The sequence below is a fragment of the Nansenia antarctica genome (genome assembly GCF_963989245.1).
Source record: "Nansenia antarctica genome assembly, chromosome: 7".
Taxonomy (NCBI): Eukaryota; Metazoa; Chordata; class Actinopteri; order Argentiniformes; family Microstomatidae; genus Nansenia; species Nansenia antarctica.
Window position 1 is genome coordinate 1066749 of NC_137677.1, and position 72089 is coordinate 1138837.

General features: G+C 43.7%; 5 protein-coding genes across 5 annotated transcripts in view; 4 read left to right on the top strand and 1 right to left on the bottom strand.

Annotated features, from left to right (window-relative positions):
- Positions 1-3733: 3733 nt before the first annotated feature.
- Positions 3734-5504, top strand: LOC308161725 (uracil nucleotide/cysteinyl leukotriene receptor-like). The gene is made up of 2 exons (XM_080535786.1): positions 3734-3833; positions 4140-5504. The coding sequence occupies exon 2, from the start codon at positions 4142-4144 to the stop codon at positions 5171-5173; it is 1032 nt and encodes a 343-aa protein (XP_080391912.1). The 5' UTR covers positions 3734-3833; positions 4140-4141; the 3' UTR covers positions 5174-5504.
- Positions 5505-13510: 8006 nt separating this feature from the next.
- LOC308161889 (uracil nucleotide/cysteinyl leukotriene receptor-like) lies at positions 13511-14434 on the top strand (the record flags this gene model as incomplete). Its single annotated transcript, XM_080535967.1, has 1 exon — positions 13511-14434. The coding sequence occupies one exon, from the start codon at positions 13511-13513 to the stop codon at positions 14432-14434; it is 924 nt and encodes a 307-aa protein (XP_080392093.1).
- Positions 14435-29982: 15548 nt separating this feature from the next.
- On the top strand, positions 29983-46506 carry inpp5d (inositol polyphosphate-5-phosphatase D). Its single transcript, XM_080535968.1, has 27 exons — positions 29983-30125; positions 31318-31381; positions 34184-34319; positions 34833-35019; positions 35550-35690; positions 35793-35883; positions 36869-36946; positions 37197-37274; positions 37860-37986; positions 38082-38188; positions 38286-38388; positions 38725-38925; positions 39336-39449; positions 39551-39647; positions 40341-40479; positions 40662-40770; positions 41390-41478; positions 41893-41974; positions 42129-42218; positions 42637-42747; positions 42857-42936; positions 43050-43137; positions 43645-43791; positions 44290-44353; positions 44561-44773; positions 45577-46031; positions 46393-46506. The coding sequence occupies exons 1-27, from the start codon at positions 29986-29988 to the stop codon at positions 46434-46436; spliced, it is 3375 nt and encodes a 1124-aa protein (XP_080392094.1). The 5' UTR covers positions 29983-29985; the 3' UTR covers positions 46437-46506.
- Positions 46507-47617: 1111 nt separating this feature from the next.
- On the top strand, positions 47618-48820 carry smx5. The gene is made up of 5 exons (XM_080535525.1): positions 47618-47654; positions 48157-48224; positions 48340-48370; positions 48480-48539; positions 48685-48820. The coding sequence occupies exons 1-5, from the start codon at positions 47652-47654 to the stop codon at positions 48808-48810; spliced, it is 288 nt and encodes a 95-aa protein (XP_080391651.1). The 5' UTR covers positions 47618-47651; the 3' UTR covers positions 48811-48820.
- Positions 48821-55025: 6205 nt separating this feature from the next.
- The window catches only part of bcl6aa (BCL6A transcription repressor a), a gene marked incomplete at both ends in the record, with an annotated part of 23204 nt that continues 6140 nt past the window's right edge, over positions 55026-72089 (bottom strand). Inside the window, 9 exons of the mRNA XM_080535499.1 lie at positions 55026-55169; positions 55546-55683; positions 56128-56258; positions 56627-56794; positions 57104-57276; positions 57822-58814; positions 59222-59443; positions 59820-59991; positions 65470-65559. Coding sequence (XP_080391625.1) covers positions 55026-55169; positions 55546-55683; positions 56128-56258; positions 56627-56794; positions 57104-57276; positions 57822-58814; positions 59222-59443; positions 59820-59991; positions 65470-65559 — 2231 coding nt within the window. The remainder of the gene's footprint in view (positions 55170-55545; positions 55684-56127; positions 56259-56626; positions 56795-57103; positions 57277-57821; positions 58815-59221; positions 59444-59819; positions 59992-65469; positions 65560-72089) is intronic.

The following is a 72089-nucleotide window of genomic DNA, read 5'->3' on the forward strand; positions in this document are numbered from 1 at the left end:
GACGGGGAGAGGACATGTCTGTTCTTCAACTCAGTTGGAAGCATGCCTACACAGTTGATGTCTGTGTATACCTAGCTAATTGCTAGAAAATAGTGCTTACCGGTATATTTTTTGCAGCTTGAAGACAGATACAGAGAATCTGATCTGCCGTCTTCACAGCGGTTTGAGCGGTAATCCGTTTACTACTGAGAACTGTTGTGGACGAGGCAATGTTGTTGCTGCAGGCAGGGCAGAGAGAGAAACACAACAACAAAGACAGACGAGAAGAAGCGTAACAACGTGGGAAACCATCCCAATTAAGAGTTGGCAGCAGATAATGGTGAGAGTGTGATGTCAAGGCTCCTCCACAGTCTCCACCAGATAGAACCCTCATTCAGATCAGAGGAGCCATTAGCATATCGATGCTGCGGGCGGGAGGGAGGAGAGAAAGGGCCGATGTGTCTGACACACAGCTGGGATCTGCACGGATGAAAGAAATACTATCTCCCCGCCGCCTGCGGGACTCCCCCACATCTGTCTGGTGGAGCATGTGACTGCTTATTTTGGGGACCCCGATACAAGACAGCCCCCAGCAGGGAAACAGCAACAACAACACGAGCCTGTCTCCCCCTTCTCTCCCTCCCTCTCTGGTTTTGTACTCACACTCTCATGGGGGAGCTCCCCCCTCCCTCTTTAGAAGTTCAGACAGTATACAAAAGGATAATTTCTGCGACTCATAAAACTGCTCAATTAACACCACAGTCAATCTTCTATCTATTGATAGGGGGGAAGGGGGAGGGGAGGCTCTGTCCTGAAGGCATGTGGTCTACCGCTGGGCCTGGTTTCCATGGAGCCGCGCCTGACGACTCGTTGCAAACCAAAGGCACGCCATTATTTTCCCCACTACAGAAATGTGCCACTTCTACTGACTCGGCCTATTGTCGAGCGACACAAGTGGCCCTCAGAGGAGAAGGGATGGGGAAGAAAAGGACGGGGTCAAGGTTCAAACGAAAGCCTCCCCATTGGGACTCCCTCTTTCTGTTATCAAATTTGTTGAGACACAAAAAGAGCCACAGTCTCGTTCCAAAAAACATCCTGGGCAAGAAGAGAGGGGGTGAGAGGACGACATTCCTCCTGTCAGCGCCCCGGTCGTCCGCTGCTCTGCTCCTCTGCTCCGTGCCTCCCAGGCTTCTTCTTCACTTTGCTCCACATACGGACTAGGGTTACTAGGGTTAGGGCTGTACTGCTGTGCACCCTTCTGCTCCTGCACCAGCTGTTGTGAGGCTCTACGCCAGGAACAGAGCCTCTCCCTCGCTGCCCTTCCCTGCTGCAGCACACTCTGTGAAGAGCTCTGGATAAGTTGGGTAAGTTCTACTCTCTCTCTCTGTCGCTGTCTGTGGTTCTGATGAAGTGTTTGAGATGTTTAGGGTGGCTTTGCTCTATAACTCAGGAAAGCAAAGGCTGATATCATGGCTGATTTTTTAAGAAGAAGAAGTGATCTTGATGGTTTTATTTGTAGTTTGAGGATGCTCTCTGGAGGGATTTCAGAACTTTGCTGAATGTCTCAAGGTCACAAGGATAAAGCACTGACACCTATTACATACAGCAGGTCTGGTCCAAACTGAATGGCCATCTTGTAGAAACAACTTCTCAGCACCACATGTTCTCTGGTTCCTAGCTGTTTGTTTTTACTACAGGCTGCAGAGAGAGAGTGAATGAATTATTACATTATTTATTGTATTGTTATTTGGCTCTGTTGAGGTGTTTGTGGTTTTTGCCACTCTTGCTTTAGCAAACTGACCTCCAGTTTTTGGCAAAGTTTTCTAGGCATAACCCCGCAGAAAACAGCCATTTACTCATTCTCACCCCTGTGACTGTCCCTGAGAGAAGTGTTAGTCTGGGGGCGGGGGGGGGGGGCTTTACATAGCTGGCACAGCAGCAGTCACATTCACTCTCAATGAACGGCTTTGGATAATCTCTGAAAAGGGCTGATCCAAAGAGCCCCACTTTCCCTCTTTGTGTTCCCGCTCTCTTGACGCGCGAATGCTTAAACACCAGCAGATCACTGTGATGGAGGGCATTTTTGCGGATCTGCTCTTTTTAGGATTAAGAGGCTTGGGGGGTTGAGAGGCTTGGGGGACTGGTGTTTGGTATTTGCAGAGTATTTGCACCCAAGCGTGCTGCCCCCGGTTTGTTATCCCCCCAGGGACAGCTGCCCTTCCTCTGGGTGACTTGGGGCTCCTCTATGCTGGTAGTTTTTGCGGGAGGTTGCATGAGAAACGCCGCTCCCTCTGAGTCCCACAGCGCAGTTTAACACTTTCACACTGTACACACATGGAAAAGAGCCATGCTGCTGCTACATCTGGCTGACTACTTATGTGGCCATTGGCTCTGGACATGAGCCTGCATGAGAGAGAGAGAGAGCTGCTGCGTTGGAAATGGACAACGCATGTTTTGAGGAGTCTCCGCTCGACCAGGAATGTTTCCACCGCCTCTGTCTCCACCCAACCTCACAAGCCCATTTGGGTCAGAGGGTCCCACTCCACATCCCACAACTATGTGATTTTACTTTAATCAAGGCGTTGTCTTGACGGTTTTATGTTTATTATATCTTCTTCGTTGTTTTCATTTTGGGGGGGGGAGTGTGCTCCCCTGAGCTGGAACATCTGTGGGATAACAAGTCGTCTGGTGTCACACCTCCTCTGTGTTGGTCTTGGACGCCCTGAAGATCTTTCATCCTATCGTTCTTCTGACCACTAACAGCTATCCCCCATGGTGCCTTTGGGAGTGTCGCATGATTTAATACAGAAAGTAATGAATTGGAAATATTTAGGGTCAAGGGCTAGTTCAGAAGTTTACATATGTTGTTTGTTTATTAAATGGGGGGGTGGGGCGTTGTCAGGAATAACACTGACTCTAATGACCCATTTCTTAAAAAGGTATTAATTTCAAGCTCACTGATAACTGCATCTGTTCAGCACAATTATTAATAGAACTAAAGAGATTGTTATTGGCGGTCACCGCACTTAAACTTGAACTTAAGTTTCAGTCACACCACTTAAACGTCCCCTAAACAGTTTGCCCATTCAATCTGAGGAGGAACATCCAGGGTATCATTAATTATGTGACAGATCAGACAGCTGGGCCACACTAGAACAAGATGGCTGGTTGCCAGTCTGATGCCAGGATGCCAGTCATAACAAGGTGTGGTAGCGCTGATACAGTGATGCTTCTCAGCAGGGGGGGGGTCATATGCTAGAGGGGCATCTGTACTGTACATTCCCCAGGAACTCTGCTACTCCTCTTACCTACAGTAGAACGTCTGACCCACTGCCAAAAACTAATCCCCTCCCTCCCTCCCGCTCTCCCTCCCTCCCACTCTCTCTCCCTCCCTCCCTCCCTCCCTCCCTCCCACTCTCTCTCCCTCCCTCCCACTCTCTCTCCCTCCCTCCCTCCCTCCCTCCCGCTCTCCCTCCCTCCCACTCTCTCTCTCTGGACTACAACTGGGGGGGCCATGTGGTTTCCTGGAGCTGGAGGCATGCACTACTTGATTCTACTACTTGATGATCTTCTAGGCATTCACTGCACAGTCAGCTACTGACTGACAGGAATTACGACAGATATGTTGTAGTAAAGGGGCGTTTAACTCTACTTGGCAAGTCTAGACTAATTCATTGACACATTTGACCTCTAACCCAGAGTCAGATTAAGGATTAGGAAAGGATCACCACTTCTCAATACCAGAGGGAATGTTCTTTTTCTGAGAACTGCTGTGGCAACTTTTTTCTTTTGAACTGTTTGTTTGTGGCTTTGCTCTTTGCTCTGCTTCCAGCATTAGCCAACACTACACTGTTGTAAGGAGAGAATTATTGCCTTGGCTTTACGTTTCTAAATTATGTACAACTTTTTTTAAATATTTCGTGAGCTTAGAATGATAAGGTTCTTTCTCCGTTTAGGGCAGTTCAGAGATATTGAGCGTCACAGTTTTTACATTCCATTATGTTTTGTGAGATGGAACCTTTGTATTTGATTAATTACTAACTAAAAAATGGCTCAGATTATGTAAAAAACTAAATTTGACAAAAATGGGGATAGAACCTTATAATTCTAACGTCACGATTTCCTGTCTCTAACGTGTGCTCCTGTCTGTCTCTCCCCAGCTATGAAGATGGAGTCCTCTACCATGGAGGACGTCACGTCCCTCCTGTCCAACCAGTCGTCCGACATCCCCTGCGCCCCGGTGGAGAACACGGTGGAGAACATGCTGTTCGGAGGCTACTACATCCTGGTGTTCCTCCTGGCCCTCAACGGCAACAGCCTGGCCCTGTGGATCTTCTCCCGTCAGCGCGGCACTTCCTCCCCGGCCAACGTCTTCCTGCTCCACCTGGCCGTGGCCGACCTCTCCTACGTCATCATCCTCCCCCTGCGGGCGACCTATCACCTGACGGGCGGCCACTGGCCCTTCGGAGAGATCCCCTGCCGATTGGCTGGCTTCCTGTTCTACGTCAACATGTACGCCAGCCTCTACTTCCTGGCCTGCGTGGCGGGCGACCGCTACCTAGCCGTGGTCCACGCCGTGAGGTCGCTGAAGGTCCGCCGCGCTCGCTACGCCCACGTGATCAGCTTCTCCCTGTGGGCCTTGGTGTCGGTCGCCATGGCACCCCTGCTGGTGACCAGTCAGACGGCGGAGGTGGACGGTGTGACGGTGTGTCTGCAGCTGTACCGTGAGAAGGCTTCACGGAAGGCCCTGGTCTCTCTGGCCGTGGCGTTCACCCCGCCCTTCCTGGCGACGCTCTCCTGCTACCTGCTCATCATCCACAGCCTGCGGAGAGGCTCCAGGCTGGAGCCGGCGCTCAAACTACGCGCCCTGCGCACCATCGGTCTGGTCATGCTGATCTACGTGCTCTGTTTCCTGCCCTACCACGCCAGCAGGGCCACGTTCATCCTGGGCTACAGCCATCCAGGCATCTCCTGCCAGACCAAGAGGGGTCTGTCGCTGGCCAACAGACTCACCTCCTCCCTGACCTGCCTGAACGGAGCCCTGGACCCCCTGGTCTACCTGTTTGGAGCTGAGAAGTTCCGGGGGAGTATCAAAAGGCTTCTGTGTAGAGATAAGGCCGGGGGCTCTGGGGCCACCAGCGGAGAGTTGAAGGGAACACATGAGAGCGAGCTGAGTGCCAAGTCTGAGTTCTGAGTTCTGAGGCGGAGGGATCTGAACTTTATCAGGCAGACCTCTGTTTTATATTGCAGCTTCGTGGGATGGAAATGTTAAACCGATGTTATGTTGGGAAATGAAAGACAGCAAAGAGCCATGTTGTATCACCCTCCATGTCCTTGTAAATGTTGTGTTTTGGTTTTAAATTTACACTGGAAAAGAATTCTGGTAATGCTGAACAGAAAATGTGATGGGCTGATTGCAACCAACTAATTTGCCAATTAGTGGAGTGCCTACAATTGGTTAATTCAGGGAGGCGATAACCTAAATCAACTGTGTGCGAAGTTTAACTCGCTTCCAACCAAAAACAGTCTCCCAAATTTCGGGACAGCTAATCTGTTATTCTGATATCTAATCTGTTAGATATTCAAGTGTAAATTGTATGGCGCTTTCATAGCAGATAAACTCTGTCTGTGTCTCTGTCTCTCTACCCCCGCTGATGTGAAATTGTGTTTAGCAATGGAGAACGGCGGGTTCATTTTCAATATTAATTAATTATGAATTATATAAATAATAATATTGAGTGAATTTAAATTTCATGAGCAGAAAGAACATTTATTTTTTATTTCCAATGAATGAGAAAATAAAGAGGGAAAGTGTAAATTGTAAGTTGTATTCAGTCACATAATTTGGAAAACAGACAAGACTTTCTCCAACTATGATGAAAGGCAGAAATAATCTGGTCGAAAACCATGCCTAGAGTGTCCACTGGAGGGCGCATGTCGCTTTCAAATGTTTGGTAGCAACTGGCCTGTGGAAATGAGACCCAGGTGTATTATGTTAGGGTTAGGGTTAGGGTGGATATGTTAGGGTTAGGGTTAGGGTGGATATGTCAGGGTTAGGGGTTAGGGTTAGGGTGGATATGTTAGGGTTAGGGTTAGGGTGGACATGTTGGGGTCAGGGTTAGGGTGGATATGTTAGGGTTAGGGTTAGGGTGGATAATACTGCTGGATGTTGGTTGCAATTAGGATCATCTCTTTCACACCTGTGTCTGATTTTACTAGAGACCATTTCATGGTAATCCCATTCAGAATGCTGGCTGCAATTCACCCATTATGTCATAATGCAAACTGATTAATATTTCACATTTATTGCTTTATTGCTCTATTACTGTCTCTTGTCAGATATGCGAGTCTATTCACTATGAACTTCATGCTTAGTAATGGCTGGTATGCTTTGGGGGAATTGCAGGCCTACTCTATGATGATGACAAATAATGCAATATTATTGTCACCCGTGGCGGACTCAGGCTGTTTGAAGGGCAGGGGCGAAAAGAAAAAAAGGGCACCTACTGCACAACATGGGACCCCATCAGTGCACATGGTCAAGTTTAGACCATTGGAAGGGCAGCCAATAGGGCACATCCTCTCATTTTCGTCACTCAAAGAAAAAAAAAGGGCATTTTTGCCACTCTAAAGGGCACTTAAGAGAGACGTTTTTCAACCGTGGGGTCACCAGGAGGGGCGGTCGCCCCCCCTCGAGTCCGCCAGTGTCACTAATCAGAGAGTATGTTTATCCCACCTCAGCATATTGTACAGTAAGTGGGTTATTTCTATAAGTTAGTATGATAAACACATATATGTTTATAAATATTCACATGTAATGTCCTATCCTTAACATTCCTTTTTAACCCTATACCAACAATTTAACTTTTCATTTAGAATTTCAATTGACATCTTGCAACCTCCTTTTTCTTTCGCAACTCTTTATGCAATTTACCACTTATAGGTACTTTACCTGCATTTTACCTGCAGTTTTTTGTATTATTAAGCGATAAAGACGTATTTTGTAGCTGAACACCTCTCATCAGTGGCGGACTCAGGCTGTTTGAAGGGCAGGGGGGGGGCGAAAAGAAAGAAAGGGCACCTACTGCACAACATGGGACCCCATCAGTGCACATGGTCAAGTTTAGACCATTGGAGGGGCACCAATAGGGCACGTCCTCTCATTTTCGCCACTCAAAAGGGCATTTAAGAGAGACGTTTTTCAACCGTGGGGGCACCAGGAGTGCCCCCCCCCCCCCTGAGTCCGCCAGTGCCTCTCATACAGGACATGCAGGTGTTCTCTATGCACCTGGTTACTCTGACTAATCTTTTAATATTTGCCAGGCAGCAATGTCGCCTTGACTAATGCAGACAGTGTGAGATCCATGCTGTGTTGTTCCATGTGTTGTATTTGCTGTGGAGCCTCAGATATCATATATGATGTTGCAGCACTACTGCAGAAGCTTTGCCACATACAGGCCTCAAAGAATATCCCAGTGCCCTTCTTGTATTGTGTGTGTGCCTTTTTATTATTTATTCAAATGACTGTACATTCACTTTGGGAATATAAATAAATAAGCAGTGATGAAAATGTGCTCTTATGTCTTTGTTTCATTTGTGCAATACATATTGATCATAGAATGATAAACAATAATAAAGTGAAGAAAAAAATGGAACAGTATTACATAGTATACTATTTTTATTTTTTTCATTTCTTTTCACTTTATTTATTTTCCCCTTAGAATGATAATAATATAGTTTTCCAACCCTGTACCAGTGGTAAATGAGTCCACACCCCCCTTACCTTCCTCTCATGGTAAATTGCTTCCATGTTCTAAGAATGTTGCATACTGTGGGGAACATGGCGCGTTCCGACCTGCAGGGGGAGCCACAGGACGGTTGGTGAAGGGAATGGGGGCGTAATTGGCACCGGCTGATGCCAATTAGGTCCTCATCAAAGCGCCCTCTTAACGTGTTGCTTTGTTTCCCCCGGGAGAGCGGTAGGTGGAGGAGAGAGAGAGCGAAGGAGTACGGAACGGAGAACGGAAAGCCAGTGTGTATGCAATAAACTGGGCTCCGCCCGTTCTTAAACCCGCCAGTACTATTGTCCGTCTCCCTCTGTGACCAAACCTGTTACAGTGGCGCCCGACGTGGGGCACAGAGGAGAGGCGGACCCAAACACCCAATAACGGACAGGCGGGGGCATGGAGTCGCCCCTAGGACATGTACTCGCCCACTTGGCACAGCTGCAAGGGCACCGAATAGTCACAAACAAACGTTAGTTTCTACTTTGAGTTAGTGTTGTTTGGTTCCAATATTCTTTTTTCTTGTGACCAATGCCAGCATTCTCCTGTCCTTTCATGCAACTCTCAGGCTGAATTGAGCTCACATACCAGTCGAACACTGACATTGAACACAGAAGGGCAGCTAGCCTTGAAATCTCTGTGTGACACTGTAGGTTTACTGCTCTGCTCTCTGTGACAGGGGGTGTGTGTGTGTGTGTGTGTGTTATTCCCCCATCCAAAGTTGTCCATAGGGTGAGTGGTATCTCCCACAAGACTTCCTCTTCTGTAAGTGACCTGATGACCTCCTCTTCTGTAGGTGACCAGATCTTGAGAGTGAAGCAGGAATGTTCCACCTGTGAAACATAGGGATGTCCTGAAAACCACAGACGTCTTGTAAAGCCATTGTGATGTTTATGGCTGGCTGGGAGATTATTGTTGATATTGATAATAATAAAGTAGTAGTAATAAACAAAACAAAATTAGAAGTCAATGACGCTTTCTATTGTAAAGCAAATGAAAACCATTGATCATTGATAACGATGAATTGAGAATCAAGGACCCCAATTGAAATAAGCCAGTGGCTTTCTTGGGTTTTTATCCTGTTAGTTGACCTTGTATGTAATATGTACTTTCATGTACCTACTTCTGCAAATCTTCTAATAAAGTTTTCAATCAATCAATCAATCAATCAGAGTCTGACACAATAATTAAGATGATGTCCCAGTTTGATCCAATAAAAGATAGACCTTTAGTCAAAGCAACCCATGGTAATCCACATAGACAATCCACTGTTTATGTCGTGTCCACCCCTGGGAATATAAATGTCTCTTCGTAACAACCAAAATGTGAGTTGCATGGCTGTCCAAATTGATATTGAACCTCTCTGCTATCTTGTGTAGAATCTGAAAACATTGAAATGGAACTCACATTGTTTTTATATGTCAAAAAAACGCAGGATATATCTAAATGGGCTGATTTCTTTTTTTTACAGCCCAAACTCCTAGAATCATCTTCCAATCATTGTTGTCACATCGTGATTGACAGGTGTCTTGGCGCCGCCTAGAATCATCTTCCAATCATTGTTGTCACATCGTGATTGACAGGTGTCTTGGCGCCGCCTTGATTTCCCGTCAGCCATTGCGGCTAAATTAACTCAACCCAGGCTGAGAGAGAGGAGTGAAGTGAAGCGAAGCAGCAATGGCGGGTATTAGCGTGATGCTAAACGAGGCGGATTATTTACTGTTTCTCATCCATTTTCGTTCATGTCTTCGGAGGATAACATTGGAAGTGAAGAGAGACAGTGGGCAGGTCGTCCAAACGATGATGTTCAAATAACACAAAAGGACAAAGGACAAAAGCGTACATTTAGTGTTTCTTGGTTTCAACGAAAGGACTGGCTAACGGCACGTGTAGCTAAGAACAATAATCCGCGGCCGGGAGGGGAACGGGCCCGGGGACCACGGCGTGGCGCGTGGCAGGCGGCCGGGAGGGGAACGGGCCGGGGACCACGGCGTGGCGCGTGGCAGGCGGCGGGACCCGAGTCCGGATGCAGCGGATGACGGAGGGGGACGACCACCCGGGGGCTTAACCTCGAAGAGGTTGACGCCACGCTGGAGACAATCACCTCACTTCTCCTCCGTCGCCGAAGAGAACACAGCACGTTGCTAGATTGATTCGTTTGTAATAAATCCAAACCTTAACAATGCTGCTAACGTAAGCGTTAGCATTAGCCGGCGTGTTCGCTAGTTAACGTCGACCTGTTTGTTCCTGCTCTCTGCTCTGACGGCCTTGGGACGGCGCGTTGGAGTCGCTGTGGATCTGGGTCGTCCTGGAGACGGCCGACACGCCGTCCACGAACTTCCGGTCTTGAATAGGACGTTGGCGTTGGTGAACATTCCGTCCTTCAGGGAAATAAACGAACAGTTTTACTCGTCGTCCTTTCAGAAGTTCCAGCGGGCGGCCAGAGAGGACGAGTGGGCCCACCAGCTCAGGCCCAGGCTGCTGACCGGGGAGGCGCAGCTCGCGCTGGCTAGTCTCCCGGCGGCCAGCCAGGCCGACTGCCCGACACAGACAGAGTGGTCAGAGGGGGCCATCTGGGACCGGCTCGGGCTGAGCCCCGGAAGAGCACCGGCGCTGGAGGCCGTCGGGAGGCCGTTTCTGTACGGCCAGCGGGCTGCTGGACCAGGCGCGGGCGGTGGCTGCAGCCCGAGGAGAGGAGGATGCAGCGCTGAAGGACCCGTCTGTGAGGAAGACGGTTAAAGAAACCACGGCAGCAGAGGTGGAGAAGGCCGAGGGGAGGGGACAGCTACGCGTGATTCCGAAGGAGCCCAGTGAGGTCCCAGCCTTTCAAGGACTACGCTCAGCGATCCCCAAGATGCCTGCTCCAGCAGGGCCAGGGCCAAAACCAGGCGGCAGGTTCGGAGACCCTTTGTTTCAAGGGGACTTCCCACCCCATGGTGGTCTCCTCTCCGACTACCCCTTGGATTTGGGCATGGGAGGATACTCTGACCCCCTGGATCGCTCCAGCCCCGGCCGGCCCTTCGCTGGGGGGGACGCGGGCCTTCGACACTTCCCTGACGATCTGCGTCTGGGGGGAGGACCAGACGGCTTTGGGCACGGTGGAGGGAGAGAGGGGTTCGGTATGGGCGTTCCTACCACCGGCCCGCCGACCTCACCACCGCCATCGGGCTGGCCGAGAACCACCTGCCCTCTCCCGACCTGGGGGGGGGGGGGGGGCTGCCCGGACCGGACCCGTGGCGGGGACACGGCGTGAGAGGCACGTGGGGCCGCTCCCCGGGGCAGGTGGCCGGAGGCAAGGCAGGGGGCCGCGCCCTTCACCCCACAGGAGCTGTGTAAGACATAACTGTCAGTTAGCCGTTGTCAGATGTTGTTGCTGTTATTATATTTTATTATATAATTGTTTTAATTATGAGACAACGACGGGTTTTGCAAGGTAAGATCGGGCTAAGTAGCCTGGGGGGTATTCCATCAACATCGCTAAAAGAAAATCCAGGTTTAGTCTGACAAAGTCTCGCGAGAGTTCCTAAAGATATACAGGCATATTCCGATAAGAGTTATCAAAAATAAGCCAGGATTTTCCTTTAGCGACGTTGATGGAATACCCCCCTGTCAGGCCCGGATTAACCCCCTAGGGTGACCAGACTTGATGTGTGCCCCCCCCCCCAACACACACACTTTTTATTTTTTTTATTTTTTTACTTTGCAAGTGAAAATTTGATATTTACTATGGTTACAAAAACCATAGATTTACAAGAGCATATTACTACAGTACAGGCTCATCCCAGTTGGGCCTAATGCCGTAGTATAGCCTTGACACTGATGCTCAAATCTGAATGCAACTCACATCCCAATGCAACACGACTTTCTAAATATAGGCTTGACTTAGGACAGCCTGACCTCATTTATCTACATTTACATTTTTTACATTTAGCATGTAGATTTGTGTAAAGTAAGTGAATCATCTACAGTCAATCATAAGATTCACTATGATTAACTCAAAATATCTTTGGTAAGCTTTGCTGTGACTCCCTGGCCTGACGTCATATTCCAGAGTCTACCTTTAAGTCGACCTATGTGTCTTCTGTTCATAGTAGTTTGTAGTGTTTAATAGTAAAAAACACCTTTTCAAAGAACTGAGAGCTGGGTGGTGACAAGCCCCAATAAACACCTTAAACTGACTTCCTTTGACCTGGGGGGTATTCCATCAACGTCATTAAAGGAAAAATAAAAAAGTCCAACATTGATGGAATTCCCTTCTGCTTATTTTTCATCCTGTGGTGAAGCGCAACACTTTTTTTAGAAGTGTTTTTGGTCAAATAGATAAAATAGAATACACATAAATAAATACAAATGATTGTTATTATTATGTAGTATTACTCAGAGAAGATCTCTTAAAGGGACTTTTACTTTAACTCATATTATTTACCAGTCCATCTTCAGTAGGCTATGGTCTCAAAATATTATTATTATTATTAATAATAATAATAATAATACAATATCGTATACAGTTGATGAGATCGAGTTGCCTAGGTTGGACCTATAATGTTGCTGTTCGGTAGTGAGGACTTCATTATCATAGTTTGGGCAGAGTTTCTGGAAAACTAGTAGTACTTTATCTCGTTAACAATCCACTCCCACTCCTCCCCTGGTTCTTAATTTAATGATTCATGTTTGTTAACGCACAGACAATATTATTCTCTTGCATCTTTGCGGCAGGGTTGCTGGGTGATTGGGTCATGGCTCTTCAGAGGATCGAGTCCGACCTGGTTGAGTGGGACTCAAAAATGAAGTCGTTTGAAGCCACGAAGAAGGTGAGGCCACACACACACACACACACACCATCACACACACACACACACACACACACACACACACACACCATCACACACACCTCCCTACTCACCATCACACACATACACACACCATCACACACACCTCCCTCTCCAGTAGTGCACCTGTTAGTGTGTAATGTGTTTGACAGTTTAGTCTGGATAGACCCCGTCAGCTAGAGCAGTGGTCTTCAACCAGGGGTCCGCGACCCCTAGGGGGTCCGCAGAGGTACTGCAGGGGGTCCGCCAATTTTTATTATGACAATTATTCACCAAATTGACAATTGTTCACCAAAATAATTTGTGAGAATTAAAAAATATAACAAAAATGATATTGAGTAAAGTACAAGCATTAATAGGCAATAATACACTACTTTTGACAAAAACTATTTACAAAATAAATGATTCCCATGATGCAGAGTCTAACATAACGTTAGCTAAAAAAACAACAACACCTGTCTAGCAAGCTAGGTGTTGGTTAAAATGGTGCAGTTCGGTCTTTGTTGTGAAATTAACGTTAATCAATAACGGGAAATTATATATTTTTATCAATCATAAACACATATAGGCTAATAACCCCATATTATTTATTATATAAATAATAAGGTGGAATAAAAGGTGAATTAAGTAAATATAAAAGTTATTATAGGCCTTAAACGTTTCTAAATTATGTACAACTTATTTTTTATATTTTGTGAGTTTAGAATGATAAGGTTCTATCTCTGTTTAGGGCAGTTCAGAGATATTGAGCGTCAACGTTTTTACATTCCATTATGTTTTGTGAGATGGAACCTTTGTATTTTATTACTATAACTCAAAAATGTTTTGGGCAAAATGGAGATAGAACCTTATAATTCTAACGTCACGATTTCCTGTCTCTAACGTGTGCTCCTGTCTGTCTCTCCCCCAGCTATGAAAATGGAGTCCTCTACCATGGAGGACGTCACGTCCCTCCTGTCCAACCAGTCGTCCGACATCCCCTGCGCCCCGGTGGAGAACACGATGGAGAACATGCTTTTCGGAGGCTACTACATCCTGGTGTTCCTCCTGGCCCTCAACGGCAACAGCCTGGCCCTGTGGATCTTCTCCCGCCAGCGCGGCACTTCCTCCCCAGCCAACGTCTTCCTGCTCCACCTGGCCGTGGCCGACCTCTCCTACGTGATCATCCTCCCCCTGCGGGCGACCTATCACCTGACGGGCGGCCACTGGCCCTTCGGAGAGATCCCCTGCCGATTGGCCGGCTTCCTGTTCTACGTCAACATGTACGCCAGCCTCTACTTCCTGGCCTGTGTGGCGGGTGACCGCTACCTAGCCGTGGTCCACGCCGTGAGGTCGCTGAAGGTTCGCCGCGCTCGCTACGCCCACGTGATCAGCTTCTCCCTGTGGGCCTTGGTCTCCGTCGCCATGGCGCCCCTGCTGGTGACCAGTCAGACGGCGGAGGTGGACGGTGTGACGGTGTGTCTGCAGCTGTACCGTGAGAAGGCTTCCCGCAAGGCCCTGGTCTCTCTGGCCGTGGCGTTCACCCCGCCCTTCCTGGCGACGCTCTCCTGCTACCTGCTGATCATCCACAGCCTGCGGAGAGGCTCCAGGCTGGAGCCGGCGCTCAAACTACGCGCCCTGCGCACCATCGGTCTAGTCATGCTCATCTACGTGCTCTGCTTCCTGCCCTACCACGCCAGCCGGGCCACCTTCATCCTGGGCTACAGCCATCCAGGCATCTCCTGCCAGACCAAGAGGGGTCTGGCGCTGGCTAACAGACTCACCTCCTCCCTGACCTGCCTCAACGGAGCGCTGGACCCCCTGGTCTACCCTTCAGGCCCAGATGGTGGTGGTCCGGGCTGAGAAGGAGGTCCTTCTGGCTGAGAAGGAGACCCTTCAGGCCCAGATGGAGGTCCTTCTGGCTGAGAAGGAGACCCTTCAGGGAAATAAACGAACAGGTTTACTCGTCCTTTCAGAAGTTCCAGCGGGCGGCCAGAGAGGACGAGTGGGCCCACCAGCTCCGGCCCAGGCTGCTGACCGGGGAGGCGCAGCTCGCGCTGGCTAGTCTCCCGGCGGCCAGCCAGGCCGACTGCCCGACACAGACAGAGTGGTCAGAGGGCCATCTGGGACCGGCTCGGGCTGAGCCCCGGAAGAGCACCGGCGCCGGTTCCGTGCCCGGACCACAGGAGGCCGTCGGGAGGCCGTTCCTGTACGGCGCGGAGGTGGCTGCAGCCCGAGGAGAGATCGGCGGCGGAGGTGGTGGAGCAGGTCGCCCTGGAGAGGTTCGTGGGTTCGTTCCTACCACCACCGGCCCGCCGACCTCACCACCGCCATCGGGCTGGCCGAGAACCACCTGCCCTCTCCAGACCTGGGGGGGGCTGCCCGGACCGGACTCGTGGCGGGGGCATGGCGTGAGAGGCCGATGGCCGCTCCCCGGGGCAGGCAGGTGGCCGGAGGCAAGGCAGGGGGCGCGCCCTTCACCCCATAGGAGCTGTCAAGACATAACTGTCAGCTGCAGCTTATTGCCCGGGGCACAATTCTCTCACGTCCTTGCAACAACATTTTGGATTTCATGTTTTACAGTTTCAACCGTAATTAATCATATATATATATATCTTTGTTACATGTTCCACCGGGTCATACTGAAAAAGTGGTGGATCAGGTCTGAAGACGAGTGGGCTGACTCTTGTAATGACTGGTGTGTTTGGCCAGAGGGCAGTAAAGTCAAGCCTAGAGAGGGAATCCAACTTGAGGGTTTTTAATGGGCTTCTGTTCTGTTACCACCCAAGCACTTAACGACCACAAGGGGTTATGATGTTGTTTTTTATAGGAATTGAATGGTGTTGGTCTGGCCTTTTCCACACATAAGGGCGTGAGGTACGGCCAGACGCGGCGCTCCCCCATATTTTACGTTGGTTAGGGACAGACTATATAGAGTGAGTCGTGACACTCGCAGGGAAGAGGAGATCACCCAGTTACTGGTTCCCCGGGGCCGCCGGGAATCGATATTCCAGGCGGCACATTATAACCCCCATGGCGGGCCACCTAGGATATGATAAAACACTTAAGTATGCATAATGGACCGATTCTATTGGCCGGGGATACGGGCGGAGGTGCGCCGGTGGTTCGCCTCCTGCCGCGAATGCCAGCGAGCCAACCCCCCGGCCGTCCTGCGGGCGCCGTTACACCCTCTCACCATGTCATGCTGCAAAGAATACCTCTGTGTCATTGGCTGCTATAGGCATAAAAGGAGAGAAACTCATGGTGTGTTCCCCATCTTCCCCTGACCTCAACCCTATTGAGAACCTTTGGAGCATCCTCAAGCAAAATATATATGAGGGTGGGAGGCAGTTCACATCAAAACAGCAGCTCTGGGAGGCTATTCTGGCATCCTGCAAAGAAATTCAAGCAGAAACTGTCCAAAAACTCACAAGTTCAATGGATGCAAGAATTGTGGAGGTGATATCAAAGAAGGGGTCCTATGTTAACATGTAACTTGACCTGTTAAGATGTTTTTGTTTGAAATAGCTTTTGATTTCAGTAAATATGACCTCCTAATATGACCTCCTAACCCTAAATTCATCAAATTACCATTTTTAGTTCTTTACAACCTATAAAATGTTTTGAAACTCTGTTGTGCATAATCATTTGGAACAGTGCATTTTGAGTTTTTTATTTAAAAAAAAAAATACTGTTATCATTGGGAGGTTTGTTCAATAAAATTAGAAGTATACTCTAACGCAGCGGTTCCCAAACTTTTTCAATCAGGCCCCCCTTGGGTAATTGGAAATATTTTCGAGCCCCCCCTAACCCGGTCCCCACCTAGATTGATATAATTAATTGTATAAAGTTGTACAAACATTAAATTTTCTCTTCTAATAATAACAAGACACATATATCCAACTATAGTTTTATATGTTATTATGGGTTGAAAAGGAACATAAGTGCTTGGCAAATGATCCTGTGCCACTGAAATATTCAACATATCAACATTAACTAATTGCTACTGCATCACTATTCTTACTCCACACATTCCTATCACAATTACGATCAATGACTTGTGTGTGCTTGCTTTGCCTTGCAAATCTTCTCAAAGCGGGGTTGTTGTTTTGAGACTGCCACTCTCAGTTCATTCTCAATGTTCAACTTCGACCTGTATTTGCTTTTGATAGCAGCAACAGCAGAAAAGCCTATCTCACACAGGTACGATGTTGCAAAAAGCAGCAGTATTCCCAGTTTTTTTTAATTTATTTTTTATTTCTGCGCCCCCCATGCAGTACCCCCGCGCCCCACTAGGGGGTCGCGCCCCACAGTTTGGGAAACGCTGCTCTAACGGTTGATGACTTGAAAATTATACTGATTGTCATTTGCATCGACTATTTAGGAAAATCTGAGAAAAATATCATTTGCATAATAATTTGGAACGAGGTGTATACAGGTGCAACTCCTAAAAATAGAATATCGTGCAAAAGTTCTTTCATTTAAGTAATTCAACTTAAAGGGTTAAACTTAAATATTATATAGACTCATTGCATTGTACATATGCATGATTATACTTTTCAGAGGGCTGACATTTCTGTATTTAAAATCCTTTTCTTATTGATTTCATGTAATATTAACATTTCGGAGATATTTAATTTGGGGTTTTCATAAGCTGTGAGCCATAATCATCACATTTATAACAAATAAAGGCTTTAAATATCTCGCATAGCATGTAATGAGTCTATATAATATCTAAGTTTAACCCTTTAAGTTGACTTACTGAAATAAATGAACTTTAGCATGATATTCTATTTTTTTAAGTTGCACCTGTAAGTTCCCATTCCGTGCATCATATGCAGGTTAGGTTCTCACTGATCTCTGTGAGTGACACAGACACAGTTGAGTGACAGACACACAGTTGAGTCCACAACCCCCTTCCTCTCATGGTAAATTGCTTCCATGTTCTAAGAATGTTGCATACGTTCTAAATGTTCCATTTGATGTCATAACCGCGGCCGTGAACATGACAAGGCCTTCTGAGCAGCTCCAGCTACAGTTACTGAACAGAGAGAGAGACAAAGAGAGAGTGGCGATGGGGGGGCTTCTCTAATGTGTGTGTGTGTGTGTGTGTGTGTGTATATATATATATACACCGTGTGTGTGTGTGTGTGTCATACTACAGTCTGTAAAGGGATGGTGATATGAAATAAAGAGGCTTTGAAAGTTCAAACCACTTGAGTAGTTGAGTTATATTTAGATATGCTCTAAAAACTATAAAAACTATAAAAACATTCTTTTACAGTAAGTGAGTTATTTCTATAAGTTAGTATGATAAACACATATATGTTTATAAATATTCACATGTAATGTCCTATCCTTAACATTCCTTTTTAACCCTATACCAAAAATTTAACTTTTCATTTAGAATTTCAATTGACATCTTGCAACCTCCTTTTTCTTTTGCAACTCTTTATGCAATTTACCACTTATACTTTACCTGCATTTTACCTGCAGTTTTTTGTATTATTAAGCGATAAAGACGTATTTTGTAGCTGAACACCTCTCATCAGTGGCGGACTCAGGCTGTTTGAAGGGCAGGGGGGGGGGCGAAAAGAAAAAAAGGGCACCTACTGCACAACATGGGACCCCATCAGTGCACATGGTCAAGTTTAGACCATTGGAGGGGCACCAATAGGGCACGTCCTCTCATTTTTGCCACTCAAAAGGGCATTTAAGAGAGACGTTTTTCAACCGTGGGGGCACCAGGAGTGCCCCCCCCCCTCTGAGTCTGCCAGTGCCTCTCATACAGGACATGCTGATGTTCTCTATGCACCTGGTTATGCTGACTAATCTTCTAACATTTGCCTAGGCAGCAAAGTCGCCTTGATTAACACAGACACAGTGTGAGATCCATGCTGTGTGTTGTTCCATGTGTTGTATTACTCCATTCAGATATCATATGATGATGTTGCAGCACTACTGCAGAAGCTTTGCCACATACAGGCATCAAAGAATATCACAGTGCCCTTCTTGTATTGTGTGTGCCTTTTTATTATTTATTCAAATGACTGTACATTCACTTTGGGAATATAAATAAATAAGCAGTGATGAAAATGTGCTCTTTGTTTCATTTGTGCAATACATATTGCTTTGCAACACAGTGGTTAGTAAGCTACAGTGGTCAGTAAGCTATATGAGTTGAGTGAATAAGATAAGCTCATATATGGAAGGTATTGTGCATTTTATGACTACATGTTACAGACTTGTTTGTTTTGTATTGTGTCCTGTGTCTGTCTTTGTTTTGCTTCTGTCTGTCTCCCCCTAGGTGAAGTGGTGTGCATGTCTGTCTGTCTGTCTGTCTGTCTGTCTGTCTGTCTGTCTGTCTGTCTGTCTGTCTGTCTGTCTGTCTGTCCCCCTAGGTGAAGTGGTGTGATGTGGTTCCCCCCCCATCATGGTTATGGTCTCGTCAGCCCTCACCTGTGTTCAATCAGCTATCATCCACGGTCATCCAATCACAGAAGAACATCTCCTACTTAATGGGCCGGTTTCACAGACAAGGCTTCAGCCTAGTCCTGGACTAATTCACACTTTCAATGTAAAATCTCCATTGAAGATGCTTTTTAGTCTAGGATTAGGCTTAAGTCTTGTCTGTGAAACCTGCCAAATGTGTGTTTGTCATGTGGAGAGAGAGAGAGTGGTATTTTGTTTGAGAGAGAAGTAGTGGTTTTGTTTGACGAGGACATGTACTCGCCCACCTGGCACAGCTGCAAGGGCACCGAATAGTCACACAAAAACGCAGGATATAATTATCTAAATGGGCTGATTTCTTTTTTTTTACAGCCCAAACTCCTAGAATCATCTTCCAATCATTGTTGTCACATCGTGATTGACAGGTGTCTTGGCGCCGCCTAGAATCATCTTCCAATCATTGTTGTCACATCGTGATTGACAGGTGTCTTGGCGCCGCCTTGATTTCCCGTCAACCATTGCGGCTAAATTAACTCAACCCAGGCTGAGAGAGAGGAGTGAAGTGAAGTGAAGCAGCAATGGCGGGTATTAGCGTGATGCTAAACGAGGCGGATTATTTACTGTTTCTCATCCATTTTTGTTCATGTCTTCGGAGGATAACATTGGAAGTGAAGAGACAGCTGGGGGCAGGTCGTCCAAACGATGTTCAAATAACACAAAAGGACAAAGGACAAAAGCGTACATTTAGTGTTTCTTGGTTTCGACGAAAGGACTGGCTAACGGCACGTGTCGCTAAGAATATCCGCGGCCGGGAGGGGAACGGGCCCGGGGTACTATTAGAGAACGGTACAATATGTGTAATGAATTTGGATTAAGTTTGTCTTTCGTTTTATGCAGTATTGCAATAGACTTTGATATTTTAGTCTTTAAGTAGTTTATGTGTGTTTTCCAACATAGTTTGTGGTCTATAACAACTCCCAAAAATGTGTTTTCATAAACTCTTTCAATTTCAACATTATCTAACTTGATTTGTACTTGACTATTAATTTTTCGATTTCCAAATATCATAAGTTTAGTTTTTTCTAAGTTCAATGACAACTTGTTTGTGTCAAACCATCGCCCGGGGACCACAGCGTGCCGCGTGGCAGGCGGCGGGACCCGAGTCCGGATGCAGCGGATGACGGAGGGGGACGACCACCCGGAGGCTTAACCTCGAGACGTTCGAGAGGGTTGTGAAGTTCGTAGGAAGCAGGATCAACTGGTGAAGAACATCACCAATTAACGCTAATTAACACTAAAAACACCTCCAGTCAGCGATGACCTGCTCGGGTCTTTGTACAATGCTAACGTTAAGCGTTAGCATTAGCCGGCGTGTTCGCTAGTTAACGTCGACCTGTTTGTTCACTGCTCTCTGCTCTGACGGCCTTGGGACGGCGCGTTGGAGTCGCTGTGGATCTGGGTCGTCCTGGAGAACTTCCGGTCTTGAATAGGACGTTGGCGTTGGTGAACATTCCGTCCTTCAGGGAAATAAACGAACAGTTTTACTCGTTCCAGCGGGTGGCCAGAGAGGACGAGTGGGCAGAGTGCGTCTGGAACTAGAGTGCGTCTGAAACTAGAGTGTGCATCTGGAACTAGAGTGTGCATCTGGAACTAGAGTGTGCATCTGGAACTAGAGTGTGCATCTGGAACTAGAGTGTGCATCTGGAACTAGAGTGTGCATCTGGAACTAGAGTGTGCATCTGGAACTAGTGTGGAACTAGAGTGTGCATCTGCAACTAGAGTGTGCATATGGAACTAGAGTGTGCATCTGGAACTAGAGTGTGCATCTGGAACTAGAGTGTGCATCTGGAACTAGAGTGTGCGTCTGGAACTAGAGTGTGCATCTGGAACTAGAGTGTGCATCTGGAACTAGAGTGTGCGTCTGGAACTACAGTGTGCATCTGGAACTAGAGGGGGCCCACTCGCGCTGGCGGGTCTCCCGGCGGCCAGCCAGGCCGACTACCCGACACAGACAGAGTGGTCAGGGCCATCCGGGACCGGCTCGGGCTGAGCCCGGAAGAGCACCGGCGCCGGTTCCGTGCCCTGACCCTGAATCCTATCCAGGAACAACTGGTAAGCTAATCAATCCAAATATAAATGCTTAGTACCAGTGGGGTTGCACGATGGCGCGGGTCAGCCACGACGCCCTGATGGACATGGCCCGCGCCCAGGCCGAGGACCGGGCGGACCTCCGGGCCATCATCATCCGCGGCCGGGAGGGGAACGGGGACTACGGCGTGGCAGACGGTGGGACCCGAGTCCGGATGCAGCGGATGACGGAGGGGGACGACCCGGAGGCTTACCTCGAGACGTTCGAGGGGGTGGCCCGGAGCAGCGGGTGGTCAGGGCCATCTGGGACCGGCTCGGGCTGAGCCCCGGAAGAGCACCGGCGCCGGTTCCGTGCCCGGACCACTGGAGGCCGTCGGGAGGCCGTTCCTGTACGGCGCGGAGGTGGCTGCAGCCCGAGGAGAGATCGCGGTGGCGGAGGTGGTGGAGCAGGTCGCCCTGGAGAGGTTCGTGGGTTCGTTCCTACCACCACCGGCCCGCCGACCTCACCACCGCCATCGGGCTGGCCGAGAACCACCTGCCCTCTCCAGACCTGGCGGGGGGGGGGGCCGTCGGGGCACAATTCTCTCACGTCGTTGCAACAACATTTTGGATTTCATGTTTTACAGTTTCAACCGTAATTAATCATATATATATATATATCTTTGTTCCACCGTGTCATACTGAAAAAGTGGTGGATCAGGTCTGAAGACGAGTGGGCTGACACTTGTAATGACTGGTGTGTTTGGCCAGAGGGCAGAGCGATGGCCAAGAGGACCGGAGGACCAGAGGACCAGAGGACCGGAGGACCGGAGGACCGGAGGACCGGAGGACCAGATCAGTCACGAGTCGCAGCAGCAGCGCCTAGTAAGTTTAACGTTTCTATATAACCGTGTAATAATGTTTTAATGTTTTAATTCGACGGTATATTAGTGTAAGAAGCAGGCCCGGATTAACCCCCTAGGGCAGGGGTCGGCAATAGGCGGCCCGTGGGCCATTGCTGGCCCGTCACCAATAATATTTGGCCCAGCAGATTATTTTGAGAATCCACTTTTTTTTTTTTTTTTTTTTACAATATCGGACCGACAGTCCCACACCGCGCCTATAATGTCCGAATAGAGAATCTACCACCACCTGAATAATGCTTATTGTATTCATGTTGAGAGTGAATGACACAGGGACAGACAATCAGGCAGCGGGGTGCACCGAAGCGCACTGACGCTGAACCCCTCAGAGTGAATCATAAGTAGGTGGACAAGGCGTGGTGCTGAAATAGCCGACATGCGGTGTGGTTTGAAAAAAATAACATCAGCTCATTAAATCATTCAAACGTAATGTTTACGTATGTGACTGCATCACACATATGAACAGTAACAAAGCAAATTCTGTTTAATTTTCTGAAAAACATTGACAACAAAATCTGCGCAAAAGTGGTGGTAGGCCTATGCTCCTGGAACGACAGAGCAAACGCGCTATTAGGGATAATAAGTACAATGATCCATAAGCCATTCATTCAAAATATACAAAATACAATTAGGTTATTAAATACAATAACGACAGGCTTGGTACTCACTTAATGTGAAAAGTGGCATCTCCCATCGGTCACTATTTGCTTGATATCTGGTGATATTGACGTCACTTTAATCCGCAGGCAGTTTTTTTTATTTGTTATGCATCTATCGATTCCTCTCGTGCGTCTATCACATTCATTGATGAAAAGGACGACTCGCATGTATAGAAAGGGAACATTGTGAGCAGGGAAGATGTGAGTCTCTCACAACGGCTTTGCATTGATGAAAGGTAGGATGAACGTATAGTTCGCTGTCCATTCCTGTTTAAATGCCCTGTTTCCACCGTCAACTTTCCTCTTTAGACCTTTGGAGAGTGACATTATGTTTCTCTTGCTAGTTAGCAGGTTAAATGTTTAGCTAACTTCACCCGGCACGCAAACAACCAATCCAATAATAATGTGACCTTGTAAGTCTGGGAGGAGGGGGGAATCATTCAGAATAAAAGTATGTTAAATAATTATTAGAATAAGTTAGGCTGCGATACATCGTCAGTCCACACATTTATTATTCAAAACTATGGAAAAGGGTGAAACTACGTTTCAACGTTGTTGAGAATCACAACACAAACTCATTAGTCAAGCCTAATACTGCAACGAAATGGATTGGACTGCTACCTAGTTAACTAGAACACTACTTTACATTGTTAGCAGGCTCACAAAACAAGCTGTGTTAGTTGACTAGCGATGTGTACATTTCTCGAAAGAAAAGTCAAAGCATTAGAACGTGTCACATTTTTAAACAATCAATAACTTAAATTATCCTTTGATTATGTTCGGGCCCGCCATCTAGTGGCTAAACATTTTTTTGGCCCGAGGCCAAACCTAATTGCCGACCCCTGCCCTAGGGTGACCAGACTTGATGTGTGCCCCCCCCCCCAACACACACACTTTTTATTTATTTAATTTTTTTACTTTGCAAGTGAAAATTTGATATTTACTATGGTTACAAAAAACATAGATTTACAAGAGCATATTACTACAGTACAGGCTCATCCCAGTTGGGCCTAATGCTGTAGTATAGCCTTGACACTGATGCTCAAATCTGAATGCAACTCACATCCCAATGCAACACGACTTTCTAAATATAGGCTTGACTTAGGACAGCCTGACCTCATTTATCTACATTTACATTTTTTACATTTAGCTTTTATCCAAAGCGACTTACAACAAAGTAGATTTGTGTAAAGTAAGTGAATCATCTACAGTCAATCATAAGATTCACTATGATTAACTCAAAATATATTTGGTAAGCTTTGCTGTGACTCCCTGCCTGGCCTGACGTCATATTCCAGAGTCTACCTTTAAGTCGACCTATGTGTCTTCTGTTCATAGTAGTTTGTAGTGTTTAATAGTAAAAAACACCTTTTCAAAGAACTGAGTGCTGGGTGGTGACAAGCCCCAATAAACACCTTAAACTGACTTCCTTTGACCTGGGGGGTATTCCATCAACGTCATTAAAGGAAAAATAAAAATGTCCAACATTGATGGAATTCCCTTCTGCTTATTTTTCATCCTGTGGTGAAGCGCAACACTTTTTTTTTAGAAGTGTTTTTGGTCAAATAGATAAAATAGAATACACATAAATAAATACAAATGATTGTTATTATTATGTAGTATTACTCAGAGAAGATCTCTTAAAGGGACTTTTACTTTAACTCATATTATTTACCAGTCCATCTTCAGTAGGCTATGGTCTCAAAATATTATTATTATTATTATTAATAATAATAATAATAATAATACAATATCGTATACAGTTGATGAGATCGAGTTGCCTAGGTTGGACCTATAATGTTGCTGTTCGGTAGTGAGGACTTCATTATCATAGTTTGGGCAGAGTTTCTGGAAAACTAGTAGTACTTTATCTCGTTAACAATCCACTCCCACTCCTCCCCTGGTTCTTAATTTAATGATTCATGTTTGTTAACGCACAGACAATATTATTCTCTTGCATCTTTGCGGCAGGGTTGCTGGGTGATTGGGTCATGGCTCTTCAGAGGATCGAGTCCGACCTGGTTGAGTGGGACTCAAAAATGAAGTCGTTTGAAGCCACGAAGAAGGTGAGGCCACACACACACACACACCATCACACACACACACACACACACACACACGCACACACACCATCACACACACCTCCCTACTCACCATCACACACACACACACACACACATACACACACCATCACACACACCTCCCTCTCCAGTAGTGCACCTGTTAGTGTGTAATGTGTTTGACAGTTTAGTCTGGATAGACGCAGTGGTCTTCAACCAGGGGTCCGCGACCCCTAGGGGGTCCGCAGAGGTACTGCAGGGGGTCCGCCAATTTTTATTATGACAATTATTCACCAAATTGACAATTGTTCACCAAAATAATTTGTGAGAATTAAAAAATATAACAAAAATGATATTGAGTAAAGTACAAGCATTAATAGGCAATAATACACTACTTTTGACAAAAACTATTTACAAAATAAATGATTCCCATGATGCAGAGTCTAACATAACGTTAGCTAAAAAAACAACAACACCTGTCTAGCAAGCTAGGTGTTGGTTAAAATGGTGCAGTTCGGTCTTTGTTGTGAAATTAACGTTAATCAATAACGGGAAATTATATATTTTTATCAATCATAAACACATATAGGCTAATAACCCCATATTATTTATTATATAAATAATAAGGTGGAATAAAAGGTGAATTAAGTCAATATAAAAGTTATTATAGGCCTTAAAATGTGACACATTAAAAAAAAATATATACATATGGGGGTCCCTGTTCTGTTTGTCTCGCGTCCAAGGGGTCCTTGGGCTGAAAAAGGTTGAAGACCCCCGAGCTAGAGGATGAGTGATGGAACGCTGGGCTGAAGTTCGGAGTCCCCATAGCCTGCTCAACACTCTAGAACTCTCTAGATGCCTAACGCTAACCCGTGTGTGTTCTGACCTAGGCTCAGCAGGCCCAACTGGTGGTGGTGGTCCGGGCTGAGAAGGAGGTCCTTCAGGCCCAGATGGAGGTGGTCCGGGCTGAGAAGGAGGTCCTTCTGGCTGAGAAGGAGGTCCTTCAGGCCCAGATGGAGGTGGTCCGGGCTGAGAAGGAGGTCATTCTGACTGAGAAGGAGACCCTTCAGGCCCAGATGGAGGTGGTCCGGGCTGAGAAGGAGGTCATTCTGACTGAGAAGGAGACCCTTCAGGCCCAGATGGAGGTGGTCCGGGCTGAGAAGGAGGTCATTCTGACTGAGAAGGAGACCCTTCAGGCCCAGATGGAGGTGGTCCGGGCTGAGAAGGAGGTCATTCTGACTGAGAAGGAGACCCTTCAGGCCCAGATGGAGGTGGTCCGGGCTGAGAAGGAGGTCATTCTGACTGAGAAGGAGGTCCTTCAGGCCCAGATGGAGGTGGTCCGGGCTGAGAAGGAGGTCATTCTGACTGAGAAGGAGACCCTTCAGGCCCAGATGGAGGTGGTCCGGGCTGAGAAGGAGGTCATTCTGACTGAGAAGGAGGTCCTTCAGGCCCAGATGGAGGTGGTCCGGGCTGAGAAGGAGGTCATTCTGACTGAGAAGGAGGTCCTTCAGGCCCAGATGGAGGTGGTCCGGGCTGAGAAGGAGACCCTTCTGGCTGAGAAGAAGACCCTTCAGGCCCAGATGGTGGTGGTCCGGGCTGAGAAGGAGGTCAGGCCGACTACCCGACACAGACAGAGTGGTCAGAGGGCCATCTGGGACCGGCTCAGGCTGAGCCCCGGAAGAGCACCGGCGCCGGTTCCGTTCCCGGACCACTGGAGGCCGTCGGGAGGCCGTTCCTGTGCGGCGCGGAGGTGGCTGCAGCCCGAGGAGAGATCGGCGGCGGAGGTGGTGGAGCAGGTCGCCCTGGAGAGGTTCGTGGGTAGCATACCACCACCGGCCCGCCAACCTCACCACCGCCATCGGGCTGGCCGAGAACCACCTGCCCTCTCCAGACCTGGGGGGGGCTGCCCGGACCGGACTCGTGGCGGGGGCACGGCGTGAGAGGCCGATGGCCGCTCCCCGGGGCAGGCAGGTGGCCGGAGGCAAGGCAGGGGGGCGCGCCCTTCACCCCATAGGAGCTGTCAAGACATAACTGTCAGCTGCAGCTTATTGCCCGGGGCACAATTCTCTCACGTCCTTGCAACAACATTTTGGATTTCATGTTTTACAGTTTCAACCGTAATTAATCATATATATATATATATATATCTTTGTTACATGTTCCACCGTGTCATACTGAAAAAGTGGTGGATCAGGTCTGAAGACGAGTGGGCTGACTCTTGTAATGACTGGTGTGTTTGGCCAGAGGGCAGTAAAGTCAAGCCTAGAGAGGGAATCCAACTTGAGGGTTTTTAATGGGCTTCTGTTCTGTTACCACCCAAGCACCTAACGACCACAAGGGGTTATGATGTTGTTTTTTATAGGAATTGAATGGTGTTGGTCTGGCCTTTTCCACACATAGGGGCGTGAGGTACGGCCAGACGCGGCGCTCCCCCATATTTTACGTTGGTTAGGGACAGACTATATAGAGTGAGTCGTGACACTCGCAGGGAAGAGGAGATCACCCAGTTACTGGTTCCCCGGGGCCGCCGGGAATCGATATTCCAGGCGGCACATTATAACCCCCATGGCGGGCCACCTAGGATATGATAAAACACTTAAGTATGCATAATGGGCCGATTCTATTGGCCGGGGATACGGGCGGAGGTGCGCCGGTGGTTCGCCTCCTGCCGCGAATGCCAGCGAGCCAACCCCCCGGCCGTCCCGCGGGCGCCGTTACACCCTCTCACCATGTCATGCTGCAAAGAATACCTCTGTGTCATTGGCTGCTATAGGCATAAAAGGAGAGAAACTCATGGTGTGTTCCCCATCTTCCCCTGACCTCAACCCTATTGAGAACCTTTGGAGCATCCTCAAGCAAAATATATATGAGGGTGGGAGGCAGTTCACATCAAAACAGGAGCTCTGGGAGGCTATTCTGGCATCCTGCAAAGAAATTCAAGCAGAAACTGTCCAAAAACTCACAAGTTCAATGGATGCAAGAATTGTGAAGGTGATATCAAAGAAGGGGTCCTATGTTAACATGTAACTTGATCTGTTAAGATGTTTTTGTTTGAAATAGCTTTTGATTTCAGTAAATATGACCTCCTAATATGACCTCCTAACCCTAAATTCATCAAATTACCATTTTTAGTTCTTTACAACCTATAAAATGTTTTGAAACTCTGTTGTGCATAATAATTTGGAACAGTGCATTTTGAGTTTTTTTATTTAAAAAAAAATTACTGTTATCATTGGGAGGTTTGTTCAATAAAATTTGAATTATACTCTAACGGTTGATGACTTGAAAATTATACTGATTGTCATTTGCATCGACTATTTAGGAAAATCTGAGAAATATCATTTGCATAATAATTTGGAACGAGGTGTATACAGGTGCAACTCCAAAAAATAGAATATCGTGCAAAAGTTCTTTCATTTAAGTAATTCAACTTAAAGGGTTAAACTTAAATATTATATAGACTCATTGCATTGTACATATGCATGATTATACTTTTCAGAGGGCTGACATTTCTGTATTTAAAATCCTTTTCTTATTGATTTCATGTAATATTAAACATTTCTGAGATATTTAATTTGGGGTTTTCATAAGCTGTGAGCCATAATCATCACATTTATAACAAATAAAGGCTTTAAATATCTCGCTTTGCATGTAATGAGTCTATATAATATCTAAGTTTAACCCTTTAAGTTGACTTACTGAAATAAATGAACTTTAGCATGATATTCAAATTTTTTAAGTTGCACCTGTGAGTTCCCATTCCGTGCATCATATGCAGGTTAGGTTCTCACTGATCTCTGTGTGAGTGACACAGACACAGTTGAGTGACACAGACATAGTTGAGTGACAGTTGAGTGACAGACACAGTTGAGTGTTACAGACACAGTTGAGTGACAGACACACAGTTGAGTCCACAACCCCCTTCCTCTCATGGTAAATTGCTTCCATGTTCTAAGAATGTTGCATACGTTCTAAATGTTCCATTTGATGTCATAATTGGGTCGGCCCAGGATGGAACCCTCCAGGCTTGTCACAGTGTGCAAGTTCTCATTTCACATCATGTGACTCACTGTGGTTTGGCCAGCAGATCATTTTCTTCTTCTCTAATTTGTGCAACACTTCCTGTCCACCGCGGCCGTGAACATGACAAGGCCTTCTGAGCAGCTCCAGCTACAGTTACTGAACAGAGAGAGAGACAAAGAGAGAGTGGCGATGGGGGGCCTTCTCTTGTGTGTGTGTGTGTGTGTGTGTGTGTGTGTGTGTGGGCGTGTGTGTGTGTGTCATACTACAGTCTGTAAAGGGATGGTGATATGAAATGAAGAGGCTTTGAAAGTTCAAACCACTTGAGTAGTTGAGTTATATTTAGATATGCTCTAAAAACTACAAAAACATTCTTAATCTCAGCACTTTGTGAGATCAATGAATATGACAGCTTCATTTGTCTGAATCGAAAAAGGGACGTCACAATTATAACATAATCGATTGAATAAAACATTTGTAAACTCACTTTTGTGACTATTTGTTCTGTTATACAGTAGAAGATATTATTTAACTCTACTTATTGATACTACATTACACCTGTATGAACTAATCTGAGTTTATCTAATTTCCTGTATTCATTCAAAGCAGCATCATTTCCTATTCATTATACATCGCTAAGATCCAATGGAAGATATGGCAGCGTAGTCCCTTAATATGTCAACCTTTCACATGACTTCCCTTTTCAGACCAGAGGACTCCACTTCCTTCAAACCTAACACACACATACACACACACAGGCTAACGTTCAGCCACACAATGTCTCCATTTAATCTGACAGTCCAGCATGACAGTGGTTGAGAGATTCGTTTTTTCCCCTGAGTATCGCAGTTAATAATTAAAACAGTGAAAGAAGAGGTGTGTCTGATCAGGAGGCTAGCCTAATTTCTTTCCACTTGTTGCTGTGTGTTGCTGTGTGTTGCTGTGTGTTGCTCCGTGGCGTTAAACTCAAGGCTCTCTGGCCCTCCTCTCACTTCTCAAATGAGGAAGTTCAGAGTCGTGTTTGTAGCAGCTTCCTTTTTACAGCTTTCGCCCCTCTAACAGGAAGAGACAGAGTGAACAAGAGAGAGAGAGTGAGAGAGAGAGAGGACATAGGCACACACATACAGCAGTGAGGAAAATATGTATACGGACAGATCTTCCCTGATGAGTTCTTATTAGTTTTGAGAGCAGATGCACGACACCTTGACCTGAGTGTGTTGGGGGCGAGGAACAGGATGCCTACTTCTCAGCCGTGGTACCATGGCAATATCTCCCGATCCACAGCTGAGGATCTGCTCTCCAAGGCTGCCAGGGATGGCAGCTTCATCCTGCGGGATAGTGAGTCCATAAACGGAGCCTATGCCCTCTGTGTGCTGTAAGTAAACCATAACTTCTAACTACTCTGTAGGAGACTTGGCAGTTGGAAACATTTCCCTATCTGAGAAGCAAGAGGAAAGAGGTTCGACCAGAGGGTGGTTGTTGAGGACTCTGTTGAGGACTCAATCCTTACAACATTTCTTCCTGTACTTCTTTGCATGCACGTAACCGTTCAAACTAGTTGGATATGTTTGATGAAAGTACAGCTGACGTATTGTGTTTTTGAGTTTTGTGACTTGTACCTTTAAAAGGAAGCCAGACAACAAACTATAATCAGTGCCAAAAACAAAAATAAGGAATGATAGGATGTTTATACAATTGTAAGTGTCAAATACCTACTCCTAGTCCTATTCTGTGTTTGTATTTATGTGTTTATCTTAAAACAGCAGGAGAGCAGCAGGTTATGCAGAATCCTACTGTACATGACTTATTTTTTTCTGTTTTTTATTTTCTCTCATTACCATCAATAATCGTTACATGGAATCATCTTGGCTGTCAACCAAAACAGAGCTAGCTAGAATACTGTGGCATGTTTTAGATGTTTGTAAATGTGAATTTGTACAGTCAATTACAAAGATACACTGAGGGCCAACGACATAATTAGTTTACAAGTTTAGTTTAGTTTACACAACAGTCTTGCTACTCACACACAGCCCAGTGCACAGGGAACCATCCACTTCAGTCTGAATGTCGGCTGCACAAACAGACACATGAGTGCTCAGGTACTTTCTGTGTCATTCTGAGGCACAAAAGAAAACATACTGAGCAGTCATGATTATGATTATGCATGATCAATTAATGTGTCTAGTAGATTAGGGTTAGGCTTAGGGTAGATTAAGAGTCATGCATTGCTAAAGACCAGATGAAAGTTGCTACATGACAGGCTGATTTGCATGTGTGGTCATTTAGTATTTACATCGAACGCCACTGAAGTCTCTAGGTACAGTACAGTAGGTACAGTGTGTAGTCTGAAGTCTCTAGGTACAGTATGTAGTCTGAAGTCTCTAGGTACAGTATGTAGTCTGAAGTCTCTAGGTACAGTATGTAGTCTGAAGTCTCTAGGTACAGTCCAGTAGGTACAGTATGTATAACATCTATACTTGATCACTCAGCTTCTGTGTCTACCTCACACAACTGTGAACGTTGATCAACCACAGTTCTGTGAAATAACATATTTTCTCTATTAACAGGTACCAGAACTGTGTGTACACATACAGAATTCTGCCAAATGAGGAGAGGAAGCTGTCTGTCCAGGTGGGTCACACCTGTCTACAGCCCATATTAGGATTGATTGAGAATGTTTATTTTGGTCAATTCATAATACAGATATTAAAAATGTACACAGTCACAATGCGTAACACCAGGACCAAAAAGGTGTAGGCTGAAGCCATGGCTTATTGCGCCTACCCTTTTTACATGTATGGTTTTTCCCCATGAGTGCATAATCAAAACATTGCAACTTTTATAAACAAAATGTCACTTACGCATCTTAACAGAAAACTCAAAAGTACCAAACAAAAAACTATATTAATGCGCCTACCCTTTTTACATTAGTGGTTTTCCCCTTATGAGTGCATAATCAAGACATATAAACATTTATAAACAACATTTTACTTACGCATGTTAACAAAAAGTTCAAAAATACCAAACACAAAAAAAAAGAGGACACTGTACAGTATACATTAGGCCCAGATCACTTCCATTGCTACGTCTACCATGTGAGACTGATGGAAGAACCACTCCCAGGTGCTGGAGTCTTAAGGGTGGTTATTTCAAGAGCAATCTCTCTCTCATACACCAACAGACAACTTCTGCTTTTTTCTGCTACAGAAATGTAGAATGGTAGCCTGGTAACAACGTGGTAATCTTGGTTGTTACTACATGTCTGATGTGAGTTTTCAAATCTTGAGTTGCATTTAGTTAAACTATAATGTGAAACCTTCTCACCTAACCCATTCATCACTCACTCATACTTTCTGTATTGCTTCATTGTTTTCACGCCTCGAATGTTAATGCTAATGCTAGCTGCTTTCTGCAAGTGTGGCCAAGCAAACAGGCAAAGAGGTTGAATAGCTGTGTACTGTAGTTACAGTAGCTTTGTGCTACGCATATTAAATCTAATATTTCCCGAAAGCAGGTCAGTGCATTAGATGTGAGAGCCTCCCTATAACTGATTCATTAAACATTAACTGACTGGCTTGCTGTGGCTGTGAATGTGTAACACTATTTCTACTCTATTGGTGTAAGAGTGAGCACAGTTAGTGTCGCTTAAACAAATAGGCCTCCCTCCTCCTCAACCGAGGGGCACACTCATCTCTCTGTGTTGTTCTGTGGTATACGTTGTGACTATTTCTGTACCTCGCCAGTTAAGACAGCCCAAAGCTAGAGACAATGCTAGTAAGTGATAGATTTGCAATGAGCAGCTCAGCATTGAATATTTGAGCCGTTATAAAGTAAGATAGTCATCGATGTCGACTAAAAACGTCTGTGTTTTGGCTGTTTTGGTGCATAATATACTCAGACTCAGACTTTAACATGTAGCCTCCAGTACAACCTCCTCCTGAGAGATGGTTACTTTTAAATATTTATCAAAAACCTTCTTCTTCTTTCAGTTGCAGCCAGCAAACCCTTAAGTTTTTAAATCCTCCCTTGGTGTAGCCGTAAGGAAAGCCACAGAGTTCATCTCATGCTCAATATCAGAGCGAGAATCTGTTTTACTGTGATCTCTAAGCACTGAATTGTACAACTGTAATGAAAACAATTGTGATACATTTTAAGTTTGGTTTAACACTAACACTATGGTGAGTACATTGAGAGGGTGTGACTTTAAAAACCTTATGATACGTTTATGGTTAATATAAACAACAGTGAGAGTGGGCAGATTAACTGTCGGCATCCAGTCACCCAAAGAAATGGGTGAGCATGAGGTGAAGAGGTCCAACGCATGAAAGTGTGTTCACAGTTGCACCTCTGAACTACAATAACCATCTCTCAGTACCCGTTGGCTGCTACTATTATGTACAATGTCATGTCGTGAGCTTAGAATGATAAGGTTCTATCTCCGTTTAGAATGATAAGGTTCTATCTCCGTTCAGGGCAGTTCAGAGATATTGAGCGTCAAAGTTTTTACATTCCATTATGTTTTGTGAGATGGAACCTGTATTTTATTGATTACTAACTAAAAAAATAACACCACACAGGCATTAATAAACACCTAATGGATCAGATTATGTACAAAAATCAAACATGGCAAACTTCACACAGAAATAATATGAATATTAATGATGATATTATGATATAAATATATATTATAGGTTTTCATCATTACATTTAAACGTCTCAAAACATTGGCTTAACAGTGGCTGTTGGTGAAATGGGCCACATAGTAAACTAGGTGACTTGGTCATTAATGCGCTTTAAGCCCCCTAGGAATGCAGCAACAGAAAAGCTTAAAGAGCAAACTTCATAATCGTTGGGAAGGACCAACTTGTCGTTCATAGAACATGACAATCTCTCCGAGAATCATGACTCAATACATCTCAATCTGTAAACAGAAGAACTGATCTAGAGATCTACCATCTACAGTACTAGGTAGGAGCGACTCCAGAGTGCCTCTTCTCTCCTCCTCTCCCCTCCTCTCCTCTCCTCTCCTCTCCTCTCCTCTCCTCTCCACTCCTCTCCTCTCCTCTCCTCTTCTCTCCTCTCCTCTCCTCTCCACTCCTCTCCTCTCCTCTCCTCTCCACTCCTCTCCTCTCCCCTCCTCTCCTCTCCTCTCCTCTCCTCTCCACTCCTCTCCTCTCCTCTCCTTTCCCCTCCTCTCCTCTCCTCTCCTCTCCTCTCCTCTCCTCTCCTCCTCTCCTCTCCACTCCTCTCCTCTCCTCTCCTCTCCTCTCCTTTCCTCTTCTCTCCTCTCCTTTCCTCTTCTCTCCTCCCCTCCTCCCCTCCTCTCCTCTCCTCTCCTCTCCTCCTCTCCTCCCCTCCTCTCCTCCTCTCCTCTCCTCTCCTCTCCTCTCCTCTCCTCCTCAGTGTGTGACTGCTGCTGTGTTCCCTCCCCAGGCATCGGAGGGGGTTCCCATCCGCTTCTACACGGTGGTGGCAGACCTGGTGGAGGCGTACTACAGCCACAACATGGGCCTGGTGACCCCGCTGCAGTTCCCTGTCCACAAAGAGGAGGAGCTGGAGGAGGAGCCAGGTCAGAGGACACACTCTCTCTCTCTCTCTCTCTCTCTCTCTCTCTCTCTCTCTCTCTCTCTCTCTCTCTCTCTCTCTCTCTCTCTCTTATCTCTATGGTTACCATCCCAAGGTGCCCACGCCCATCCAGAAGGAAGCATGGCGTCTTCTCTGTGCCAGAGGATGAATGTTTTTATGTTTTGTTATGTTATATATAAGTGAGTAGTGTGACCGTAGGGGCGGCTGTGTCTCAGGAGGTAGAGCTGCCGTCTAACGATCACAAGGTTGGCAGATCGGCGGTTCGAACCCCGGCTGGCCACATGTCGAAGTGTCCTTGGGCAAGACACTGTGACTGAACCCCAAATTGCTCCCAGTGAGCGGGCCCGGCCGGCGCCTTGCATGGTAGCTTGCCTACCTCGCCATTGGTGTGTGAATGTGTGTGTGAATGGGTGAATGAGAGGCCGTTGTAAAGCGCTTTGGATAAAGGCGATATATAAGTGCAGTCCATTTACCGTAATTGTTGTGTGTTCTCCAGAGCCTCTCCATCCTCCTCAGCTACCGCCAAGGAACTTCCCTGGAGGGCCGCCAGCCAGTGATACTAAAGATGTCCATGGTGGATGCGTACATGACATGCGTGGGGGGGACGTGAAGGGCTCCGATCTGGCCTGTGTCTCCCTCCCAGACACCTACATACAGAGGCTGCAACATGTGGATATGTCCAAGTATGATCACGTGTACATTACTGCACTACAACACCCATCTGGTGTCTTCCATGATGTGTTAAAACATTGTGTAGCCTACTTTGTTTTAGCCAGTTACCTATAGGCTTGAATGTTAAGAAGGTTATTCTATTCGGTTGTTTAGTCGTGACGTGTTTCCGGGTCCAACGTTGGCTGAGGCGCTGTCTTCGAAATGCCGCAATAATAATAATAATAAATTATATTTATATAGCGCTTTTCCAAGGCTCAAATACCCTGACAATATGGGGAAAACGGGAAAGTGCTGCTGTGTCCCTTGTTGTATGAATAGATCTGAGTCTAAAAAACGATTAAACTGTCATTCTAACACTGTAGTACACTGGTATTCTGGTGCGGAGAATTTCTGGTTTGGACCCGGAAATTGCAAAACGTCACGTTTGACGTCAGACTTAACAACCGGATAGGCTTGAATGTTGAGAAAGTTAGTTTTGAGAAAGTTATAGTAAAGCACCAATATGGGAAACATCCTAGTCATTCTGCAACATGTCTCCCAGCGTGCCAGAGGAGCACCAGAAGGCCATTCAGGAATACTTCTGCAACTCAATGTGCCTCGACGCGGAGCAGGTACACAGTGGTAACCCCAACCTGCCCCATCTAAAGAAGCTAACTCTGGGCATCTGTAAACAGCTAAACAGGTACATTTACATTTACAGTGTCTCAGCGACATTTACACATACTGAAATTGAAATGTAAAAATACCCTTAATAAACATTTTTGTAATCCACTTTTTGTGGTAGTGAGATCTCCCGCACCTTGCCAACGCTAGAGGCCTTTCAGAGAGTCCTGGACCAACAGCCCTCTCCTGGGGTGGTGCGGCTAAGGACTCAAGTAGGTGACCGTTAACTTTCTATCAACCAGTTTACATTTTTCTATTATAGATTCCCTGGGGTTATGTGGTCTGGAGACAGAATATACGTTTGACTTTGAACAATTACATTCCGTGAGCTTAGAATGATACGGTTCTATCTTAGAATGATAAGGTTCTATCTCTGTTTAGAATGATAAGGTTCTATCTCCGTTTAGAATGATAAGGTTCTATCTCCGTTTAGAATGATAAGGTTCTATCTCCGTTTAGAATGAGAAGGTTCTATCTCCGTTTAGGGCAGTTCAGAGATATTGAGCGTCAAAGTTTTTACATTCCATTATGTTTTTGTGAGATGGAACCTTTGTATTTTATTAATTACTAACTAAAAAATTTCGACATTTAAAAAATAACACCACACAGGCATTAATAAACACCTAATGGATCAGATTATGTACAACAGCTAAAGGAGATCTGTATAGATAAATAAACAAATACATACCATTTACTGAGTAGATAAAATATTCATTTTTGGCTTGATTCATTTATAGTCAGGTTCTAAACACGGCAAACTTCACACAGAAATAATATTCATATTAATTATGATTATTATTATATTATTATATAAATATATATCATAGGTTTTCATCATTACATTTAAACGTCTCAAAACACTGGCTTAACAGTGTCTGTGTGTGAAATGGGCCACATAGTAAACTAGGTGACCTTATAATTCTAACGTCACGATTTCTATTCAGCTGTGACATGGAACAAAGTTCCAAACAATTTTCCAAACACACATTTTGGTAACCTGAAAACTAAGTTGACAATGCATTGAAGTTCCTGTGTAGCCTGATAGAGAGTGTGCCTCTGCCCTCTTCTTGGTTCCTTTTGCAGAATAGAGAATATTTCTAGAATATAATTCCTTCAATAGTTGTTTTAAGTGTTGTTTGTAAAGTGTCTTGAAAGTGTTTGAAAGAATTTCAATTCTTTTTATGTTTTCATCTTTAGGTCTCTGGTGACTCGAGTCAGTCTGTGTCTTCTAGGCTCGAACAACTGATCAAGATGCTTTACTTAATAGAGGAGAAGGTAATGTTTAATGTAAGACAGACTGAACCTCAGTCTAAAATCACAATGATGCTCAACGTTAGCACTAACTCGTTCATGTTATATTTCTGTCAATGACTAACCCCTCCTAGTTTCACCACCGTGAATCATCTGTTTCGAGTTGCATTTTCACAGTAAAATTATCTTTCCTGTTACACTTTGACATCCCAGCTGACAGAAACATACGTTTGTGAGCAGTTTGTGTTTCCACTGAACACTGTTTATGTTTCAGGCCAAGACTGCTCTGTTTGAGTCCGCTGGGTATGAGGGAGGACACAGGAAGTCTCTCATCCCACCTATCACCTTCGACGTAAGTGTGCAACTGTTATCACACTGTTATCACAACTGTTATCACACTGTTATCACACTGTTATCACACTGCATCTTATTGTTTTGTACATTTCATTGGAACAGTGACATGTCGTGACGTTAGAATTATAAGGTTCTATCTCCATTTTTGGTCAAAATTTAGTTTTTTTACATAATCTGATCCATTAGGTGTTTATTAATGCCTGTGTGGTGTTATTTTTAAAATGTAGATTTTTTTTAGTTAGTAATTAATAAAATACAAAGGTTCCATCTCACAAAACATAATGGAATGTAAAAACTTTGACGCTCAATATCTCTGAACTGTCCTATACGGAGATAGAACCGTATCATTCTAAACAGAGATAGAACCTTATCATTCTAAACGGAGATAGAACCTTATCATTCTAAACGGAGATAGAACCTTATCATTCTAAACGGAGATAGAACCTTATCATTCTAAACGGAGATAGAACCTTATCATTCTAAACGGAGATAGAACCTTATCATTCTAAACGGAGATAGAACCTTATCATTCTAAGATCAGGACATTTCATTGGCACAGTGACATCATGTTATGGTTTTGCAGGTCAAGTCAGAGGCCCTAGCCGGTATCTCAACCAAGTTGTTGCTCAAGGTGGACGTGGAAAGCGGGAAAGTCTACTTCAAGAAAGCAAAAGATGGGCCGGAAGACAAATTCTTTGTACACAATAAAAGTAGCTATGTGTTCTATTCTTGCTAATAATAGCTGTTCTTATTTTACAAATTGTAATGATTCTCTAACTGCGTGGTGGTTATATGTAATATGTAGTTTTGCAGCTGGTTAAGTCCCAGAAAGTTCACGCCAAACTGGTCATAATCGTGGAGACGGAGAAGGAGAAGACTTTGCGCAAAGAGGTCGTCTTCGACCACACAAAGGTAAAGATTCCTAAGGAAGCCATCGAGCTACTACATGTGTCTGTTTCTGTTTATATGTGATGTATTACATATTCATCATTCTGATGTGTGTCACCAGAAGAGAGAAGGGTTCTGCCAGCTGCTTCAGCAGATGAAAAACAAACACTCAGACAAACCTGAGCCTGATATGATCACTCTGTTTGTTGGCACCTGGAATATGGGTAAATATAGAATCATTTTTCACTGTTGGACATGTGCCTCAATTTCAACATTACGTGAGCTTAGAATTCTAAGGTTCTATCTCCGTTTAGGGCAGTTCAGAGATATTGAGTGTCAAAGTTTTTACATTCCATTATGTTCTGTGAGATGGAACCTTTTTGTATTGTATTAATTACTAACTCAAAAATGTCAACATTTTAAAAATAACACCACACAGGCATTAATAAACACCTAATGGATCAGATTATGTAAAAAAACTCAATTTCGACCAAAAATTTAGATAGAACCTTATAATTCTAACGTCACGACTACTGAACCCTTGACTCTTCTGTTCCCAGGTAATGCGAACCCTCCGCATGACATCTCCTCCTGGTTCCAGTGCAAGGGCCAGGGGAAGACCCGGGACGACACAGCCGACCACATCCCTCATGACATCTACGTCATCGGGACACAGGAGGACCCGTTAGGAGAGAAGGAGTGGATGGACACGCTGAAGAACTCCCTGAGAAGCATCACCAACATTAGCTTCAAACATGTCAGTGACTCAACATAATACACACCTTCCTCCACTGATACACGGTGCACATTATGACATTTTACATTTACATGTTTGGCATTTAGCAGACGCCTTATTCCAAAGCGACTTACAATCAATACATTTGACTAAGCAAGTGAATCATCAGTCCACCAGTCGTATCAGGAAGAGTAATCTAGCTCAGGCCCGGGGCCATTGGCAGTCACAGTGATAGAAGGACAGTAGTTACCACACAGCTACCAAAACACACTAGCTTAAGTTAAATTCAGTTCCACTCACCAGCCAGAGAACAGATGTGTTCACCTACTCAGTCCAAAATGTACGTTATGACAATTGACACACTGAAATGAAGTTGATAGCCTGTAGTACATGTTACCATGAGGAACTAGATGTGTTTGTGTGTTCCTCAGATAGCCATCCAGACACTGTGGAACATCCGGGTGGTGGTGCTAGCCAAGCCGGAGCATGAAAACAGAATCTCTCATATCTTCTCAGACAGCGTCAAGACAGGGATCGCCAACGCCTTGGGTAAGTCCCCAGAACTCTAGTAACTCTGGTAGTTTCAGTACCAAGATAGATGGTTAAAGGCACATGCTACACACATCCATGTTCATGTGTTTGTTATCCAGGAAACAAGGGAGCAGTGGGCGTGTCCTTCATGTTCAACGGCACATCCTTTGGGTTCGTCAACAGTCACCTGACCTCAGGGAGTGAGAAGAAAGTCAGGTGAGCCAGAGTGTGAGCAGTGGCGGACTCAGGCTGTTTGAAGGGCAGGGGGGGCGAAAAGAAAAAAGGGCATCTACTGCACAACATGGGACCCCATCAGTGCACATGGTCAAGTTTAGACCATTGGAGGGGCAGCCAATAGGGCACATCCTCTAATTTGCTCCACTCGAAAGGGCATTTTTTTGACACTCAAAAGGGGACGTTTTTCAACCGTGGGGGCACCAGGAGGGGCGGTCGCCCCCCCCCCCCCCCCCCCGAGTCCACCAGTGAGTGTTTGTATTATAAATGACTGTCAAAGAATGTCATCATAAGAATATAAGAACCATTTTGTAATACTTCATCTCATTCCCAGACACTTCTGCCTATAGGGAGGAGGTTATGTAATACTAAACAGTTGATACAGTAAATGCCGGCTCTTGTAAATTAATAAATACCATATTCGCCCAAAACTAAATTGACCCATTGACATCAGATTGCAATGTACAGTAATATCATCTGAAAGCTCTGAATATCTGAACATTAAGCGTCTTTGAGTGTCTAGAAAAGCGCTATATAAGTCTAATGTATTATTATCAGGCCACTGTTGTTATTTGTGGACTGTCTGTTCAATTTCCTGAGTAGCATAAAAATGACTACAAAGGAAACAATTAAAAACAAAAATACACACAAACTAAATCTTTGCTCTCTTTCCAGACGCAACCAGAACTACATCAACATCCTACGTTTTTTGAATCTCGGGGATAAGAAAGTAAATCCTTTCGACATCACACATCGCTTCACCCATCTGTTCTGGCTCGGAGATCTGAACTATCGACTTGACCTTCCAGCTGCGGTGAGTGGAATTAGTTTAGCACTAGTATCTCTCATGGACATTATGGTGAAAATAACATGGGAGATTCGCCCGGTGCATAACACAGCATGATGTTCCCCATTTCTCTACTAGAAGTTATATACAGAAACTGCTGACTTCACTAGACAGGAAGAGCCTCTACTTTGCATGATTTGCCTTTACAGGAAGCGGAGAACATTGTAACAAAGATCAAACAGCAACAGTACCAGGAACTCCTCTGCCGAGACCAACTCACCGTTGAGAGGGCTGAGAGGAAAGTCTTCTTGCATTATGGTAAAGATATCAACACGAGGAGAGAATACTTCTTATCAGAAATACCAAGTGACTATAAAAGACATAGTCATTGATAAGGTTGGAAGTGGAAATTAGTTTCCATTGAAAAGTAATTGTCAAAAGTAATTACATCTACAATATTTGCAGTGTGCACATTTGTTTTTTTTTACCTAGTTTATGATCTGAAGTGTCAACATTTGATTGGAAACAACAGCAGGCCAGAATCATGATTTTGTGAATAGAGACAATTTAGCCTTTCGTGACGTTAGAATTATAAGGTTCTATCTCCATTTTTGTCACAATTGAGTTTTTTTACATAATCTGATCCATTAGGTGTTTATTAATGCCTGTGTGGTGTTATTTTTAAAATGTTGACATTTTTGAGATAGTAATTAATAAAATACAACGGTTCCATCTCACAAAACATAATGGAATGTAAAAACTTTGACGCTCAATATCTCTGAACTACCCTAAACGGAGATAGAACCTTAGAATTCTAAGCTCACGATTTGTGTGAGTTGAGTTGACCACAAACTCTACATATGCTGTAGGCCTAGGTCTAAAAACAGTAACTTGACAGTTAAACCTGCTTTTGTTGCTTAATTTCCTTCCACCACAGATGAGGAGGAGATCACGTTTGCGCCCACGTATCGCTACGAGAGAGACACACGAGAGAGATACGCCTACACCAAGGCCAAGGCCACAGGGGTAGGCCTGTGTTTGATCACATGTTTTGTTTTATGTTTGTTTATTTGATGTATTGCAAAAGCATGCCCCTGATACAGGGTAGGAACGAGCACATATCTGAGTGAAGAAGTCCACAGATAATAGCAGTAATAACAGATAGCTTTTTATTAATCTGTGGCACCTGACTCTCTTGCAGACGACATGTGCGTTTTCTACCACAGCCATGTATGTCAGTGGAAACAGGCGTGGTATGAGTCATTAGGGGAATAGGCATCATTCTATAGGCCTAGAAGAATCGCATGCATCCACCACAGATATTTCTATCTGACAATGCCATGATGTCATGACTATTACCCAACCAGGGCAGAATCTCTGAAAGTTTAATATTTGATTATTATTATCTATATTATCTATTTAATTTCAACTCCTTCACAGATAAAATACAACCTACCCTCGTGGTGTGATCGTGTTCTACGCAAGTCCTACCCCCTGGTGCATGTGGTCTGTCAATCATATGGTAAGACTATTGTTGCATGGCAACTAAAATATATCAATAATTGTTGCCATTTAATACAATCAGTCAAACAGCCACAACAAACAGGGACCATATCCCCATTAAAACCATTTTGATACAAACAGGCCCCATGTAATGATTGACCTTTGACCTGCAGGGTGTACTAATGACATCATGACGAGTGATCACTCACCGGTTTTTGCAACGTTTGAAGTTGGAGTGGCGTCACAGTTTGTTTCCAAGAACGGTACAGTTTGTCAATTCTATATTTATTATTTTCCACATCTCACTAGACCCCCTCTGCTGTTTGACTAGAACTAGATTCAACAATTGTCACTGTTTAACCTATTTATTTGAATTAAATAAAGTTGAAATAAAAACCAATGTTATCCACTATAATAATAGAACTCACTTTCTTTCAACTACCTAGCAAATCTATCTATTGTCCAAACAATCTTAAGTTGACAACAAAAATAAGACAGTTTCTTATGGAACTTTTTCTAGTTATTTTTCTAGAGCTCTAACCTCAGTTATACTTTTCAAACCTGTTATTTAGCCTTTGAATGTTGTAGGAATGATACAATGGAAAGAGACCCATTGTTACGGCAACTGTCCCACCTGCATGTTCTGTTAGTTAACATTGTGAACACTTTCTGTCTTTCCAGATCCCAACAGTGTGTCTCAGGGGGGGATTACGTTCATGAACTGCATCGCCACACTCATGACCAAGTCTAAGACCAAGTTCTCCATTGAATATCACTCCAGCTGCTTAGAGAGTAAAACCACCGACTTCCTATCTGATCTGATCACAGTCTGTCATAGTAAATACTACAATACCAAAATGCTACCATATCAAACTGCAACGCTTACACACCGTGTCCACAGGATTCGTCAAGAGCTCTGAAGGGGAGAACCAGGAATACTCGGAGGGGTCCATCAAAGTTAAATTTGGAACCCAAGTTGAGGTAGGCTAACTTGCAAGGGAAGCCTTTCACATCACTTTCTTGTTGGCAGTATGATGCATTCATTGATGGTAAAGATCATTGTAGGGTTTTCTGACCTTTCATTTCTTTTCAAGCTCGTTCCGATCATCTCTGACCCAGAGTATCTACTGGACCAGCACATTCTGATCTCGGTGAAGTCCACAGACTCTGACGAATCTTATGGTAAGAAATTAGAACCAAGAATACAAGTAGTACCCTAGCTGAACTTTACTCTATTTATAGCTAGTAGCTGAACTTTACTCTATTTATGAGGATAAGAGGTTATGAGGTTAAGAAGATAATGCAATAAGACTTAAAGCCAGAAACCAACCAAATCCTGAGTATAAACACGTGTCAGAGAATAGAATAGAGTTGGGGCGGCTGTGTCTCAGGAGGTAGAGCTGCTGTCTAATGATCGCAAGGTTGGCAGATCGGCGGTTCGAGCCCCGGCTGGCCACATGTCGAAGTGTCCTTGGGCAAGACACTGAACCCCAAATTGCTCCCAGTGAGCGGGCCGGCGCCTTGCATGGCTGCTTGCCGCCATTGGTGTGTGAATGTGTGTGTGAATGGGTGAATGAGAGGCCGTTGTAAAGCGTTTTGGATAAAGGCGCTATATAAGTGCAGTCCATTTAGTTCAAGGCAAGTCTACGTTTGTTTGAGCCGGGCCTCTTCCTGATATTCTCCCCACAGGAGAAGGCTGTGTGGCTCTGCGTGCGGCGGAGTCGTCCTACACTGAGTTCCAGGTCACACTGACCCACCATGGAGAGAGGACAGGCACGCTGACAGGGGGCGTCCAGCTACGCACCTCAGAGGGCAAAACGACTGAGAAGTTATATGGTAAACCTGAGAATGACTGCCACACCACTGATACCACGACACCAGGGAGAACCCGGAAGCTTAGTGCCTATATTTACACACATATATACACATTGTGACGTTAGAATTATAAGGTTCTATTTGGTTAGATTTTTACATAATCTGATCCATTAGGTGTTTATTAATGCCTGTGTGGTGTTATTTTTTAAAATGTTGACATTTTTGAGTTAGTAATTAATAAAATACAAAGGTTCCATCTCACAAAACATAATGGAATGTAAAAACTTTGACGTTCAATATCTCTGAACTGCCCTAAACGGAGATAGAACCTTATCATTCTAAACTCACGACATTTCAAGAAGACACAAAGTGTTACATTTTAGAAAGAAAACGCCTTTGGTTAAAGTTTCGACTGATTGTGATTTTGACTGAAGCATCTCAACTCATTGTCCTTAGCAGAGTGCATCAAGGGAACGGTTGCATCTCCTGTCGCTAAAACAAACATATATTTTTCCTCAGATTTCATCAAAGTAGAGAGGGAAGATGGCGGCCCAAAAGGCAAAGGGCTTGATCAGATCAACAAGTGAGCCCTGACCACCCTATTGGTTACTTCATGCAATCATATCTCACAAATGATCTGAGTTGATGTAGCCAAAACAAATATGAATTTAGCATTGAGATATTGGTTTATGCTTTGCTATCAGTTTTAGCCTTGTATTAAGATTGTTTTATATCCCCAGGCCATTTCCCTAATGATGAGATGGTGACAGTATGTTTTTGTGTTTAATAGATTTTGCCATGCCATTGATATCACTAACCCCAGTTACATGGGGGTGGGCTTGAAGTCTGGAGGTGCAACTGACAAAGGCTGGAGCTACAGCATGCCCCCCAAAACAGGTCCAGGAGGGGGGCTCACGGGGAAGGACCTGAACCACGGCAACCTCTCTCCCAAAAAGGCTGGGTATGACTCACGTAGTCCCACAGGAAAAGCATCAGATCCTGTGTAAGTCCCTTTTTTTGTGTCTCTTTTTTTTAAAGGGATGTTCCAAACTGTTCCTCTTTGGCCGGGACGGTGTAGTTGATTAGCCCAAGTTTTTAGTTTAGATTTATTTACGTGGTTGATTTAGTTCCGTGGTTGATTTAGTTACGTGGTTGATTTAGTTAAGTGGTTGCTTCCTTTATTTTGGGCCCATTAGGGCCCCATTCATTCTGAAAATATTTCCAAAACATCTGACAGACACTCCAACCCAACTCATATTATGATATAATCCCTCTCTGAAGACTTTGTTTGTATTGTGTTTCTGACAAGTCATTTTGTTATGCTGTAATATACTTTTGTATTTTCATTGTCATGGTAATTAAATGCTTAAGTGGATTATAGCAACGTTTTTAAATAAAAATGTGATGCAGAGAAGTCTTCGGGGGGGGATCCTGTCATATTATTAGCTGTTTATTATTATTATGTTTTTGTGAATATGCAATATATGTAACAAAAAACTGTCTGAGCTAATCAACTACCGCCAAGGTCAAAGGTCAAGGCCAAACCAGGAAACATTTTTTAAAAGGTGGAACGTTTAAGTAGTTAGTTATAGTTAGTTATAGTAGTTAGTTATACCGTAGTTTAAGTAGTTAGTTATAGTTATTCCTATTTTGGCAAAGTAGCCTCTCCCATGTCGACTAGGCTAAGTGGAATATAAACTGGACAGAACAATGGTGCTGTTACTTCCTCACGTGGAAGTCAACAGCATGATACACCGCTGTGAGTGTGAAACTGAACTCTGAATGATCTGATGTTGTATCTTCTAGAGGTGAGGATGGGAAGCCAGCAGAGATGTTTGACAACCCTCTTTACGGTGCCATGGGGAAGCAGTCAACAGCACGAAGCAAAGAGCAGGACCCTTCTCTTCTGCGCAAGGAACGCCTGACCCCCCTAGACGCCATCTTCGCCTTCCCAAAACCCTCTGATGTGGATGCTGATCGGCCCCCAGTGCCCACCCCCCGCAACCGGTCATACACCTGCTCTGAGAGCAACAAACCCCCGGCCTCCGCCCCCACCTCCCTCCACCCCCAGTCCTACACCAAGAAGCCTGTGATGCCATCACGCTCGGAGGGCGGGGGGGTGACCCTGGTCGGCAGACCCCCTCTACCCATAAAGTCCACGTCACAGACCACTAAGCAGAGAGACTACAGAGACAGCTCAGAGATCCCCAGCAAAGTCCGCCCCCCGCCATCCAGGCCTGGCCAGCCCCTCCCCAAAGAGGGTAAGACCAACTTGTTTCTCCTCATGAAACCACTAACCCCTAACCCAAACCCATCATCAACTTTGCGTGAGTTTAGAATGATACGGTTCTATCTCCGTTTAGGGCAGTTCAGAGATATTGAGCGTCAACGTTTTTACATTCCATTATGTTTTGTGAGATGGAACCTTTGTATTTTATTAATTACTAACTCAAAAATGTCAACATTTTTAAAAAATAACACCACACAGGCATTAATAAACACCTAATGGATCAGATTATGTAAAAAACTACATTTTGACAAAAATGGAGATAGAACCTGATAGTTCTAACATCTAACGTTGCCTAATATTACACTGTTCTCTGTTTTATCCTTTCCCCCTAGTGCACCATGAGACACCTCAAGCCCCAACAAAGATGGGTCGTTGAGTGAGATGACTTGGGCGTCTGCTGTGGCTTTGAAGACTTCTGCATTTCCTACATTTTGGAAATGAGATGTTTAATGAAGGCTATATTGGCAGCAGAGTAAACTCACCTCAACTGTTCACGCCCAACGCTGATGTCTTCCTGATATCCTGTCATTGCTTTGCTTTCACTGACACTCCATAGGCCGAATATGGGAATAGAATGTAGCCTACTTTTTTCATGTCTTCCCTATTGTCTCATGAATGTCTCTCTATTGGAACCATTTTGGTCAATAGCCTGCTTGGCTGCACAGAAATCTAGATGTGGCTATGCAACTGATGTTCAACGTAGGCTAAATTAAATTAAATGCAAGTAAAGGGAATCAGACTCATTTTGCTTCTTAATTTCCTGTAATTTTTTCACATCTGTTCTCATAAACCAAATACAGTGTGTGCATCAATGTTATTTTCTGGGTTGTTCGCTACTGATCCATTAGGCCTGTGTTTTCTAAAGAAAATAACAGCCTGTGTGTCATATGTTATAGTACAATCCATGCACTCCAATTGTACTGTTTTAGAATCTTGCAGTGGTGATGATACTGTTCTGAGAAATTGTATTGAGAAATAACATTTGGATCAGTGAGCTCTGTAAAGTGTATTGAGGCTCTGTGAAATGCACTTTAAATAAATGTGACTTGACTCCGAGGACTATCTGCATTCTGCAACATGTTTATTTTGGCGTTTTGACAGACTTTATGAGAATGAGATGCTTGTATATGTTTTTATCCTGTTGTAAAGCACTTTGAGCTGCATTTCTTGTATGAAAGGTGCTGTATAAATAAAGCTTTACTTACTTACTTACTTACTTACTTACTTACTTACCATGTAAGCCTGTGCGTTACATCTATCCCTTGAACATGCTGCCACCTGCTGTACATTCACAGTACTGCATGCATGCGAATAAAACACAAGTGGCCAAGATTGTATTATAAAATGTATTTTATCCATATGGATACATGGGACTTATACATTAACGTTATGTGTATTTTTTTTATTTATTATTCGCGCTCGGGCATAAATCACAATAAATAACTGTTGAAGTTGAACTCTCCGTTTCTGACATGACTCACGAATGTGTGTCGCATAAACATGACGTTTAATAGAAAAACCCACCAATGAAAACGCCCTATGACAGTCGCAGTGACGCCATCAAACTGAGACAAGAAAGACAGCGCTGACAATGGTGAGAAATATATCAAGTTCTTTCTCTTTCATTCGTTTATAGAATAACTTAGATAATTAATACCGACACACACAGATGCATTAATATAACATAACATGTGACTGGACATTATGTAGGTAGTTAGACTAGCCTGCAGGGCTCATTTTGAGTGATCATCATGTCGGCAACCAAACGTCTGATGGGCTGCAGCAATTCGTGACGTTAGAATTATAAGGTTCTATCTCCATTTTTGGTCAAAATTGAGTTTTTTACATAATCTGATCCATTAGGTGTTTATTAATGCCTGTGTGGTGTTATTTTTTTTTAAATGTTGACATGTTTGAGTTAGTAATTAATAAAATACAAAGGTTCCATCTCACAGAACATAATGGAATGTAAAAACGTTGACGCTCCTAAGAACCTTATCATTCTAAGCTCACGAACTTTATTGGTTTGTCTGGATGCTTTCCAGGACCTCATACTGACCATTACTTTATTCTTATTGTCCTTTGTCTATTTGCAGCTTTTCTACTCGTTCTTCAAGTCTTTGGTGGGGAAGGACGTGGTGGTGGAGCTCAAGAATGATTTGAGGTTTGTATTGTGTGTTATTATTGTTGGCTGGGCAGAGATGATCAGTTTGTGAATAATGTGATTTAACTTTCCTAAATCCCACATCATCATGCAACCTTTTCTTATTCCTTTTCAGTATCTGTGGAACACTTCACTCTGTTGATCAGGTAAGAGTATAGGCCGACATTCACTCAGCTGTTTAATCTTGGGACATTTTACTAATATTGTGCGTTCCTATTGTCTAACATGGGTTTGCTTTATTTCCATCTCCTTTAGTACCTGAACATCAAACTGACAGACATCAGTGTCACAGACCCAGAGAAATATCCTCATATGGTGAGTTCACCAAGTCACTCATAAATGTGCGACAATAAATCAACTAACAGCTTCTTCTAGTTCAGTACTTCTTCTAATTCTACTAGTTGTGTTTTCTCACAAGTGTTAAATGCTGCTGCTGCTTTTCTTCCTTCCTCTGCCCCAGTTGTCTGTGAAGAACTGTTTCATCCGCGGCTCGGTGGTACGGTACGTCCAGCTGCCTGCAGATGAAGTGGACACACAACTGCTGCAAGACGCTGCACGAAAGGAGGCAATGCAACAAAAGCAGTGATGGGACAGGATGGGGCTGGGTTGGGTTAGGGTGGGGGTGGGGTTGGGTTAGGGTGGGGTTGGGTTAGGGTGGGGTTACGGCGATGGCCAGTTTTTGTTAAATTAGGTAATTTAAACCTGATGGGTGTCAACACTGTTAACACAAACAAATATTGCCTATTTTCACACAACTTTTAAATGAAACTAGAGTCCCCCTGAGGAAAATGCATTCCTTTTTGTCTGCCTCTTATTTTTTTCACAGTAGTTGCAGAGTGGTTAGAGCAAACTTGGGTCTCCCAACATTTGATACCTTTTATTTATTTAATTTGTTTTAATGACTGAATCCATTGTGAAGATTTGATTGAGAAAAATATGTGCCATCTTGATAAGACGCTGATGTTTATGTTTTACAGATCTGATGAATGGCAAAAAAAAATTCAAACATATTTTCTATAGAGCAAAATTGAGCCTTTAAGTTGGGCTTTTGATAGATCAAGTTGTTAAGTTGTGTCCCGTGGAATGTTTCCGTCTCAATATGAAAGTTGACCTTTTATTCATCTAAGTCCAGGGGGGTGTTCCCTCAATGTCGCTCGAGGAATATCCAGGCTTATTTTTTGATAAGGTTTTCCTTTAGCGATGTTGGTGGAATACCAGGTAATTTTCTGTTTCTATGGCTCTGGAACGTAAATGTTTGATCATTGTTTTGATATGTTCTGGAAATAAACCTTGTTTATACACTTGCCATTTTTGTTCTTTCATTTGAATTGAGGACTACATTGTGTATGTCGAGGACAGGATCGAATAAATAACAGTCATGTCTATGCTCTAAAAAAAATAATCTCTAAATAATGACATTATTTCTGCTATTTCGATTGAACAATGAATAGAGGAGATTCAATAAATGAGTGAACATGTTCATCCCACCCTCATTCATGTTAGTTTGTGTGCTGCTAAATACAACCAGATAATTAACACCTGATGGCCAGTAACGATATGTGTTTCAATCACAAGATCAGCCTATCAAAAACTGGCAACAACTAATTGAAGCACATGATGTTCACAGGTGTAGATCATTTGAGTGGACGGCAATTATATAAAACTGACCTTCCTGTGTACCCAGTATGTTAACTTCTTATTCCGATAGCTATCCTTGTTATTGTGACACATAAACAAGACAACGTCCACACAAGCTGAGGTCTGTGCCATGGTAAGTTTACTTTATTAATCATAAGTCTTTTTCTGCTAATGTGTCACATTGTGAGGCGAAGTAGAGGATCTATTTAAGCTTGTTGATGTATACTGCACTACAGATCAGGCCTACTGTGACATGATGTCGTGACGTTAGAATTATAAGGTTCTATCTAGATTTTTGGTCAAAATTTAGTTTTTTACATAATCTGATCCATTAGGTGTTTATTAATGCCTGTGTGGTGTTATTTTTAAAATGTTTACATTTTTTTAGTTAGTAATTAATAAAATACAAAGGTTCCATCTCACAAAACATAATGGAATGTAACTTTGTAACATTGACGCTCAATAAGAAACGAAGTCATTGTGTTATAGATTACACTTATTTAATGAACGTAAAACTGTTCGGAAAAATAACGAGTGGGTACTTCACATCTTCGAGTTGAATGTTAGCTAAAAAAACGAAAATCTGAGTTTTATGTCAGAAATACTTTGAAGACAAATTTGACGTCTTTCTCATTTCCGAGAGGCGTCTGTTTACATCAAATTGCGACACATATTCACTTCATGTTCTTAGTCCTGTTGTAAAGCACTTTGAGCTGCATTTCTTGTATGAAAGGTGCTGTATAAATAAAGCTTTACTTACTTACTTACTTATCTCTGAACTACCCTAAACTGAGAGAGAACCTTATCATTCTAAGCTCACGATGTGTGTAGGAATACCCTACTGATATACATTTAGGACATGAACATCCCTTTGTAAGGGTCATATTATGGACTGTGTTTTGCGTACAGGAGAATTACAATTCTAGAGATGAGGAAGGTGATGTGCACAACCGGATGGCCCCTGAGGAGGAGGTTATCTCTGAGATGAACACCTTAAGGGTACACGGGCCTTACCGTCACCCCAGTTCCATCAGCTCGGTTGGTAACTCCATCAAAATTATCTTTCATGTGATGCGTTTCCCCCTTGCTCGTTGATATTCAGTAACCCTTTTCACTTAAGTGCTTTCAATTACTGCCTCTTTTCTAAATGGAGAGTTGGATGTCGTGGCAATTGCCAATCATTTGAATGAACTCCAGAGAGTTAGTTGGGTTTTGTGTTTTCTAGATGGAGAGGGGCCACAACGCCTATGACTCTCTGAGCTCGACATCAGATGAGTTCTCGGATGAGGAGGTATTATTTCTGCTCTTGCTTGCGTTTTATTGTGCTTTCTAAAGGAAGATGAGGGGACAGGATCTGCGATTCCACACGCTGTTTTATTTCTTCCAGATATCGACCCAGAAAGGGCAACATTGGAGACTGGGACCAGAGGACATGAATGACACCGTTCTGTTTGACTTTGATGCCCAGACATCAGCTTGTGATATTGAAAAACCTTCTGTTGGCTGATTTTGTTTTATTTTATTATTATTTTAAAACGACAAAAAACGACTTTTATTTGAATCTCTTTCAATGATGTCATTGTTTAATAACCTATTTATTTGAATTAAATAAAGTTGAAATAAAAACCAATGTTATCCACTATAATAATAGAAGTCACTTTCTTTCAACTACCTAGCAAATCTGTCTATTGTCCAAACAATCTTCAAAGTTGATGACAAAAATAAGACAGTTTCTTAAGGAACTTTTTCTAGTTATTTTTATAGAGCTCTAACCTCAGTTATACTTTTCCAACCCATTATTTAATCTCTGAATGTTAGTAAGTAAAGCTTTATTTATATAGCACCTTTCATACAAGAAATGCAGCTCAAAGTGCTTTACAACAGGAATAAGAACATAAAGTGAATATAAAAATATATACTCACGTCGGCCTGACGTCACCCTCCTCTTCATCCCCTACTCCCTCAGCCAGGCCTAGCCCACCTCCCCTTATGCAGTCCCGCCCGGCTAGTTATTGTTTTATCATGTTTTAGTAAGTGTGCACTATTTTGTTTTAGTGAGTAAGTAATGCATTGTTTTGTTCCAGTGGGCAATTATGCACAATGTTTTACTTTGATTTATGTGTTGTATAATGATTATGAGTAGATGTGTTGCAGTGTTTTGCATCAGGATTTCCTCTTCATCTCCTACTACCTCATCCAGGTCTAGCCCACCGGCCCTTAATGCAATCCGTCTGGCTTTTTTGTTTTAAATGTTTAAATGTTTTAATTCTGAGGAAGAATAATAAGAAAAGAAAAGAAAAAACTCTTGAACTCTTTTATATGTAGGATGCACTAGATGTAGATGCACAATTTTTACTTTGATTTGTGTGTGTTGTGTTGCACTTTTATATGTCGGTTTTGCAGTGCTTTGTAGTGAGTTTTGCAGTGCAGATTTGCATGTTTTTGCACCTTGTGTGTGTGTTTTCCATGTTTTTCTCATTTGAATAAAAATGAGATATTTGACAGATGACGTGTTATAGTTGTTACGTTTCATTTGGGGCGGCTGTGGCTCAGTGGGTAGAGCCGCCGTCTAATGATCGTATAAAAAAAAGTCTCGTCTAATAAAAGTCGGCAGCTCGCAGCGTTTCGAATCCCCCACGTGTCGAAGTGTCCTTGAGCAAGGCACTGAACCCCTAATTGCTCCAGGGTCGCCTTCAATGGCTGTGACCCCTTGCCTAGATGCCCCCTCTAGAGCATAAATGCGTTTCATTGTACTCTTTGTAATGACAAACTTTGTCAATCCCTTTCCCTTTCTGTTTAGGTTGGTGTTCCACAAGGACTAATACTGTCAATTTAGAGACTAATCATTCTTTACTAAAGGAAGAGTAATAGTTGAACATGGGTTATTGAAGGAAAACTACACCATGCCAGTTTCAAGATCTTCATTAATGAACCATGTAAGATGCAGTGGTTGGAGCCTCTAGAATATAAACTCATTGATACTAAAATACCACCTTTCCACCTTCAACATATTTCTGTTAAACTGTATTAACGCCTCATCAAGCATACACACACTTCACTTAAACGATGAATTGAGAATCAAGGACCCCAATTGAAATAAGCCAGTGGCTTTCTTGGGTTTTTATCCTGTTAGTTGACCTTGTATGTAATATGTACTTTCATGTACCTACCGTACTTCTGCAAATCTTCTAATAAAGTTTTCAATCAATCAATCAATACATGCATAGAATGTTGTAGGAATGATAGAATGGAGAGAACCATTGTTACTGCAACTGTCATGGAACTTTCAGAACTCTTGAATAAAAAAGCACCTAGACCACATTTCTGAACGATTACACAAAGCACTTTCTTGGCAATTAGTTCTACCCTAATGAAAACCACCACCTCTCTCCATCCATCTCACCTGAACTATCCTCTAACCTTATCTCTCTGGCTATCCTACCATCTTTTATCCATCTGTCCATCCTAGCTCACTTTCTGTCTGTGCAGACTGACTCCACTTAAAGGAGTTCCGTTCAGATTTGTTATACTATTTAGACCTTTTAAACTAAGCGTTTTAGGTAGCAATAATTAACAATGTTTTCAATGAGGACTATTGTTTTCCTATGATACACTTGCATGAAATGCTTCTCATCTTTTAGGCTTAAAACCCCAATTCAACTTCAGAATGTAGACTGATGCCACTTTAACTTCTATACAGACTTTTAATACTGTCTCACTTTGTTTCAACTACCCAGCAAATCTATCTATAGTCCAATCCATCTTTTAACTTGCTAAAAATTTGACTGACCACAAAGTTTCTTCAGGAACTTATTTTTGTAGTTGATTATAGTCCCGGCCAACCCCAGATCTTAGTTCTTCAGCTCCTCACTCAGAAAATAAACCCAGTCCACCCTCAAGTTAATACATAGAAATTCAATACCTTTATTTTACATTCATACATCTATATTGTACAATAACTTTAATGCAGTTTAAAAAAGCCCAATCCCAAAACAAGTCCTGAAGATATACAGCTCAAGCAATGATGAATTTGCATGTTTTAAGGTTGGTGACAAGCATTTAAAAAATATACACTCAACACGCACACACTCAAAGGAAACTAGGACAAGTGGCGTCCTTGAGTTGTACCTCAACAGAGTCGGGCTGAATGAAAAGGACTTCAGTCACCAGAGAGAAAGGCACCTTGAGTACACAGTGTATGTACAAACTAAATCTGGACAATTTTACAACTTTTACTGGAGCTTCTAGAACAACGACAACTGTAAACCTTCACTTACCAAAAATGAAATTAACAAAAACAAAAAAATCACATCTATACAAATACATTTGAAGCAAAATATCTTCTTGGTCATACCAAAGCAGTACCTTGAAATGCATATTTTAACATTTAAATTCTAGATTGGGTCTCTGCCAGCAGAGCAATCTAGTGGATATAATTATAATTACACATTATGTCACAATATTTATGCAGTCGCCCGCTTTCATGAATGTGAACTATTGGCAACAGAACCTCATGCATTTTTTTCCCACTCCAGAGAGCAGGGATCATCAGTCTCATGAGTTTAGAAGAAAACCAAATCAGGATGTCAAATGTTTTAGACCGTTTTTTTACTTTCACATGAAAGAGGCAACTCTACATGGTGTAACATGTTACATCGAGATATAAAACGTATAGACAATTCTTTATACAGCCAGATATTCCTTTTTACCGTAAAATATACTACCACCCTTCGATCAAAATGTCAATACTTTTTCAGAAAAGTAAGGTCTTTGATATAAAATACTGTATCCTCAAAAACTGGATTTTAATGTTTACATTCCATCCTTTTTTCTCTCGACAAAATAAAGCTTTTATATACCTCCAAAGCTTATAAACACTTCCAAGAATTCTATATTTTATAGAAACAATAAAGTGACTAAGATACCATATGTGGTTCTATGTTCACATGTAGAGGAAACCCGTTTAGAATGGCATACACTGCCAATATATATATATACACACATATATATAATTTTCTTTTTAATTATTATTATTATCTGATCAACACAGTGTGGCACTACAATTTTGGATGATTGTACAAGTTGGGGTCTTTGAATGCCATGGTCAAGATTGCCTCCCTGCCTCCCTGCCTCCCCGCCCCCCCCCCCCCCCTCTCCCTCAGCTCAGCAGGCCTTGGTCAGGTCAGTTGGCAGGTCTGTAGTGGACATGCGGTACTGGATCTTGGTGTTGGTGATCGCCCCGTGCTTCTGTCGAAGATGCAACCGCAACTGACTCTTGTGGCGAAAGTGCAAGTTGCATTTCTCACACTGAGGAAAAAAGCATAACAGAAAGAGTGTCAGCGTATTATGAACTGGATGGATCAAGTTCCTGTCGGATTACAGGAAATATGTTTTATATGTGTTACGGTACATGTGGGAATACGGTACATGTGGGAAAACTAGGGTTAGGGTTAGGTGCTAGGGTGCTACGGTTAGGGTTAGGGATAGGATTAGGGTTAGACATGCCAGCATGTACCAAGTCGACGTAGCACCTAACCCTAGTTTTCCCACATGTACCGTATTCCCACATGTACCGTATTCCCACATGTACCGTATTCCCAAATGTACCGTATTCCCACATGTACCGTAACATATGCATGAATATGTTGCTATCCAGTTATGGTGTAGACGTCAGTGTACTCACATGATAGGGCTTCTCTCCTGTGTGTATGCGCAGGTGGGACTTCAGCGTCTGCAGATGACGGAAGCGCGTTCCACAGATCTCGCAGGGGTATGGCTTCTCACCGGTGTGGATCAACACGTGGGCACGCAGGTGAGCGACCTGACAATGAACGACAACAATACATGAGTTAGGCTTCACTCCAGCAGTAAGTCGTGAGCTTAGAAGTATAAGGTTCTATCTCCGTTTAGAATGATAAGGTTCTATCTCTGTTTAGAATGATAAGGTTCTATCTCCGTTTAGAATGATAAGGTTCTATCTCCGTTTAGGGCAGTTCAGAGATATTGAGCGTCAACGTTTTTACATTCCATTATGTTTTGTGAGATGGAACCTTTGTATTTTATTAATTACTAACTCAAAAATGTCAACATTTTAGAAATAACACCACACAGGCATTAATAAACACCTGATGGATCAGATAATGTAAAAAAACTAAATTGACAAATGGAGATGGAACCTTATCATTCTAACGTCACGAGTTGTCGGAGAAAATAAATGTGTTGTTTCTGGTCACTCATAGTAGATAGAAGCGAGGGATTCACAAACCTGCACAAACCGAGCTCCGCACGTCTCACATTTGTATGGCTTCTCTCCTGAGTGGATGCGAGTGTGAGTCTTGAGGTTCGCTGGTCTGTTGAACTGAGCGCCACAGATGTTACAGCGATACGGCTTTTCTCCTGTAATAGCAGAACGCATATAGAACAAAGAGGTCAACTACTAAAACTAGCGAGCAGACCTGTGAACCAATTCAATTCAATTCAACTTTATTCGCCATGTGCGGTGCACTAGGAACATGATTTGGTATTCTACCATGCTGAACAAGCTACAGTACATACAACAACAAGACGACAATACGACAATACTCAAGACCAAATATACAATACCAATAAGTGGATATTATGAATAAATATTGTACAACTTAGTGCAAGAACATGTAAAGTGCAAGGTGCAATGATCAGCAGTTATTGAGAAGGGCTGTGGCTTTGGGGAAGAAACTGTTCAAGTGGCGTGATACCATTGGGACACAGCTAGTTTCAGCACGTACCTGTGTGGACAGTCTTGTGGCTGGCGAGGTTTCCCTTATAGCGGAAAGCTGCCTGGCAGCGGTCACACTTGTATGGCTTGTCACTGTGCACCTGGAGCACGTGGCGTTTCAGGGCCTCGTCTTCCGCAAACTTCGAGTCGCATTCGTTACAAAAGAACGTACCGTTTTCTGTACCGAAAGTTGGGAGAAGAATTGGGGTTAGTAAGTCAATCAAGATTCATCTGGTAAATTAAAAAACATATCGTGAGCTTAGAATGATAAGGTTCTATCTCCGTTTAGGGCAGTTCAGAGATATTGAGCGTCAAAGTTTTTACATTCCATTATGTTCTGTGAGATGGAACCTTTGTATTTTATGAATTACTAACTCAAAAATGTCAACATTTTAGAAATAACACCACGCAGGCATTAATAAACACCTAATGGATCAGATTATGTAAAAAACTCAATTTTGACAAATATTTTTTTAAAGCAACTTACCACAGCTGGAGTCGGAGTACTCTGAATGCAGCTCGGCCATCTCCTCCGCTAAGCGGGAAGCAGGGGTGTTGGGACAGACCTCAGAGTGTTGTGGGGACTGGGAGCCACAGGAGGTGCACTTTAAGTGACTCACGTAGTGGCCGTCGCCGTTCCTCTGTGATCCCTCTAGTGCTCTGGAGAGACGCAACGAACACTTGGTCATACATGAGTCCTCTGCACCACAACACAGACAGCACACAGAGAGACGACTCCATGTGTCCTGTACAGCAGGACAGTCCATGAATTGTAATGTAACATTGCACACAGGTTACTCTTAAGGCTAATGCACACGGCCCCGATTTTGTCGCACCGCCGAATTCGATTCCATTGTTTTGAATGAGACAATGCACACGGCGTGCGATGCGATATTATCGCACGACAACATTCGATTCTCCATTCACACCAATTGAAATAATTAAAATAATTGAGAATCGAATGTTGTCGTGCGACAAAATCGCACGCCGTGTGCATTGGCCTTTACACTTAACAAGAGAATTCATGAAGTAAACTTGAGCGAACGAGAGGTTTATGGAGTCCAACAGAACACTGTCTTGCATTTGCTACATGAAAGGGCAACATGTCAGACATTTTGAGCTGCACACAGTTTGAAGGCAAGTTAGTACTTGTTTTGGGGGGATGACTCTCCCTCATGGAAATCCACGTAGCTGTGAGAACTCACCTGTTGATGATGTTGTTGAGGCGACTGGCCTGGGGCACAGGGAGGTCCTCCCCGTGCTCGCTCATCTTGGTGTTGGCTTGTGGGTCAAGGTGCTCCGAGTCGCCGGCGTGGAGGTAGGGAGGGAGGCCGAGGCATTGGGGGGAGCGCAGGCCTGGCTCTTGAAGCCCCGCCTCCTCCTCCTTGGCAGTCTGGTTCAGCACGATGAACTTGTACTTCTTCCAGTTGCGAGCCTTGGGGTCCGGCGTGCCCTGTGGGGGTTGGACCCGGGCGGCTTGAGAAAGCCCAGCGTTCTTGCTGCTACTGGACTCCGTAGGGGAGTTGGGCTGGCAGTCCGATTTGAGCGGGCTCTGAGGGCTGCTCATGAGGCTCTTGCGGCCGGCGGAGGAGATCCCCAGGGGGTAGTGTTGATGTTGATGGCTGATGGCTTCCTCTACCTGGGGGGCGTGCTCTTTACCCGCCTCCTTCTGCTGCTGGTCGTGGGCCGCCCCGAGAAACCCACGCTGCTTCCTGGAGCCCAGGCCGATAGACTGGCTGACTCCTCCCTCATGGCTTTCCTTCCTCGCCTCCTCGTCCCTCGCCGCGTCCCTAGAGGAGTAGGCCGCCGTGTGGCAGATGCTGGAGGCGCTGCTACTGCTGACGACCGCCCTGGTGAAGTCTGCCCTCATAGTGCTGGTGTTGTCAGGGGGAGAACAGTGCTTGTGATGGATGCCACCGCCTTTAGAGAAGTCAGCGAAAGCGTTTTTGGCGTCCGTCAGCTTGCAGAGGGGGAAAGGGAACCCCTGCACGGGAAACTGGCCGTAGAGATGGTAGTTGCTCGGCGTGTTGACCGCGTTGAACATGCCCGAGCTGTAGGGCCTCCCGTCCCTGAAGGGGGCCACGCGGCCGGGCAGACTGTCCACCACCATTTCGTGGGGCCGGTAAGCGTGAACGTCCTGAGGTAAAAGCAACGGGCTGACCAGGAACTCGTCTCTGGGCAGCTTGACAGAGGGATCACTGTGGGAGGGAGGAAGAGAGAGAGTGTGAGACAATACCGGAGCATGAATCACACACACGCTAACACACACACACACACACACAAGCCCAGAGACACACACACACAATCTCTCTTACTCACTCTCTCTCTTTCTCTCTCGCAAACACACACACACACACACACTCACACACACACACACACACTCTTACTCTCTCTCTCTCTCTCACACACACACACTCTCTCTTACTCACTCTCTCTCTCTCCCTCTCACACACACACACAATCTCTCTCTCTCTCTCACACACACACACACGCATACACACACACGTGTACACACACACACACACACACACACACACAATCTCTCTTACTCACTCACTCTCTCACACACGTACACACACACACACACACACGCACACGCACGCACCTAGACTTAATGAATCTGTGGCAGGTGTCCACCACGTGGTCCATCTGCAGGTAGATGGCCGTGTTCATGATGGCCATGATCAGACTCTCCTTCAGCGTGAGCCGGCTGGTGTACATAAACTCCAGCAGGATGGCGAAGCCCTCCGGATCCACCTTGGGGTCCAGGCTGATGGCGTTCAGGTTGCACTTCAGGGAGTCCGTAAAGATGGAGTAGAAGAGCCCGCTGCAGGAGAGAGAGAAAGTGTTAGTATCATTTAATCTACAGAAAAGTAGCTTAATGCTAAAAAAAACAACGTTGATGTTTGTTTGTTTGTGTACGGTATTGGATCCACCATTAGATACAGCAAATATGCAGTAGCTATTCTTCCTGGGGTCCTCATACCATACTTTCAAACTATTTTTCATCTTAAACACTTAAATACAGACAATACACTTCCACAACATTCATACATACATACATACATGCATGCATACATACATACAGACAGACATACATGCATACATACATACATGCATGCATACATACATACATACATACATACATACATACATACATACATACATACATACAGATGTGAGACTGGTCAAAGTTAACACACCTGCAAGCCATGAGAACGGTCTTATGCGCTCTGAACTGCTGCCTGCTGACCAGGATGGTCACGTCTGTGAGGATGTCCCGGCTGCGCAGCCGGTTCAGGTTGAGCAGGACGTCACTGGCATGGCGCGTGAATTGGATGCAGCTGTCTGCTGCACAAGCCATTTTGTCTAGCTCTGCGAAGGAAACGTGAAGGAAATACACCTGATTATTATATGACAAATACATATCGGAATATTGAATATGTGAAATAACCCAGTGGAAGAGATCATGGTGCTAGTGACGACATGAAACCACTGGTGATAAATCAAGGCGGGGTTTCAGTAAGCTGGGATGGGTGTTGTAGGCTACAGTATGCTCTGAAATCTCAAACGTGTTGTCTTTAAGCCTCCTCCTCTTATAATCAGAAACTGCCCATCATCACTAACTAACCGCTGACTTCCAGTGGAGCTTTTCGGCCAGTGGGCGGCGCCATTGACCATGCCTCTGAGCTTTTAGGTCACATTTATCTGGGAAGCCCACTTGGTTTAACAGTTGCTTAGTTAAGTTTGTCTGCCCACGTCTTGACTTGTCTATGCAATTGCAACCGACTTCGTTCGTTTGACCCTGGCTATGATAAATATGTTGCTTTATTTCATGTCTCAACTTTCATGAGAGCTGCTGACCAAGTCAAAGTAATCAGCTATTCCATTAGATTAGCTGTTCCAAATAGACAATAAATAATAATTATTATAATAATGCCCATCACATCAGTAATAACAATAAACAGATTTGTTTTGGAATGATAAATAAACAAACAAACGTCACTTTAGAATAAATAAACAAACATCGATAGCGGAGGCCAAACTGCTTCAATTCCAGATCCTCTAAGATTTTATTTCAGCCACATTAGATCAGAGATCATCAGTTTATTCTACAGTGAATATGAATATGAATGTCCAATCTTCCGCAATATCTGACGGATGGTCACGCGGAGAGGATGTTATTGAAACTTTTCAATGCACTCAAACTTTGCTTTTGACATTTTTGCTGAGAACATCATTGGTTAGTTCCATGCTTCTACATGGGTCATAGCCTGCTGATGTTGACTATCTGTGTCCAGGAGGTGACCTGGACCCCCCCTGGTGATGAAATGTCTGAAACTGAACTCTGACCATTCGCTCACTTAGTAGCAGTGGAGTCCGTTTAATAAACACGCAGAAGTGGGACAGAGATTTAGATTTATGACCCTCTGGTCTCTCTCTCTCAATGCCAAGTCCAGATCTGCCACTGGACACCTCCGAGAATGCCGTTTAAGAATAGACTATATCAGATTGACGTAAACAGCAAACAGGCTTTATCAAACTGCGATTCCCAATGTTACTTAATGACTTCTCGGGCCAGTGATCTGCTCTCTGACAAAACAGACTATCAAATGTCACTCTGACACATTTAGACCCACTACGTATTAAGAGAAATAGCGCGACATTTGTGAGAAACGAGCAAACGAGCAATTCAGCAGAAATATAATATATACACTTCAAATGTGACTTTTGATTTTTATGCACATCATTTGGACATCAAAGTTCTCCAAATATTGAACTGATGTCTTTTGCTTTTCGTACATAATCATGTCATCCTCCCTCCACCACAGTGCAGCGTGCATTTACATTTGACATTTTTGGCATTTAGCAGACGTCTTATTCCAAAGCGACTTACAATCAATACATTTGAATGCTAAGCAATAAGCATGTGAATCATCAGTCCACCATTCGTGGCAGGAAGAGTACTCTAGCTCGTGCATGCAGACTGTACAAATGTGCGCACAGAATGTGCGACGGTGGAAAGCTACCAACACTACCAACAAACTAAACACAACAGTGTTTCCGTGCGAGCTGTGCAAGCTTGTGCGGGGTGATCAGACACACACATTTTGCAACCGAATTCAGCGGCTCGTGGCGATCGTTGGATTTCTTGCAGGTTTTTGACTGTAACGGAGGAGTAGCCTAAACACCTTAAACATCTTAAACCAGCCTGATCCCCTGAAGCCAACTTGTGATCTACCAAGTCTACCTGACACAGAAAGGAACGAGCACAGTGCAACATTGTTGCCAGTGGGAATCAAACTAAAATAAACATTGTAATCATTTTTTGTGGAGCAGATAATGTTGAAAAATAATGCAATAGAAGCGACTATCTGTCTGAGATCCACCCAGGTCACTGCTGCTTAACTTGGGGGTTTTGCTTAGGGGGAAAAGGTAGCAGCATTCAGTAATGCATGAAGCCTGCCTTGTTTACTGTCAGACATGTCCAGCACACACACCAGATCCCTCCACGAGCAACACAGCAACACAAACCCTCTCCACTGTGTCAACACGCACACACACTCTGAACCACCCGCAGAATAACATCAGATCATTGTCAACCAGCCCAAGACATTTAACATTAACAGTAAAATTGAGCTCAAAAACGCTATAGACACCAAACACCCTCAAATCATCTATTCTGCACATTTTAGACAAAAAAAAGACACATTCAGACAAACCAAAGCCATTTCCATATATAAACATCAGCAATAGGGATGAATACAACTTCGCGCCAAATTTACAGAACGGGAAAAAAGGAATTTAAAAAATCACCTGGTTGCGCTTTCCTAGAAACTTCTTGCATCACCACTTCTAAGAAGCCCAGTTCTAAGAATCAGACGAGCTCAATTCTCGGAATTTGAGCTTACGACCGTACCACTCTCAGAGAGCAGGGGAGAGTCTGGTTTCACTGTCAGTTCACCCCACACCTATCTGAAACTCCTAGTTCCGTGCGTAATACACAATGTGAATTATAGAACACCTAGAACGGGAATTTAACGGAATATTCTGGACTTTTAGACCAATTTGGGTCTATATTTGATGAGAAATAGACTCTGGCGAGTTTTAATTCCCCCCTCTGTTGGACGCGCCCAGTCCTAGACGGTCACGTGGGCAGACGAGTTGGCTACGTAACCCAATGTGTTTAAGCCCCGCCCCCTAGATTCTCAGAACTAATTGTCTATTCCATGACATAAGCGAAGTATCCCGCTCGTTGACTTTCCCCTGAATCCAACCCACAGACAGAACCCGCACTGAGCTGGGCTGGGCTGGAGAGAGTTTATTCTCACGGATACGCGTTGGCCTATTTATTGCGATATTAATATTTTTTTGTGCTTCGAATTTGCTTTATTATAACAGTCTTCTGTGATCATTGTTGCTGTGGACTTGCTGGCATCTTAAGGGTTGGTTTGTTAAAGGGATTATTGATGATGATTTGTGAATCAAAGACATTTTGTTCTTGAGAAAATTGTATTTTTTTTTGTCAGTGGAAGCCATTGTTTATTAGGTTGTATTTGACTTTGTAGGATTCATAATCAGGCTACCTGTGTTCCATGTTTATTATAACATGTTTATTATAACACAAAACATGTTTGTAAACACGCACGGAGGTGCCAGGCGAGGACAGTGACTGATCTGATGATGTCTTGATTCTGAACTCTAACGGGCTTTTTTATTCCCTCTGAGCGTCTCTGTGATGATGTGTGTGAAGCTGTAATAACCTAATTCTGTTGTTTTTACACGACGTTTACTGTCATAACGGGATTATTATTATTCACTGATTTCTATTAATGAAGTGAAACATGATGTCGTCAATTAGGCATAGTGTAGATCATATTGTTACAATGTTACTGTAGTTAGGTACGTTGCGCAAAAATGTCTGTGCGGGGAATGTATTAGTTGGTCCTAATGCGACTATATAGTAATTCAGTGCGTCTTTTAAGCCATATGCATGTGAGCAGCCTTCACAACCAACACACCCAATGACTCCATACTAAGGCTTATTAATCCCAACTGCAATTGCGGGTGAGATATTATATATATATATGTGTGTAGGCTTGAGTTGAACAAGCTAATCGCCAAACGTTTGCATAAAACATTTATGTTACAGAAATGCAGGCGACCGAAATTGTATTTAGTGGTTAATTATGTCAAGTCAAATAGCCTATAAACATGACGCATCTGTAGTCTAGCTACCTTTAATACCTTTAATACCTTTAACTCTCAGGATCATTTGATAGGCCGACAGATCCTCTCAGTCAACTTAGTGTGTTTTATCTGCCTGTTATAATAACAGTGTTATTCCGGCGCTGTTAACCAGAGCAGAATGTGTTGAGCAGCCTGGGGGGAGTTCAGGTCACCTAGTGAGGTCAGATGTCAAGGCCAAGGCCAACCCTGTATGTCACCTAACCCTAACCCCTGTATGTCACCCGCAGAACGGTGGAAAACACGCACTCTGAAAGTACAAAGACCTAAAACAGTGTAGTGGTTTTGAATGAGATTTAAATGTGAAGCTGACGTAGGAAGTATATATGTTGGATAGGCCTTGACAGCCCAATGCATGTTTGAAGAGAAATTAACTATTAATCTGTCAATCAAGTTGGGCAGAGGCAGTTGTATCTCACGTGGATGTTTGGGTTCTGAGTCTAGTAGTATTAACTATAATAGTACAGCTCTGTCACGTTCATCCTTGTTCTCCGTAGATGGTAACGGGTTGTGACAAGATGTCAACTTTTGTCAGGCGGGCAGCTGTAAACTAAAGTTGTGATGAAAAGGCCAATCACACCTCATTGAGAGGCTGGGCCTACAACTTTTGCATGGCGGGAAACGAATTTTCTGCCAGTTTTGACACGCACCCGAATGATGAGGTTGGTGTTGGAGGACAGCCCTGCTGTAAATATCAACCTCACATATCTGTTAAAGCCCATACGCCTCAGCAGACGTTTAGCCTAAACGACATCTCAGAGTTTAATTATTTTCAATCATGTCCTGTGGAAATTCTTCTCACTTAACTTCATGAAGCCTAATGGTCTCAGTCACAGAAGTGATTGCTCGATTATCCCTTTTAGCCTCACATCATAATCCTGATGTGACGCAGGCCTATGATGTGAGCGTTCATTAACATTATGTTTGCATTGCGTCCTGCATGTTATACGTTGTGTAGGCCTATGCATTGCCAAACTTAACACATTCATATTTGGCAGGTATTTTTCTCATGTAGTCTACGTTCTTTGCTACAAGTAACGTCTGGTTGCAAGCTATTTTTGGTCTATTTGACCTATGGGTGTAGAAATATGTCAAAAATGATAATAAATAAAAAAGATTTATGAGCGTCTGAAACCTCGAGGCTTGTTGTTCCTGATGGTCTACTTTTACTTTTGAAGTCAATATTTTTAAAGACTTGAGCCAATGAAGGATAGGCGTGATTATACATGTTAGCACTGACTTCTGTAAATTACAAATACGTGTTGTGAAATTTGTGTAAAAATATGTTTCATGAAAAACAATAAAATCTTGATTTGTTGAATTCAGTCATTCTGATGCTTGTATTTTTTCCTACATCTGGTTGATTGCCTAGATCCATGACCTACATATGTGAGATATGAGCTACTGAGTGACAGCAAAGAAGTTATTTTACATTCTTCTCATCATTTGGGTTGTGATGGCGCTGTAATCAAGTGTGTTGATTGTGGTCACACACACATACAGTAGCAACCTTACTTGGTTTTATATGGTAGGAAAACCAACTATTCTGAATGGCTTTAGGGTTGGAGACGTTTGATTAAATGTGTGTTTAGACGACCAGCGTACCTGGGAAGCCGTGCTTGTGGCTCCACACCGCCGCCTGGCCCTCTTCTCTCAGCCTGTTGACCCCCTGGCACAGGAGCAGCATGTGCTGGGCTGAGGAGAGAACACGAACACATCTCAATATGTTGTAACTCTCACAACAGTAGCGTAACATCCCTGCTATTTACATTTATTGATATGAGACAACTGCTATGATAAATACCCATGAAACCATTGATAGGAATACTATCACTAAAAAGCAGATTGCAATGAATCATATTTTGTTTGAGTCTTTTGTTCAAATGAAACCATACAGGATCAAGATGATTGATGATTGACAGTCACTGAATGATTGATAACACAATGGTGTTAAACTGGTTTCTGACGGGTACTCTAGCCTGGGAAACGCACGGCAGGCATACAGCTGGTGGAGGACGGGGGGCGGGGGGTGTTACAGGTTTGAACCTCTGTGACTCAAAAGATAAACATCTTGTAAAAGTGCGTATGAGCATGTGGAGCAATGTCTGCTCTCTGAAAGAGAGCTTGCTTTGCTTGCTTTTTGGGAATGTTTGCGCTTGTCATTATCAATGACTATTGCGACAGTAGACCATTTTCAGATTTGAAGCATGTTGGTTTTCTACTACTATCGTCATGCTATATATATTTTTTTATTATTATTATTATTATTATTAATTAATAATTTATTTTTATTGTATTGTATTTTATTTTTCAGGCTATAGTTATCAAACTTAAGGGTGTATGCCTGCACCTGATTATGACAAGGGACATTTTGTTACTTTTTCTTTATAACAATGCTGTTACAGTCCTATGCTGAGGTAAGAAAGAGCGTCGACAGGAACAGTGGTTCTTAAAATAGTTTCCCTGTGCTCTGCTCTGCCTCACAATGTGTGGGCCCGTTCTGGAGCGTAGAGGTGATGCAAAGCACAGAGAAATTATCTCGGCTTCTTTCCTTCAGTGAATGAATGTAGCTGTCTACCTAAAGAACTCTCTGTTTGCACCGGTGATGGACGGCTATTATGTCACATTTATTCATCAGTCCACAGAAGCTTTGAGGCTTTGTAGCCGATCACTCTAATTCTGCACTGTTAGAAGGTAATTGACATACTTTTCAAGCCCTCATAAATTGTGTTTGGCTGAGAAATTATAGCCATTTTCATTATTATTTGACTGATCAAACAACATAACTGATTGGATACTAACAGTATTAGAACAGTCAGCTCTCTCCATCTGCCACACATCACTGTGTAAATCAAACACACATTTTAATTCACAGTGCGGAGTTCTGATATCTGCAAAGATTGAATCCCGGTCTTTGTTTGTATGGCCAACAAGTAACTTTTTTGAGTAAAAATTGTGTCGTTAAGTTCATAATGTTAATGTATGTGTCAGGGGAGGCTGGTGGAGGTAGACATTGGAAATGGGTTTCAAATTTTTATAATAATTAATGGCATGAGTAAAGGGGCAATCTGGGATTGGTACATCAATTTTTTAACTTTTAAATTAATGATATACTGTATAGCCATTGACTCTTGAAGAAGATTACTTATATAGGTAAATGCCTCACATGCTGAGCTCAACTGTCTTGTCCCATCAGAACCCCAAATAATATACACTTTTTTGTTTTTACTCCATTCATGTAAACAAAGTAATTGTAAACAAACAAACACTGTATAGCTTCAGAGAGATGGTCAGTCCAACAGCATCTAAGCTGTCTATGGATGTGAGAGTAGTTACATTTCTCCATCGGCCCCATCCCTGAGCCCTGCCATGGTAACTGTTCTGTTGTTGTTTGAATCCAACAACACATATTGGTAAGCAAGTGGATCATCGGTCATCATTAGCATCAATGTTGCATCAATGATCCTGTTTTCTCAACTTTAGTTGTTAGATGCAACATTCCTTGTTCTTAATGTAAGAGAAGGTTTCCCCTCAGGACCAGCCAAGCATTTGGATCATCCGGCATCCCACCCCAGGTGTTCAGAGTCTTACAACAAGGGGGGGGGGGGGGGGGGGGGGAGAGAATGTCTCCAAAATAATTAAATCCCAACAATTTTACAACAATCTCTCGATTCAGCACTGCCAAATAACAGACTGTATGTCGGGCTGCAAACAAAGAGCAGCGTCAACTTTATTCCAACCCACTTGGGGGATGTTTAAGTTTAAGGCTCTGGATCCAACACGGTTATGCATAATGCACCAGGCCATTAACCATCCAGGAGTTTGGAGAGAGAGAGATGTGTAATCTACCAGGCCCCCCCGCCGTGCCCAGCTAGAACAAGGATACTGGATAATTACTGCAAAACCTTGGTAAACTTTTACTACTCAACCAATTCTACACTAGAAATAAAATGACCCACTTACTTATAGAGAACTGGAGGGAGAAGCGTGAGACTTGAGAGGCTGACGGATCAATACCGCGTGTCTGAGCCCCGTTAGTTCCCGTCGTATTTGAATAAAGGGAATTATACGATCGGAATTAAATAATGACAAGTGATGGTGACACTCTGTCACCTAGGTGATTAAGAGCAGCACGTGGGTAGGGGATGGAACGACAGCTGTCACAATGTTAATTGGTTAATGGTCTTCACATGTCTTAAATGAGAAGGGACAATTGTGTCGAACCCCTTTAGCTATGGAAACGTAACTTTTGGCATATGCTTATTAAAATAACGTTTGTTATATACTATATCTCTGACGCACCTGATGACCAGCTCAGGGTGTGTTCGCATTTTTCAGCTTTGAGAACATTCATTGTGACGTTAGAATTATAAGGTTCTATCTCTAATCTGATCCATTAGGTGTTTATTAATGCCTGTGTGGTGTTATTTTTTAAATGTTGACATTTTTTTGTTAGTAATTCATAAAATACAAAGGTTCCATCTCACAAAACATAACGGAATGTAAAAACTTTGACGCTCAATATCTCTGAACTGCCCTAAACGGAGATAGAACCTTATCATTCTAAACGGAGATAGAACCTTATAATTCTAAACTCACAACATCACTAGCACAGGTTGTGAAAGTAACAACACATGATCCAGTACACACCAAAAAAACAGAACATGTGTGAGACTAGTGTGAATAGTTACAAACGACAGAATATCAGCTCATAGACTGGGTGGGTGCATCATGATAGGTCATTGGATAGATAGAAATGCCCACTGACAGAAGCCCCAGGCCCGGAAGGTTGCCTCACACAGCCTCACACACTCTTTTTCATAAACTGCACACTTTCCCTCTCGTTTCACAGCAGAAATTCTGCCAACTTCAGTTCATTGTCAGCAAAGACGAGAGCGGGAGCGGGAGCGCTTCATGATGCAACCAGGCTGTAACACCACACAGAGACGCTGGTAGCTACACACAGAGGTCTTTTCAGTTCCCCCTCTAAAGAAGAAATTGTTTTATGTTATTAATAAGTTTCAGGAGTTCTTTTTTTTTCTTTCTCTCCCCATTCCTCATTGGGTCCCTGTAGGATTGTCACATGGACACAATTCCTCAGCTCGGTGGAAACGGTTTCCTTGAAAATCCTCTGTGCTTCTTCTTCTGAGCTTGTTTGTATGAGAGGATATCATTGTTTTTTAGGAATTAATGTGAAGAGAATACAGTAGATCTCTAGTTCAATCGTCATTTTTGGATTGAGTCAGAAACACGACTCAGGGTAGCAGAGTGATGCATGTCCGTGTGCATGCATCACAGTGACATTCTGTAAGGGGTTCATGATGTCTGTTCTCGAATGAGAATATAGACTCTAAGGTTCTGTATCGACTCTACGGTTCGCAGGGAATATAACTTGATTAGAGTCTAATTGCCTACTCCCAGTTTATAGTACCTTCAAATTCTGATGGTGTACTAATACTAGCTATAAGTATTTTTGTGTGGTGGAAATAGATGTGGGAATTTTACTTTGCCATCAACGTATCATGGCTGTATGCTCTTGTTGTCAGATGGAAATCCTTCTCGAGGATTCTCAAGGCTGCTGTGGTTGACTCTGACCTTTGACCCCTTCACTTGAACCCCTGCAGGAAATCCCTTGCAGAGTCACCCTGCTAACAGGCCATAACTGGCTGGAAAGAGGCCAAAGTTCATGTTTACAACTTTCCCCTTTTCCAGCATTTTCTAAGAAGTCTTCTACTACGCACGACTACATTCCTGGTCACTGCGTGTTGCTGGCATGTAGCTGGTTGGTGTTCAAGATAATAACACTTTACATGAAGTCACTACCGGTGTAGTAAAGATGCACGTATTAAGGGCACATGCATTGGTCGTTTACAAATATGTCGTTTGGCTGGTAATATAAATTGAAGGTGAGCTCTGCCATGGTAACTGGTGTGATGAACGGGGTTTTACTGTTAGGACAAGAAGACATCTTCAAGGTTTAAATGGTAAATAAATGGTAAATGGACTACACTTATATAGCACCTTTTTTGCTTCTCCAAAGCTGTTCCAAAGCGCTTTACAACGGCCTCTCATTCACCCATTCACACACCAATGGCGGCAAGCTGCCATGCAAGGCGCCGGCCCGCTCACTGGGAGCAACTTTAAGGGCGACACTTGAGTTTCTATGTCGCAGACAGACAGGCCTACCGCATCACAAGAGCGTGATTCCAGACGACCTTCACTACATTGGCAGTGGTACACCTCTTCCTATTGTTTCAATCCAGACCAGGGTCACCATCTGTCTGCATGCATGTAGACGTGCACAGCATGTTCCTCTATGTGCACAGCCAGGAAGGTGAGACGTGGGTGCTGCTCTCACTTTCCTCTGAGGACTGAATGGTGAATGCTAGTGCACGAGGATGTGTGGTCTATCTGTCGACTGGACTGAGGGGTGAATGCTAGTGCACGAGGATCCTCTGTGACTGAATGGTGAATGCTAGTGCACGAGGATCCTCTGTGACTGAATGGTGAATGCTAGTGCACGAGGATCCCCTGTGACTGAATGGTGAATGCTAGTGCACGAGGATCCTCTGTGACTGAATGGTGAATGCTAGTGCACGAGGATCCTCTGTGACTGAATGGTGAATGCTAGTGCACGAGGATCCTCTGTGACTGAATGGTGAATGCTAGTGCACGAGGATCCCCTGTGACTGAATGGTGAATGCTAGTGCACGAGGATCCCCTGTGACTGAATGGTGAATGCTAGTGCACGAGGATCCTCTGTGACTGAATGGTGAATGCTAGTGCACGAGGATCCTCTGTGACTGAATGGTGAATGCTAGTGCACGAGGATCCCCTGTGACTGAATGGTGAATGCTAGTGCACGAGGATCCTCTGTGACTGAATGGTGAATGCTAGTGCACGAGGATCCTCTGTGACTGAATGGTGAATGCTAGTGCACGAGGATCCTCTGTGACTGAATGGTGAATGCTAGTGCACGAGGACGTGTGGTCTATCTGTCGACTAAATGTGACTTAAAGGGGTCAAAGCGGAGATAGTTACTCAACTGACGAACCTTCTGCAGTCTGTTTGTCCTACAGCCTAATTTTCCTTGTTTGAAACAATTAATTGATATATAAATATAAATGGATTTGATGATTCTATCTCATTTCTTTCAATTGTACAATATGCTTTTATTCTGGGAATGTGTTTTTAATATGAAGTAATATTAATTAACACTGCCTGTGAAAGTATAAATATGGCCTGTAATAGACTTAGTAACCATTTGAAACACGTTTTACTTGAAAACATATCAGATACATTCAGAAATAGTAGTGGAAATAGTGTATCCAAGTAAAACATGTCTGCTGTATGTTCCATCTGACGCACAAACCAGACAATCCTTGGTCGTTGCTAAATCTTTTGCATTGTGGACATTTCCATTAGCTGACATGGTAACCACATTTGATCATGAATAAAATGCAGTGAAGTTGCTTGTTTTGCTGTGTGGGATCTCTAGCCCCTACTCTTTCAAGAGTCCCAGTTGAGGGGCTCAATGTCTACGGGGACTTGGGTGTGTGTCTTACATGGCTCTGGGCAGAAACCAGGCCCTGACGAAATGTCAAGACCAGGTCAAGGGCCGAGTGAGTATGTCAGGTGATATTCGAACCTGCAGATGACCTCTGTGGAGAGACACATGTTCTGTTCAGAGGAGATAAAAACCTCAGAGTTTACCTTTAACCTTGACATTGTTTGTGAGGGCCGTTGATCAGGTCAAAGTTCCAAGAAAGGGAAAGAAAACAAGCTCAGAAGACTATAATAATCAATATAACCAAGGACTGATACATTTTGAATACATTATATATTCATAGATATTTTCTTTTTTTAAATACATATTTTTGTGGTCAGCTCATAACACTGGATACCATTACTACATTACTGCATACCTACATGTAGAATAAGTCTGTTTTTGGTTTGATATTACTTTTTGTTACTTTCTTTCTTTTCCCCAGTGCAAACATTAGATGCATTTTGTGACGTTAGAATTATAAGGTTCTATCTCCATTTGTCAAAATTGAGTTTTTTTTACATAATCTGATCCATTAAGTGTTTATTAATGCCTGTGTGGTGTTATTTTTTTAACTTTGACGCTCAATATCTCTGAACTACCCTAAACGGAGATAGAACCTTATCATTCTAAGCTCACGATTTGCCCCATAAAGTGAAACATTCAGGTTCTCAGGTTC

Coding starts and splice junctions, on each gene's coding strand:
- LOC308161725 (XM_080535786.1), top strand. CDS start 4,142: ATGAAGATGGAGTCCTCTACCATGGAGGACGTCACGTCCCTCCTGTCC.
- inpp5d (XM_080535968.1), top strand. CDS start 29,986: ATGCCTACTTCTCAGCCGTGGTACCATGGCAATATCTCCCGATCCACA. Junction 37,275..37,859: donor TCCCACCTATCACCTTCGAC/GTAAGTGTGCAA, acceptor ATGGTTTTGCAG/GTCAAGTCAGAGGCCCTAGC. Junction 43,792..44,289: donor AACGACTGAGAAGTTATATG/GTAAACCTGAGA, acceptor ATTTTTCCTCAG/ATTTCATCAAAGTAGAGAGG.
- smx5 (XM_080535525.1), top strand. Junction 48,225..48,339: donor GAGCTCAAGAATGATTTGAG/GTTTGTATTGTG, acceptor ATTCCTTTTCAG/TATCTGTGGAACACTTCACT. Junction 48,371..48,479: donor CACTTCACTCTGTTGATCAG/GTAAGAGTATAG, acceptor CATCTCCTTTAG/TACCTGAACATCAAACTGAC.